This window comes from Argentina anserina, chromosome 7, assembly GCF_933775445.1.
Source record: "Argentina anserina chromosome 7, drPotAnse1.1, whole genome shotgun sequence".
NCBI classification, from domain to species: domain Eukaryota; kingdom Viridiplantae; phylum Streptophyta; class Magnoliopsida; order Rosales; family Rosaceae; genus Argentina; species Argentina anserina.
Genome location: NC_065878.1, coordinates 777,758 through 849,846, shown reverse-complemented (window position 1 = coordinate 849,846; position 72,089 = coordinate 777,758). Strand labels below are relative to the sequence as shown.

Here is a 72,089-nt window from a genome sequence, read left to right as displayed (position 1 = left end):
ACCAGGATCGATAGAGACCAGTGGTGGTGGCTAGTGTCACCGACCTTGTGGTTAAAGCCGAAGACGGAGCCGGACAAAGCTCAAACAATCGACAATGGAGATAGATTGATCTTGACTTTCTGGCAACCACGTTTGTAGCGGTAATCAGTACAATGGCGGGATGCACGAGAGAGAGGGGTGAGGGACGGAGCGGAGGGATTAGTGAGAGAGGGAGAGATGATTAAAAATAAGGGTAGTGTAGTCTTTTTCTTACAACATTGTTCATTTAGGCTATGAGTTTTGAAATTGTCATTTTTTTCTAGGGCTTTTGTGCATTTGATCATTCTCCCAACATAAAACAGTCTACGCCAAGTCAAAGCTAACTGGACATCTATTTCCACTCGTTGATATCTATTTTTAGGTTACTACTGGACAATGTCTCTATACGTGTAACGATACATTTTTTAGGTATTAATAATGAATTTTAATTAAAAAACAAAAAGGTGAATAATGATTTTAAATGTAAATAAATTTGTAAAATAAAAGATAAATTTTAATGGGTCCGCTTTATACTTTGTGGTGTAAGTTTTCTATATAATGAATGTTTCTGATAAAAAAAAAGATAAATAAACAATATGACATATTAAAATTAAATTCACATGAAAATAATCAGAAATATTTATTTAAATGATGAGAAACAAAAACTTGAATTCACAATAATTTTTTTAAGACATAATTTTTCAATAAATCAAATTATATTAGAGTAAATATTTCAATGAATTTTATAATTTTGAAGTAATATTAATTAAAAACCCTTAGATCCAACGTTTAAATGAAACCAACAGGCTAGGCTCGGCCCGGCCCAACCATGAGTGGTGGACCCGGGCCGAGCCTTAGTACATTTAGATAAAGTGTTGGGCCGGGTATTTTTAGAAATATGAATATCCAAGCTCGCCAATATAAAACGGGTCATGCGGGCTTTTACGGACCGTGCCTTGTGGGTTTGTATTAGAAAAAAAAAACGTAATACTCTTATTTAAGGGTTTGGAATTATAAAAGAATTCTTAGAAAACATTCTAAAAAAAAAGTCACAAATAAATTCTATTTTCGAAATGTTGTTTATCGAGACCAGTAGATGTGATCGATATATATTTTTAGGGACCATGTAAACATTTCGACCGTTTTGGACATGGTTTGATCATCCGTACCTACGGTCGACAAAAAGAGGTGTTTTGATATATTTAAACCCCATTAACGGGGGCTTTACCAAATGGGTTTCCTCGGTACGACCGCGCATAATCAGTGACAAAAATTAGGTGATTTCAAATATGTAAACAGCTTTCGGCATTCACATCTTAGTAATGGGTCATCCCTTAGAGCATATTAGTGGTGTTTTTTGGTTTAAAGGAAATTCTGACATTTAAACGAGGTCTGAATTGGATGAGATTTTTATAGGGTCATTAAATATATATACCATCCACATCGGCTGGTGTCGATCAATCCCGAGAAGTTTTTTTCATATAGTCGCTTCATAATGTGATAGTTTTATTATAAACATAATATAAAGATTATGATACATTAGTGGACACTTCAGCGATCGATGACTCCAGTTCGAAATATGGTCGATCGACACCAACAGATATGATCGGTATATATATTTAGGGATCCCGTAAAAATTTCGTCCGTTTTGGACATAGTTTGACCGTTCATACCTATGGTCAACCCAAAAAAATGCGTTTTGACATATTAAAACCCACATTGATCGGGGTTTTGCCGAATGGGTTTCCTCGGTGCCGCTGCGCACGATGAATGACAAAAATTAGTTAATTTCAGATATGCAAACGGTTTTCGGTGTTCGCATCTTGACAATGGGTCTTTCCTTAGGGCATATTAGTGGTGTTTTTGGTTTATCGGAAATTTCGACGGTCAAACAAAGTCCGAATTAGATGAAATTTTTATATGATCACTAAATATATATACTGATCATGCTGGGGTTGATTGATCCCGATGAGTTTCCTTTATATAGTCAATTCATAATTTGATAGTTTTATTTTAAACCTAATATAAAGGTTATGATACATTAGTGGACACTTTGGCGATCGACAACTCCAGTTCGAAATATGTCGATCGATACCTGTAGATGTGATCGGTATATATATTTAGGGATCTCGTAAAAATTTCATCTGTTTTGGATATGGCTTGACATATTAAAACCTAATTGACCAGGTCTTCACCAAATGGGTTTCCTCAGTACGACCATCCATGATTGGTGACAAATGTTAGTGATATAAGCACTTTGTGCAACGTTCTTAACATGTTTTTACCTCTATTTGTACTTTGCTTAGTCATTATTGTTGTACTATTGAGTCATAGTAAGAGTCTTGGGTGATACTGGATGCATTTTTATGCTTACATGAGTTAAAAACGCAAAATTGGTCTAGAGTCCTAGTTTGAGTAGGAATCCTTGTAGGACTAGAAAACCTAGTTGGATTAGGAGTCTTCATCTTTCTATGTTTTGGTCGCATTGGCGATATTTTGAGAGTCCTTCTTACATTAGGAATCCTTTTTAGACTAGAAAACATACTATTTGGGAAAATCTTACTTGAACTTAAACTTTTATTCCGTAACTTTCATAATCTTACTCTCATATTCTAGTAACTTACTTGATCTTTTTATATGAATTATCTTATTTTTTATTATTTTCAGATTATACAATGAATGACAAAATAGAGGAAAAGTCAAGCAAATGAAAAATAAATAAAGAATGAGACACCTACAAAGGAGAAAAAAAATGAATTTATCAAAAGAGATTGCACCCACCAATGACAAAAATAAGTGAAAAAAAAAAGAGAAAGAAAAATTAAGAGAATAAAAAGAGATAATGCAATAGAGAAAGAATGAGACACCTGAAAAGGAGAAAAATAAATAATTTATCAAAGAATATTGCACCCATCAATAACAAAATAAGTGAAAGAAATTGAGGAGAAAGAAAAAGGAAGAGAATAACTTAATGCAAGAGAGAAAGAAAGAGATATCTAAAAAGAAGAAAAAGAAAGAATTTATCAAAAGAGATTGCACCCACCAATGACAAAAATAAGTGAAAGAAATTGAGGAGAAAAAGTCCAAGCTATAATATTCACAGAGCCAAAACTCTTCTATAAATAGCACATCATTCACAAAGAAAAATATTATTTCTCCTTTGCATTCAAGAGCCAAAACTCTACCAAAATACTACCTCAAACATTCTCCACCAAAATAGCAAGTCGTTCTCCCTCATATACCAATTCCATCTCCACTGAAATCACCATTGAAGAGACATATCCAAGGTTCATATAATATGTGATTCTCGCAACTCATCTCCATCGGTTTGTTAGTTTTTTATTTTCTACAATACTTTGTCTATGAAGATTGTAGTATCATGTTTGTGTGGGATTATTGTTTTGTATTAAGAATCGAAATTTTCAGATTGTTTTATTGGATTTTTGGATCTTTGTCGAATTGATGGTTTCCTATAATGAATGAGTTTGTATTTCTATTGTTGTATTCTAACCATCTTTCTCATACTTTTAGATAATTTCCAGATATGTGCATATGAATTTAGTGCTTGAATGCAGTTCCTGAGATTGTGTTTGAGTGCTAGATTCATCAACCATATTGACACAAATCGAATCATGCCCTAAGTAGGTTTGGTTTGTGTTGATTAAAAGTGGTAAAAATTCTGGAAATTTGCATGTGAAACCATGGTGGGTGACGTCATACATGAAACATCTCTCTAACAAAGATTTGGTGTTTAAATGTAATATTGTTTGATTTCTATTCTAAGTGTTATTGAATTCGATTGCATGCAAATTTAGATTAGGCCATAAGTCGATCTAAATGTTAATTGAAATCTTGCATGATTAGATGATCCCCTAAGGCTCTAATTGTATTGGTGTCTAAAAAGGTTGTAATTGGTCGTATTAGAATGCATGATAGTATTGGTGTCTAAAAAGTATGTAATTGGTCGAATTAGAATGCATGATAGGTTCGAACTTGTAATTATATGGTGTAATGGTAAATTTGGTTTAAGTTTGTTAAAGAGAAGTCGATCATGTAAATAGTAATTTAGGTTTTATTTTAGTAGTTAATAATCAATCTCACACCCCCCATTATTTTGTTAACACTAAAAGTTTAGAGTTCCCTTTAATTTCTCGGACTGAACGATCTATGCTTATTCTATACTAACGATGACATTTTACAGGGTTAATTGTGTGACGCTCGCGCGTCCATCAATTTTATCGCCGTTGCCGGGGACTTAGGGAGAAAGAAAAATGAAGAGAATAAAAAGAGATAATGCAAAAGAGAAAGAAGGAGACACCTAAAAAGGAGAAAAAAAATGAATTTATCAAATGAGATTGCACCTACCAAAGGTTAGGTGATTTTAGATATGCAAACGGCTTTCAATGTTCGCATCTTAGTAATGGGTCATCCCTTAGGGAATATTAGTGGTGTTTTCGGTTTATCGGAAATTCCGACTATCAAACGAGTTCTGAATTGGATGAAATTTTTACAGTGTCACTAAATATATATAACGATCATATCGGCTGGTGTCGATCGATCCTGAGAAGTTTCCTTCATATAGTCACTTCATAATGCGATAGTTTTATTATAAACCTAATAAAAATATGTATGTATAATATTTTATTATTTAGCGGGCTTTTGGCTGGCCGGACTGGGTTTTACACCTCTAAATTAAGCCCGGCCCTCTACCCACAAAAGCGGAATTTCTCGCGGGCCGGGTAAAAGCCCATCAGGCTTGCGGGCCTCCATGGACTTATCGGATCTACGGGCTAAATGATGAGGCATAACCAACAAACTAGTTGAAATGACTATTGGTTTTAAAAGTTAGAACTGGAGCATAGGGATGGTGGCACGTGTTGATGAAGAATTGTGGAAGAGTGTTGTTGCACGCAGCGACATAAATGTGAAATACAAGCAGGTTTTGTTGGCTTATGATAGTTCATTCCCCAACACGCAACATTTAACGTGGCCGCTCTCACTCTTACCACTTCTCTATCTTGTCGTGGGTCGTACTGAATTTTGGGTTCATGCTAACTTGGTAAGAGAAGACATTGGTTATCAAATGTTAAACTCTGGGTCATACCCATAACCCAAGAGGAAAACACAAGTTATCAAATGTTAATACTACCCTCATTGGTTGAAGGTATCCTTTTTTAGGCCGGGATATCAGATGATGTGGATATCAAGCCAGGTTATCATAATATTTTTATAACCGGCTTCTATTTGTAAACTCTTGCTCTATTTACTTCTCGAATAATAAATTGAGTAATAAAATGTAATATCCCGATTTTGTAAGAAGATCAAATTCTATTGTTCTTTTAAAAAGTAGAAAGTAGATGTCGTCATGAGTTCGCCTTATTTTTCTGATTCCTAAGTTATTTTTAACGATATTTTGAAGTTTAAGAGAGAAGAATTGTGATTGATGACGTGATAATTGGTGATTGGTTGCTAGTCATGGGACACATGGCAAGCTTTGGTGAAGGTGGTGTGAGTTTTGCATTTGTTTGACAAGTGTCACTAATCCACCATTGGTGGAGTGACACGTGTCATTCTTATTCCTATAAATAGGGACAGCCCCAAAAATTCTTACATATTCATAGTTTTGATACTAGATCATGTTGTCATCAATTTTGACTATTAGATTATTACTTTTAATAACAGTTAACGATTTTTATATTGCCAACACATCAAAATACCGATATTTTGAGCATGTAAGACGTTGTCGGGGCAGCCATCCATTTCAGTTTCAACCGTATCCTCTCTCTCTCTCTCCAAACACTTTCTCTCTCATTCATTTTATTATTATTTTATTAGTTTTGCGATGAAATTTCTGCGGATCATTACTTTCGATCCGTAACTTCGATTCGCAATCCGCGAGTGGCTACAGATTTGTATCATCGTACTCTTTCTATCTTAAAAAATTGAGGTAGATCCGACGGTAATTTCTAGAAGACTCAATTAGGTGTCTTGATTTATGATCCGGCAGTTCATCGAGCATTGAAGCTAACTCGAATTTGAGGTAAGGTCTGTCGAGGAGCCTCTCTTTAATTTAATTATTGAATTATATTTGAATTGGGTTATTTGTGTGATGTTGTTTGATTAACTCTTGATTGTTATCGCTTTCGATAAAAAAATGCGTGATCGTTGATGCATATTTGATCGGTGTTACCGCTTTCTATAAAAGCATGTGTCGTACATTTTAATGCGAACATTGATAATCACTTGGCATGCATAGTGCATTATGAGATACGGTGACTATGCATTTGAGAGAGGAGAATGTGGAAAGCCGAGAAATGAGAATGAGAGAAAAAAATGTCTTTTGCGTAATTGAGTTTTCTCATGGGGCATGCCAAGATCTATGGTCAGCCCAACGTGCACAAATGTAGGAAAAGTATGCTCATTCAACGTAGAGTCGATAAAATGAATTTATCGGGTTTCAGGTTTGGAAGACCATGAGATTAACAAGATGACTAGTAAATAGGGCACACGCATCGAGATATTATTGATTTATATACGTTAGATCATATCACGGAACATCTGCACGGTATGGGACATGTAGACTCAATGTTTTGTTATATGATCAGATTGTCCAGTAATTGAGTGGAAGAAGTTCATTTGAAACCATGCATTACATCGTTGTTGTTTATTTATTATTAGTTGATAACTTGATTGCATAACGTAGTTAAGAATAACCTAAAGAGGTTTGGCCATACTCAGCGTAAGCTCACCCTTAAAGATTCTTTGTTTAGGTGCATATGAGTAAACACGTTTTTCGAGAAGAGTAGATTCGGGAATGGATTGGACGAGCCTAGAGTCAAGAGTTTAGAAAAAAGTTGTTTTTATTTTTACTACATTCAACACTGTAATATCAAGTCGCTCCTCGAGACCGCCGACTGTCGGGACTGGGGCGTGACTAAAATATCATTGTTCTTGATCGTGGATTGTTACAAAACAACAGTGGTTAATATTTGGCTAATTATTCATTAATAAGCATATACATGTAATAATTGAATGTAAGTTTAGTTGAGCTATACAAATTTAAAAGATACATATAACTTAAGAGAGGGAGGGTTGAACCCTGAAACTGTTTTGACTAAACTCACTATAATATAGTGCTTGAGTTACTTTATCTTGCTAGATGAGTAAGAAAATGTATATTTTTTTGTAGTATTATTATCTTGCGGTTAGTTACAAACTCTTCTTTTAAAAAAAAATCTCAATTCTTTGGTGTAATTTAACAATTATACGTGAAAAAATATCTTATTAAAAATAAATTTACCACACTCAACTATATTGATAGGAGTAAAAAACATAATTAACTTTTGCACATCTTTTTTTTTTTGGAGGAAATGATATTTCATTTCAATAAAAGGGACATAGCCCAATCCAGATCTAAAACATAGGCACTAGAAGAAACATTACAAATAAGAAGACAATTCTCTTAACTCAATCAAAAATAAAATAAAAAGCAGTAAAGAGAATATAACTAGACTGAGTTATAAATGGAACATGCTCCATATATACCTAAAGTAAAAAAAAAATTAATAACATAGGCCCAAAGAGAAGCCCAACCCACACCAAAAACCATACATCGTGAGATCCTGCCGTGAGCAACGCCCGAGCCACTGGAAACATACCACGAAGATAGTAGTTCCTCTGTGAAGCACCGATGCACAGTCAATCCCAAAACGTAGGACAAGAAAAAATCACCATTCAACATAATAAAATCCCTCACAACCACATCAATTCATCCACCAATGAGACCAACAAGTAATCATGGCAACCAATAAGGATTCGAGAATCTGAACACACAACAAGAATAACAATAGTAACCATTGAGAATGGGGGGTAAAAAACTCATGTGTTTATCTCGATTAGGGAGTCATTGTCATAAGAAACCCCTTCAGGATTGAAGATAGGGGAAGAGATATGTTATGTGGATAGGTAATTTTTGACCTAGAAAACATATGAGATTGCTTGGCAAAGATAAATTCATGAGTGAAGTCCTCTTGCGCTAGACATAAGTCAAAGATTAACCACAAAACGGGTAACAAGCACCACAAGGGTGAAAAGATGTTGGCCAAACTAGAAGAAGAAAAGTTGCAAGAAAGCAGTGAAACAGGTTATCAAAGAGGAGTCTCTCCCAACTCTTCCTCCGTCGATCTAGATTTGGGAGGATCAAGATCTGAGTGAGAGAGGAGGAAAATGAGGATGACTCTCACATCTAGTTTCTTTCTATAGGTGAAATGCGTATAGCTAAAAATGTAGGTTCTGCACATAACTTTTGCACATCTTGGCCTTTGGTGTTATGTTGAAATTGAATTATTTTGTTGATATGATGTTGTAGACAGTATCCTTAATTTACCAATATCATACAACAGTGACAGTGACATGAATATAATTTAATCATGTAATTTTAAAATGTAATTGTTGATACCAAAAAAATCGCAAATATGCTTTATGCATACTCTAAACACAAATAAGAATATATACATGCAAAACTATATTCCGAAAGACAAAATATTGCATATTTTCTCCATTCGGCATGCCACACACATGGAGCCAAGCCACCCTCACACTCTTGAGGCCTACAAGTTTGGGTGTGGACCGTGTGGTATGGAAGGTAACGGGAGTACATAAATCTCAGTTTAGATTTTATATTATTATCGATTTTGGACTTGGGACCAAAATCGAGGTTCAATAGTCTTAATCTTTACATGAGTATGCAAAAGATGAGATCACCGAAACCTACAAATTTAAACACAATGCATGTTTTTTACCCAGCAACAATACTCTTCTTCTATGCTAAATACAAATCTCAACCAACTCCTTTTTATTCTTATCTCTAGCTAGCTACAAGCTATTTCAAATCCAATAAGATATATTTATCAATTCCAACACCACTACTATAGCTATACAATAGCTCTTACCAAATCTCCCACACAATCCCATATTTCATGCAGCACGAGTAATATAAGACATCACATCTATTACTTGTGGTTATTATCTTGTTCTGTATAATTAGCTTTACCATTGTAATCCTCTTTATTGTCCAATAGACATATCTCATAACATGTATCGTAGACTCACCTCCTCCAGCCTACAAGGCCTCTAGTTGCAGAAAAAAAACACAATTTCCCAGTAGCAAAACATAGAACTCCCCCAAGCAATACATTCAAATCCAACATACAAACTTCAAGTAACAAACAAAGCATTCCAACTCAAGATCATATTCAAGTTCTAGACAACCTTAAGCTTAACCCTACACCTCAAAGTCCATCTATCTTCCCTACACCATATTAACCTCAGCAACCATTCATAGTAGCAAGCATCTCATCTTTTGCAATTCATGTATTTCTAACTCTCATGCCACATGTCTGGCAAGCCCATTCATGTATTATGTTCCTCATCATATCCATATTACTAAAATTTGTCAAGACTTTAACTTATTTTAACAGCCATGTTCACACAGTCACTTACTAACCAAGAGATTCATACTCAACCACCTTTAGATAGAGGTGGCAAGTGGGTTAAAAACCTTGATCTATTCATGGGCTCAACATTAAAAAGCGGCCAGGTACGAGAAGATATATTGGCCTATGGGCCTAGTTTAGCCTAATCTCGTTTTGAGCCCGGCACAGTCTCAACACGATAAAATTGTGAGTCGGCCCGTTAAACAATTTTTATTATTATTATTTAAATTGAAATAAAGATGTAAACAATTATAATAATGATAATTGAATGTTACACCTTTTAATCCCTTTTGAATCAAAACCTCTTGAATATTTCATTATTTTAATTACATTATTTCACTAATATTATTAAAGTAATGTAAAATAGTCATTGTTTTGACATATATAACGTCTTATAAATAAGATTATGAAATATGTTGTATAATTTTATTATTCTAAAACAAATTTTCTAATTATACAATTTTTTTTTTCTAAATGTGTCTTATAATGCAAATAGACTGGGCTAACTTGCTTATAGGCCCAGCCCGAGCCCAAGCCAACATGGGTTTGAGTCACGGGCTGGTCTAGGCTAGACTTAATCAAGTAAATGGGTTGGCCAGAAAATAGCATGAACACGGTTTTCACCCGCTTGAAACGGGTTGGGTCGGGTCGAGCCATGCCATTTGCCACCTTACCTTTGGATGTAAATTCAATGGTGGGGTGAGAGCTCTTTTTATTTAAAATAGTTTAAGTTTCAACTCTTGGACGTAAATCTAAGAATAGTCGAGCATGAATCTTATAGTCAGTCAGTGACCATGTAAAAACTACTAATCTCCAGCCAAAATATTATTACATAAATTTTGCGTCAAAATTTTATTTTATTTTTTATGAAGGAGTGTCAACCCTTTTATAGATCTGGTGTGACTATAGCAGTAGCTCAACCTTTCTTACAAGACCACTCTGATTTATGCATAGAAGCGGAAAATTGTAAGGCAAGGTTCTTTCTTGATATTAACTAAGGTTGGTCTTGTATAGACATTGAGAGTGACTATATCCTTCTTGTGACGACATTACGTGGCGTGGAAGCAAATTGATCAAATGTGGGGAGGGTATTAGAGGATTGTCGAGTTAATATGCAAGGTTTTTAATCCATCAATATCTATCACATATTCAGATATGCAAATGGTGTTGCTCACATATTAGCAACCTAACGAGTGTTGTTATTCTTGATAAGAGCATACCTGGGTCTTAATCCACATCACCCTAAGACCCAAGTAGAAAAATCAAGTTTCCACCCACAAAGAAAAGGACTGGGGTTCTGCGGGATTCCCTTAGGTCAGACTCATGACCTAGACCACCTTTTTTTGTGACCCAGGTCTTCTCCGCCATGTCAGCCCGAGCCCACAATTAAAGATGACATCAGCCATGTGCAGCTTGAGCCCATAAATACTTTTAATTTGGACCATTCAATTCAATTAATATTTTGAATCCAAATGTCATGAATTAATAATCAGTTAAATTATAATAGTAACAAAAAAAATAAAAAAAAATAAAATTGTTCTAAAGAAATGTGCTCATAGTGGCTTTTTTTGGAGAAATGTCAATTGATATTTTATTGAATATAATATGTGCTTCTTTAAATATGAGAATACATGAAGTCCTAACCTCATCTTTTCAGATATGTGATCCTATTTTTACAGTAGAAACAACTCATAATTTCTTTCTAAATTTTACCAAGGGCCAAAATAAGATTAGAGGCAACTTTAGATTATTCTCTCTATATATAAGAAATTCAATACATACTATTTATTAGGGTTTTTTTTACCATTAAGGCATTAACTATATTTTAACATTGGCAGGGCGTTAAGTGCATTTGCACGTGCGTTAACAAAGGGATGCACACTGTTTCATTCATCTCTCTCTCTCTCTCTCTCTCTCTCTCTCTCTCTCTCTATGTGTGTGTGTGTGATCTTCATCCTTTGAAACAACCACCCACCACCACAATCTCAACCCTCTTATACCTCTCAAGACCAAGACTCTCCTCTCCTCTACTTGTCCTACACCACCAAACGTCTTCGCCACCACCACACAAGTCAGCAGTGAAGGTGATAGAGGTCTTTTTAAGCATCATGTGGTCTGGGCAACGAAAATTGAGGAAGATGAGAGCTGTAGAAAAAGAAAATTGAAAATTAGGAATCTAGGATTTTCTTCACCACGAGGTCACAGATTGGGGAAGTGAACGAATATTTAAGCTTTTGGATGCTGAGACTTGATTTTGTCTGGTACCAATAAGCCTTCTCGGGGGGGGGGGGTTAACTTTTTATGTTACTGAGAGTTAGTTGTTTTAAATCGAATATATTCTATAATGTACATTATTGAACTTCCAATTATGTATTCTTTTTACTCATTATAGAAATATGAATATTGCTGAGCGTTCTCTTTCAAATTTCAAACACTCGTAAATCAATAGCATAATACTACTGACCCTAAAAAAGTGTAATATTACTAACCCTCAATTATACACAATGCTACTAACCCTCAATACTACTGAGTAATGCGTAATGTTACTGACACTCAATTATACATAATGCTACTAATCCTAAAAAAATGTGAAAGGCTATTGATTCTTAATAACGTATAAAAAAGTATAATTTTGTAATTTTGTTGTTAACAGATTCAGCTAGTTTAAATGGATGGAAGTTTGGTAGTGGTAATTTTGAAAATAAGTTTTGTTATTAGTAATTATGAGCTCAAAATTATAGCTCTTGGTAGTTTTGTATATTTATTATAATTTATAACTCCTTATTAATAACAAGAAAAAAAAGTAATACAAAAATTTATAATTCTTAAATGTCACGTGATAATCTAGGTCATTAACCGAACGGGTGAAAACTGTTGCCTAAAGGTAATGATCCAGATCTTCACTCACGATGACCCAACATGTGAATTTATTCTGATATATGATTTAACCGTTCTCTAAAGTTTTAGTCTTCACTTAATATTTTTTTTCGAGATGAAAGATGCTAAATTGAGCTATTTAACCCTTAATTTAATTGATTGGGTCGGAGATTACCTCAAAATATATGTTAATCGGCATGTCAAGTTACTCGAATTTGGTGGTGCCGTGCAGCCCGTGCTGGTAGTACTTGGCCATCTTTTACTCTGCTGTCAGATCATATGGGTTTTTACCTAAATGGGTAACCTGTCTAGGACTCCCGTTCCATGCCTTTCAGGTTTTATCATTTTAGAGCAAGTATGTACCCAACAATACTTAATTTAACTAAAAAAATCCAGCAAAACTCAACAACTGTCACAAAAACTGCGCACGTAACTCGCTTTATAATCCCCTACGTCCGCTTCCACACTAAATCAAGGAAACCCCGTCCCTGGTTGGTTGAGCATCTATCCTTTTCTGACTTTTCGCCCCCTTAAACCAACTAGAAATAGAAACGTGTCGTAGTTGATGAGGTTGGGTACACTCAATCATTGATGCAGTCTCACCCTCCTCCGTATAAATTCGGAGCCGCACCTTGTCCTATCTCTCTCCGACTGACACCTTTTCTCATTTCCTGTTCGCTTCGCTTTAGGGTTCCTTTCTCTCTCTCTCTCTCTCTCTCTCTCTCTCTCTCTCTCTCTTGAATTTTCTGAAAATTGTATATTAATTTGTTGTACTGTGTTTATTCTGTTGAAGGGGAGCGAATTTCAAGCTCTGAAGAGGCTGGTCTTCTCTGCGAACAGGTCAGTCACAGAACTGGGTTATCAATGCTTTCAACTCTGATGAGTTGGATTAGATTGCCTTCCACTTTAATTTTGTTTCATTAGATTAGATTAGATTAGCAAAACAGTGTCAGTTGGGTGTTCTGTTATTTATATTCTGTCTAGTCTTTGCATTCAGAACTACCTTCCTGTTGAGTAATTCTATTGTTTTGTGTCTTGACATCTGATGTTGAATTTTCGTTTATTACGAGTCTTATGAATTTTATCTTTGTAGATTTTGGGCTAAATTTTGAGGGTACAGATGTATAGGAAATCGGTTTTAATTATATCTTATGGAATATCTTTTTATGTTGTATGGGTAGAGTGCAAATGTTATACCTTTGCTCTGCTATGGGGTTTTGCACTTATCCCTAATGTGATGATTACGAAACATTGGTTGGATATCGGGTGTTGTGGACATGATCTCCTCGTAACTCATTTTCATTCAGATGTTTTGCTGTTTGTATTATTTGGTTATTGGTTTGTTCAATCACGTATCAAGCAACTGTGGATGTTTTCAATTTCTTGTCGAGTGACTCCCTAAAATTTTTATTATTTGTATACAAGTGGATAGGTGTTTTGTGTTTTTGGTGTCTATGGTTTTATTTTATCTGAAACCAAAGAGGCCAGACCTGAATATTTTAGGCTGGCATTTGGTAACATTATGCTCTTAGTTTTCATATTTCGACAAGGAGAGAATATAATTGTGAGAAATGAGACATGAAATACAAACTCAGAGCTTTTTGCTTTTCCTAATTGTATTTCATTTGTCCGTCCTCCCTTTCACCTTCCTCAATTATCGCCCTCCATCTTATCTGCCAACCTTATTCCTCTCTCTCACAGAATACTAAATTTCCACATCCTTTTGCCAAAAGGAAAACGGAAAACTAATAACATAAATCCTATCAGAGTGACAGAGGTTTGTAGATCCAAGTTATTCCTGTGAAGAGATAAGTTGAGTTGAGCTGGATTGCCTTAATAGTTATGATCATGTCAGCAGGGCAGACGATTGAAGTATAGGTTCAAGTCATCTTCTATAACTTTTTACTTTGAGCTGATAATCGTATTATATTACACTTACATTTTCTTCTGATGTTGTATTCTCCTTCATTAGGTAGGTATTATAAATTATATGCCAGAAGAAGAATTGTCTGTTAAATTGGTGTATTCTGAAACCGAGTTATCTTCTCCAATGTTGAGCTAAAGTATGTGCTTGAAGCTTGATCATTGTTTTACTGATCGTATCTATACTATAGAAGAATATACTGACCATCAACTTTAGCTGGAGCTTTACTGTTATGCGATACTTCTTGCATGCGGATACCCGTGAACATGCTTATTGTCACGGACCTAGCCATTTGGCTACCACACTTGGTCCATGCGGCGCTCCATCCCCATGGAGTCAGCCTTATCCAACAGGGCAATGCACTGGTTTCGCCCTGCTTTGGGCTCATCATGAGATTGGCTCCAGACCCCAACCTGTGTGTAGGGCGGCCAACTCCCTTTGACATTGAGTCACCAACTAGCGACAAGCTCCCCAAACTTAACCGGGTCGGCCTGCCTGAACCCCTCAGAATGAGCAGCCATATATCACCCACAGTTGTTATCTTGGAGCAATCTCACGTATGTCTGATGTTCATTTAACCAGCGACGCCCACGATTGACACTCCCGAAAACGGGACGTGACATCCTCCCCCACCAAACTTGGTGTACGTCCTCGTACACAGCATCCTCACTTGCGGCCCGCGTAACCCTTGTACGTCCGCGATGCCTGAGCAACGAAAAGGAGTTCCCAAAGATCGCCCAACTATGCTTCGTGTTGGATCTCTCGTCCTGGACTTTGTCACGGATCCTCTCGTCTGGTCCTCCCCCCTGGAGGCGACCCCGACTACTCGACTCCCCGCGGAGCCCCCAGTATCTTGGGGACACGGCGACACGTGTGAGCGTTTGGCGACACAACGACAACAATGTTGAGGCGGCTCTGATACCACTTGTCACAGACCTAGCCATTCGGCTGTCACCTTGGTCCATGCGGCGCTCCATCCACATGGAGCTAGTTTTATCCAACGGGGCAATGCAGTGGTTTCACCCTGCCTTGAGCTCATTAGGGGATCGGCTCCAGACCCCAACATGTGTGTAGGGTGACCAACTCCTTTCTTCGATGTTAAGTCCCTGACTAGCGATAAGCTCCTTAAACTTAACCGGGTCGGCCTGTTTGAACTCTTCGGAATGAGCAGCCATATATTACCCACATATGCCTGATGTTCATTTAACCAGCGACGCTCACGATTGACACTTCCGAAAACGGGACGTGACAGTATGCTGCTTTATAGATCTTAAGGTCCACAGCCTAGGCTAGCAGTAGAGCTAGTCTCTATAATTATATTTTATGGAATTACAGAATTACTGTCCACAAGTGGCAAGATTGCTTGTGGTTCCTTACCATTCTAGGGAAGCATCCCTATTTATCTTGCTTCATGAGGATGTTTATTTACTTTATGCTAAACCTCCACCATTACAAATTGTATCATTTTTAGTATGAAGGATATTGGCTAAAAGGTTGTACCTTTCATTTCTAATCTACCTGACTGGAGAACATAATTCTTCTGTGTAATGAGATATTGGATTGTCGGATATGATACTTATTATATCATTTATATGCATGTATAAGAGTGAGTATTTTAGTCCATGTCAATGTGCTTCTCTTATCCATCAAAATGCATTATGTATCTTGGTTTTTGTTTTTCAAGTGAATTGATGTACATGTCAAGTTACAGACATTTGAATTTCTTGTAGATAGTCGCTGGAGATAGGAAACCCCATAGCTGACCTCCTTTCATTAAAAGTTTTTTCTATAAGTCATGGGATTGACTGATTGCAGTAATGGTTTTAGTGTTGTTTGGGACAGCTAAACTTGGAAAAGTGTTGTATCCGTGAATTAGGGTTGTCAATGGGTCGTGTCGGGTTGGGTTCGTGTCGGGTCAAGGTGTCGCGTGTTATAAAATGTAAACCCAAACCCATTTAATAATCGTGTTAAAAATTTAAACTCAAATCCAACCTATTTATTAAACGGGTTACTCGTTTCCAACCCGTTTAACCCATTTAATAAATATATTTGTCGTTTTAGATAAGATAACTAACTAAAACAATAATCAAATAAAAAGAATTCATTGTATTACCCCAAATACTAGTTCAAAATGAGAAAAACTTACTAAGCCTTTATATACATATAATATTATTATTTTAAATAGCTTGTGTACGCGTATTTTATATAGAATTTAGTTAGACTCTTTTATTAAACGTGTCATGCGGGTTCATTTCGTGTTAGCGGGTTAATCCGTCGTTGACCCGTTTTTTAAATAGGTCATGGCGGGTTAACCCGCCGCTGACCCGCTTTTTAATCGTGCGGGTTCAACCCGCTTTATTTTGTGCGGGTTTCGAGTCGTGTTATCGGGTCGTGTCGAAATTGACAGCCCTACCGTGAATGCATGTTGAACATTATTGTGTTGTGGCTGTCTTTCGTATTAGTTCATTTGCTGTCATATTTTCATTATCACATACTTTTGTGTGTGCTATGAGAATGTATGCTAAAACTACCGAGTACCTTTGTTGTTGATTCCGGACTTTATATAACCTATGAAGAAAGCAAAGGGTGAACTAGAAATGTTTAATCTATCTTGGGAACATAGCATTAATATAATACAGAAAAGCCAAGTTTCTCTTCATTAACTTGTCATTTATGCTGTTCACTATCTGCAAAGTTCTTTATATGGAAAGAAGAGCGTATCTAGGTCTATTGTCATTGTGGTCTGTGATTATTCTAATTAACCAAGGAAACAAATTCAGCTCCTTCAGAAATGTATCATCAGTTTGTTTTGGGTTATTCAGAGGGGAGCGTATCAAAAAAGAAGAAGAAGTTTAACAAAAAACCAAAAAAAAAAAACAGATTTCTCCTGTGTTGGTTTCGCTTCTTTCCATTCTCCTTTCACCGTAAATTGTCCTAGCTTTCTGCCTATTTAGACAGACACTTCTCATACATCTCTTTGCTAGATGTTCTATATTTGCTTGATGAAAGAAAGAAAGATGGGTGTCAAAATACACAACATTGTCGGGAGTGAGTTGAGGGAAGTGTTGTATTGATAACTGTTGAGATGATGTCCACATGACAGTGTCACAGTTGTAGCATACAGGTTAAAAAGTTATTATCTTTTGAGATGTGGCTACTATTGCTATTTTCTGAAAGATTTAATTGATACTACTGTGTTACACTGCTTGGTTATATTGATTTTTTATTTGTTTCTACCTTTAGTTGCCTTACTGGAGAATTAAGAGGATTACTGTGCAGCAATATTTCAAGAGGATGGAGCACAACGAGACAGGATGCCAAGCACCTCCAGAAGCTCCCAAACTTTGTGCGAATAGCTGTGGATTCTTTGGAAGTGCAGCAACCATGAACTTGTGTTCAAAATGCCACAAGGACTTGGTATTGAAGCAAGAACAGGCCAAAGTCGCTGCAGTGTCCATTGAAAGTGCTGTGAATGCCACTCCCAGTAACTGGGGAAAGAAGCCTGCTGTGACTTTAGATGTACAAGCTGGTTCAGTAGATCTGCCTTTTATCTCAACAGAAGCATCCAGTACTCCGCCTCCAAACTGTGAGAAGAAGGTGAAAGAGGCTCCCACCCGATGCAACAGTTGCAGGAAACGGGTTGGTCTGACTGGATTCAACTGCCGCTGTGGCCATCTATTCTGTGCAGTTCATCGATATACTGATAAACATGACTGTCAGTATGACTATAGAGCTGCTGCGCAGGATGCTATAGCAAAAGCCAACCCTGTTGTCAAGTCTGAAAAGCTCGAGAAGATATGAAGAAGCAGCTTTGGAAGCAGGAGCGTGCCTCTGATGAATTACTGCACACATGCTCTGATTTCCATCCATAAGGCCTCTGCTTATGCTGTTTATAGATGATTGGAAGCTGGTTTGGCATGTTTCTTAATGACAGGAACAATGTGTGCTATGGATAATTTGCTTGCTTGTTAAGTTTAATAGTTATATATGTTATGGTTTAAGCTTGCTTCTGGTATGATTTGGTGGAACTGCTTCCAAGGTCGATCTACGTCTGTTGTGAGTTTCGTCAAGTTCTCTTGCATTACAAAACTGGTGCTGATATGTAGAGCATTCTGGTCAATTGCTTCCAGGACAGTCATCATCGGCTTCTTTGCCATTGCAAAAATGACTAGTGTCTCATACTCCTGACTCGCATGTAGTTCGATTATGGTAGCAAGTTGGAGTTGCATCAATCACGTGTGTTTAAAGCCTTAAACATAGGATTAAGATATAATGGAAGATGAGGGCGGACGCGCGCAGCCTAATGTGAAGGCTCAGTGGGTCAAGTAATGAGCGGGCATGGGTCATCCATGACCAACGCTTCTGCCCCTACTTGCAGGAACACCGTGGAACTTCCAAACTCGGCCGTCCATCTCACCGTGTTTGACTTTCCCTCGCAACAGATCGTTGTCCGTCCGACACCGTTAACCACTCTTTTTGCCACTACTTACAGAATAACAGAAACAGCGGCAACAGATTACTGCTTAATCACAACGGTCGTTAAATTACTATGAACATTCATCATCCGATAACCTTGCTTCTGTCTCTCTCAATCTGATTGAGTCGATTGTGTCCCATGATTTTCTTAAGAACTTAAAATGCTACATAAACCAAGTCGGAAAAATTCTTCCAAGTAGGAAAGTAATGCACTGTGCCACTGTCTATCTTACAGGACCACATTGTTGAATATTTTATCAAATCAATTAGAAGCGGAAAAAAAAATAAGAGTTATGTTAGTAGAATATGAATCGTCTTTGCATACGAAATTATGAATCGTCTTTGCTTAATATAAGATATTAAGCTATCATGTCTGACTTTGCATACGAAATTATGAAGAAAACAGAACTCAAACATTGATAGTATTGTTGATAATTTATTGATGATCTGAATGGAGCTATATATATATATATATATCACATCAACATAAAATTGAAAAAGAAAAAAAACAATATAACTAGTTAATGTAAGAATGTGTAGGTTTCAAATGTGAGTCAACGCATGCGTAAAACGTAAGCCTGGGAAAATTAGCCAGGAACTGGTGAAAATGAAATTACGTACGAGTGAAGTCGGACAGTCGGAAATGGCGCGTAGAGAAACCGAGAAGGAGCAGACGCGTGTGGCTCACACGTGTACGCCGGACGAGAATAGAAAGTGACATCCACGAAAGCGAAAGCGGTCAGATAGGGCGGCTGGCTATCGTCTGCCTTGCCATTTTCCCATTTTGCCCTTCCACTTGCCTCCTCTAGGATCGCGTTCGTTTCTTTTTCTCCTCTCCGTCATACCCATGCAATGCCAACATGGCCAACCGAAAAATAATATCAGCTTCTTGGTGCATGACAACCATGATACAAAAATATCTTTCTAATTCTAATTTCTCCCTTTTTTTATAGAAAAAATCCTAGTATTTTATAAATTTTGTTTAAGGCCTAAATATAGGCCTGGCAATTGGGCGGGGCACGTGCGTGTTTTTGGCGGGCCGTGCTTTTAACGGGCCGGCACGCTAAAAACTCGTTTATATTAAGGGGTTAAGCGGGTTTCGTACGACGGGTTTCCGTGCAACTCGTTGGAACCCGTCAACCCGCAAATTTTTTTTTCAAAAATTCGACATGATTTGATTTATTTATTTATTTTTTTCTACAATTTTACCCAACCCTTTGAGAATAAAAAATATTTTTATTTATGATTTTTTTTATTTTGGAGTCCTCAATTTTGTAAAGGTTCATCCCTAATGGTCTCATAGAAACAATCAAAATAACATTATAATTGTGCTACTTGTTTGAATTCAAGTACCTGTTTTTACATGCAACATCAAACTAATTGAAAATATGTAAGATACATTGTAATTAACATTGTTCGAATTCAAGTGCAACAACAAACTAATTGAGAATTGCAATTAACCTTTTTCGAATTCAAGTGCCTATTTATAAGTACAACAACAAACTAATTGAGAACATATAAAATAAACTGCAAACTAATATGTCTTATCCCCGTATTTCACATCAATGCCATATTTTCTCTCAAGTGAAGCTCTCTTCTTCCTCTATTCGATCATGCATTCTCAAACCCAATATGTCTTCGGAAAAATCGTCCACCTCAACCATCTTCTTTTCTGAAATATTATAAATAAAAAAATATAAATATAACATAAAGGTCAAACTAGTGAAATCAAACTAAATTATTTTCTATTTACCTTTCTTCTTCCCGAAAATCCAATCTCGAGTACATAACAAAGCTTGTACTGTCTCAGGCAACAAAGAACCCCGATACTCATCTATAACTCGACCACCAATGCTAAAAGCCGACTCAGATGCAACCGTGGAGATAGGAATAGTCAACACATCACGAGCCATCTGAGATAGGATTGGCTATCGGTGTCGCTCCATCTTCCACCAAGAAAGTACATCCAAGTCTACCAAATTATCGAGTCTTACTTCATCCAAATACTTGTTCAGTTCAGTCTTTAAACTTGAATTATGACCGCTCTTGTAACGGGCATCAAATTCCTGCAATAGAGCAATTTGACGTTTAATACTTTAAGAAAATCATACTAACCAAGAATAGTCTCAAAATAATTAAATTAATTAGTTACCTGAAGTATACAAGGCTTCCCTTATATTTGAGACGAGCTCTCATGAATATGGTAACTAGAACTTTAGTGAGTGGAGGTTTCTTTGTAGGCACCAAACAAAGAAGATAGAGTGTCAGTAAAAACCTTCAATTGTGAAGGTTCTCGACCATAGAGCTTTTCATAAGCCCATTCAACAAACTCCATCTTAAACCGAGGATCCATCACCACTGCAATCCCCAAAATCAGGCTATAATTTGACCAATATTTCTTAAACTTCAAATCCAACTCTTTTCCCATCCGGCTTAGAAAAGAATCTTCACTGGCAATGGCTTCATGTATACTGTGCTGAACAACTAACACCTTCGGGAAAAATAAGTTTGATGTAGGGTACTTTGTTCCAAAAAAACAACACTGTTACTTCATAAAATTCCCCTAGAAACTTATTTATCTTCTCAATCTTGTCCCACTCCTCATCTGAAGGACACCACTTGAAAGAACTGTCACTTACTGCCAAGTTCATCAATGCACTATGATAGTAGACAGCACCATCAAGCATCAAATAGGTTGAATTCCACCTTGTTGGCATATCTTGTCTCAATCCCCTTCTGCTTCCTCCCAAACCAACTTGTGAAACACATTGTAGAAACCTTTGTTTTCTAACTTCTGAACCCTTTATATACTTGATGTCTTCTGTATCTTTGTGACAGATGTGTGAATCTCTTTCAGTCCATCTTGAATTATCAAATTCAAGATGTGTGCACAACATCTGACATGAAAATATTTGCCATCTACTAAAAGCAAGCCTATGAAATTCAACCTCATCTTTAGCTTCTCAACAAAAGAGTCATTGGATGTTGCATTATCTAAGGTAATTGAAAACAACTTCTCTTCAATTCCCCACTCTCCAATCAAGGTAAATACCTTATCAACTAATGCAACACCATTGTGAGGAGGAGGCATATGACAAAAATTAATAATTCTTTTTTCTAATCTCCATTCTGAATTCACAAAGTGTGCAGTAATAGTTAAATACCCATCAATAACTACAGAGGTCCACAAATCAGCAGTCAAACTAATTCTTCCTTTAGCTGAACTCAACAAATTCTTAAGCTTCACTTTTTCACTATCATACGTCTTCAAGACATGAGCCTTAACAGTGTTTCTACTAGGGAGTGTAAGTTGAGGAGATCTATATTGAAACACATCTCTAATGCCCTCATACTCAACAAAATTGAATGGCAAATCATGTCTAACAATTGCCTCAATCACCAACTCTCTGAATCTATCAATACTAAATGAATCAGAACATGTGGAAGACTGTGGTGAGACAACATCACTAATACTACATTTATTATGGTGACGCAACATGCTACCCGTACCTGTTCCTGAGTCACATTTGAGTATAGTTCCGCACTTTTTGCATTTGGCACGTCTCCCTCGATCGGGACCCTCAGCAAAATCCTCAAACGTTATCCAAACCACAGATGTCCTTGCCCTCTTCTTCCTAGCTGCCATACCTCGTACTTCATTACTGCTTGGTAAACTAACTCCTACTTCTTCATTCATGGACAGATTCTGAGACTCATCATTCACACTCATCTACAAATCCAAAGTACAGACAGTTGTAAGAGTAAAATATAAAACATGGGACTGAAGCATAGCAAATAAATTTGATTCAACTATCATTATATTCAAAAGCATTGCTAACATATCAGTTTGAAACAAATATCATTATATTCAAAAGCATAGCAAATTGGAACATAATGCAAATTGTAACTCTAATTATGTAATTATGTAAGTCTATGAACTCTGTAACTCTAACTCTGTAACTTTATGCAAATTGGAACGCTAACTGTCTAACTCTCTAACTGACAGTTCATCTAAATTGGATCTCAAAGACATAAGATCCTGAATATGATATTTAAGCAGTGAGGGTAAAATAGCATCGATTATGAAACATGGGGTACACGTACAATCAATGATCATCACAGCCCTCCTATACATGTGTACTGCATATATAAAAAATATTGCTCTAACTATGGTACACGTACAATCAAAGGAACATCTTTACCTTAGAAATTTCACGGTCATCAAACAAGCTATTGAACTGGATGCGATAATTCTCTATACGCAAGGCAACTAATCCAACAGTGTCATCAAAAGAAATGTTACTACATATGCCTTCATGGCTTCATGTACTTCTGGAGAAGAAAAAGGGAGCTTAAAAAGAACAAATAAGTACTTAGAAGTAGTAAGCACCAAATCTACTACGTCGTATATGCCACAAATTAACATTCAACCAGGATATATGGCAAAGGTTCATCTTAGGCATCAGTGCAAAATAATTCAGGAATGCCTTGCGGCCAATAGTTTATAAAAATTCATCAAGCATATTAACCCTAGTACACTACCAATGTTTAATGCTATGTATTGGTATTCACTATTAATACTGCTCAAGCTTGCACTCTAAGTTCAAAATTTTAGAGATGAGAACTTGCACAAAATTTCTGCATTTGGTGCAGAATCTCTAAAGTTTCTTTCACTTCTCTCTGACTTGAAAAAACAAATCAAAAAGGAAGTAGAACAAGTAAAAGATACAAGCAGCAAATTTCGCAAACTAATCCATGAACGTGCAAGAACACAGAACTAGAAAAGCATAATTTTTTTTTGCAACAAAACAGACAAGAACAAGAACTTAACCCAGTAAAAGAAAGATGAGGAGAGACCTATAGTTACAAAATGATGACGATTACATACATGTCAACTAAGCCCTACATTACAAAACAAGACATTTCCCTCCAATTCCCTAATCCTTGCCTTGCCCAAACAAAACTTTATAACTCACAGACATGCATACATTCTGTTTCTGAGACACAAAAGAAGAGAGATATTATATAACATAATATCATTGCATGATAATATTCATAGAAATCACTTCACCTTAAACAATAAACCAATATGACGATTACTTGTAAACTAAGGTAGAAGCCACTGCTAGTAGTACTTTTCATTATAATTGCTGCTAACTGCATTTTAAAGCAGTGATCATTCTAATTTTTCTAAATCCTAATACTTTTCAATAAGCATTATATTCACCTGAATAGATTGGTTGATCTACAAACCCAAACAAGTACTCTATCAATATTTTAACTTCACCTTCCATGATGCCATTATATCTAAATTGAGTGCAGCTTCCGATTTATTTGAAAAACTAAATACCATTTTCTTTTCTGGACAAAGCTCGATAGAGAAAAGAAAACCCTCAATGGGAAGCAATGAGGGAAATGAGAAACTAAATATCATTTATTTGAAAAACTAAATACCTTTTTTTCTTTCTGATCAATCCCCATCTGTAAGTTGTACTCAGTCAACCAACACAAAACAAAGCCAGCAATCACCTTCATAGTTATATAAATTCTTCTCATATCAGAATGACAACTACTGCCACATTCCTGAGATCTCTCCCAAAATACGAACTATTTGTACTACACTACAAGCATTACCAACTATCACATGCACCATTATATATACCTCTTATTTCCAACTACAAATCCTAAGACATACAAATGCTTAACTTTGAAGGGTGCCAGAGCCTACAAGTGTTTTCACTCTTTCACTAAAACTGGGTTCTACCAAATTTAGCTTTTCCTTCTCTATTTTTAGTTATATTCCTATGTGTGTAAATTTCACAATAGCCCACAAACTATTACCCCTAAATAACCAGCATCACTAAGTGAAAATAACAGAGCTTAATGAGCTACTACTTAATTGGTTATTGAGTTGTTATATTTACCATAAATGAGCTCGAGGAGTTTGAGCTTACAGAGAGAGAGAGAGTATTTGGCTACGGTTCGCAGAAAATTAGAAAGAAAGCACACATTCAAATATACCCACAAATATACACACAGACACACACACGATTACTCACAATTCGTGTGAAATCACCATCGAAGACAAAACCCACATTCAGATCTACCCATAATGAAGAAAACAAAGCAGAAGAGGAACATGAAGAAGATGAGATGATTACCTCAAAATTTACTATAGTACTCAAACGCTCCAAGACACCATTATTCCAACACGGCAACACAATGGTGAGAGAGAGATCAGTAGGAGGTGTGTGTTGCAGAAGCCCAAAAACACAGTGGGGGAGAGAGAGATCGATGAAGACTGAAGAGGTGTGTTGCACGATTGCGGCTTGGAAATTCCTTTTAACTTTTAAGTGGGTTAATGAGTTCTAAACGGGTTCCACGAAAAAACACGGCACGCACGAAATTTAACGGGTTTTAGTTGGTCCGGGCTTGCGCATCACGATTTTGTTATTGGACGGGTTTCGTGCGTGTTTAGTCGTGCGGGTATCATGCGGGTTCACGGGTTTCAGGCTTGATTTCCAGGCCTACCTGAATAGACATTACATATTCCGAAACACATTTTACAATAGTACACAAAATAAGCCCAACCGAGCAAGTCATCTTGGGCTCAAAAGCTAGATCAACTCAACCCCCTTCTTTCATCATGCTCCGATCAGCAAAACTCCATCTTAGGCAAGCCCTCCCCGACCAACAAGTAGTACCACTGCCAATAGCACCCGCCACGCAGCCACAAGCATGCACCCATACGGAGCAACTAAAACCCAAAGAAGTGACCCTCGCAACAACACCAACAAGACACCTCAAAAAAGTCGTTGCACAAGGAGAAATCCAAAGGAGAGTTGATTGCCAACCACCAAGCACGCCACCCTTGCCTAATCCCACCTCAGATCTCAGATCTAGCCCTCAAGCCCTCGACGAACCCATCCCAGAGAGACTCCCAATAGAAGATAAAATGACAGGAATTAAAGGAATCTTGTCCAGCAGCAAACCACAAGACGGCAGCAGGACCAGCAGTCCGACCACGCGTCCATGCGCCATCGGACGAGACAAGTTAAAGGAGATCGGCGCCTAGGTTTTGCTGGAGTGGCCAAGAGAGAAACCCTAGTCCTTCGGTGGTGTCAGTATTTATTCAATAATGATCCTAAAGAACAAGACTAGTTACTTCATGGCCCTAGTTGATTTGATGTTATTGATGTCACTATTTCCAAAAGTTGAAGACAAAAATGAGAAATTTATTTCTCTTATTTTGTTTTTGTTTTTCTGCCATTTTATTTCTCTAATCAGATTAAGAATCTTATAACACAAACTTTGACACCGTCGTACGAATAGGCAAGGCATCCAGGAGGCAGCTTTTATTTAGATGGCTAGTCTAAAGTAAAAAAGAAGTGACAATTTGCTTTTAAAGCATTCTTTTTTCTATGACAACTTTAGGGTAAATCATAAGTCATTACTATAATTGATAGCAGCTTTACGGCACTCGTAACTAGGACTCTTATCTTGCTTCTTACTTCAGATTTATCTAAAATAAAATTTGTCTTTTACATCAAAATATATATGATGAAAATAGAGATTCTCATATGCATCTTTGTTTTTTAGGTAACGTGAAATGGTTTCATTGATAGAAAAAATCACATATTCATGAAGCTTAGACGAGCGAGTCTGAAAACATATCCTATATATTGCACACTAAACAACTAATACAAACTAACAGTTGTGACCCATGTCACCGTCATCGGGCATGTTTATTTGTTGCCATGTGTGTCTGAAGATGGACCAGATCTCTAGTTCTCGTTCCTAGAGAGGAGATCGGGGTGGGTGTTCATGAAGGGGGGTGTGGGGAGATTGATGTGGCGGCCAAGATCTGGTTTGGCCACCATGGTCGCTCGTGAGATAGTTTGGTGCATGATCGGGAAGAGGTGAGGGGAGCAGAGATCGTGATGGTGCTGTTCAATTCCGACCATGTAGATCTGAGTCGAATTGGGAATCTTATTTCGAATCTAGGGAATGTGGCGGCGAGATCTCGTGAAATGTGGTCATAACGATCTGGGGGCGGGATGTGATATTGTTGGGCTTGCTAATGGCGCAACAACGATGGTCCGGCGGTGGTAGTTGTGGTGAGTGGCTGCCGGTTCTAGGTTGCTGCAGTCAATCTCTCCGTTAAGGATTGGGTTGGGATGTTCCGTTTGGGCCCGGCCTAGGTTTGTGTTTTAATAATTGTTTTTACTTTTTTCTATTTGCTAAAAATAAATCCCTTGTTGGTTAGTACAAGGAGTTTTTAGTTTTTGTTCATTTTAGATCGTGAGGGTTGGGGTGGCAGCCACAATACATGGGTCATCCTGATACAGATACTGGTTTGTGGCAGTTGGAATCTGTGTTTAAATAATTTGAGTTTGGATTTTTCCAAAGTTTCATAGTTTGGATTGGTAGACAATTTTATTTTACTGTTTTATTTGTTTTCAATTTCTTAAGAAATAGAATTAAGCGTAGTCTCAAATTTAGCAATTTGACTGTTGTGTTTGCTCTAGGACGACGCCAAGTACCGATCATTGCAAATCGGTTGCTGCCACCCACTTGCAGGATGAAATCTAATGTCATCGGATGGTCGATTCAGTGGAAACATAGTAGGAAATTTTTCGTAGTAGAAACTTATAGCTCTTAGTGAGCATTATCTTGGTGGTATGTTGCCAAAATTGTAAAGTAAATGGAATTGTCAATGTTACACCTTCTGCCAATCGGTGTTTGTTAGAATGCATAAGTTGTTGGGTTGAGAATTATTCTGTAATCTTATGATTTTCTCTTTTGAGTGGCTGTATTATGAGGTTTAGACTCTATGTCATCTCTTGTTGATTTTATTAATAGTTATTACCTAGGGCTGCCGTTTTGGCCATACTTCAGGCAAAAAAAGGAGAGATCTCTAGAAGCCAAGATGTGATGCAAGTTCCACTACCAACACACCACATCTTCACAACCCCATGATAGTGTTCTATTTGTATATGGAAGACCATAAGGATGTCGTTGCACAAAACTGAAACCCTAACGTTGTGAGAAACCGTTACTTGAATATTAAAAATTCGGAAATTTTTCGTAATACCCATCTCTAGTTCTCTACTCTGTGGATATGAATAGAGACAATATAAAAAGTTCTCGCTATCCAAAGAAAGGCACATTAGACCAACATATCATGTTTAATTTACATATAACCCTGATTAAATGGATAAATTATTCTATATAGCCGGTATATAGTCCACGTGACGTACTTCATTAATGTTATTTATCTATTTTTCATTGTGTTTATTTCTGTTTAATTATTCATATTTAAATATATTTTTTATTTTTCACTAAGTGCATGTTTAGCAAATTATAAAGTACTATAATTAGTTTGATATATTAGAGCATCCGCACCGACAAGCGTGGAGGAGCTGGTGCTCGAGCAGCGACGAGGACTGATAAGTTTGCTCGAGCAAACCGATTTTCGATCTCGCACCGGACGAGAGGTGCTCGCCCAGTCAATCGGAATGGTTTGCTCGCCCCTCCGCTCGAGCAAAGTTTGCTCCGGCGATTGCTCGACCGCCTAGCGGAGCCCACGACACATGAGTGACGTCAGGTGCAGGATTAATTTTTTTTTTCTGTTTGGCGCGTGCATTGCACGCGCCAGTAACAAATAAAAAAAATTTTAACGAGCCAATGAATGGCTGACACGTGTCTTACCGAATGGGCCAACGGTATAATAGATCTGGGCATTCCATTTTGAATCAGAAATTTCTATCTAACGGTCAGAATTAATAGGCAACGGTTACTATTTGATCAGAACATATATAAACTCAAAAAATAGTTAAAAAAATCCCAAAATTTTCAAAACTCTCCCAAAAAATTTCCTATAAATACTACTTCAATATTTGATCAACTCACACCAATTTGTGTACAACAAATTTCACATCTTCCTCCATCTCTTCTCTCATTTCGTTTAGCATTTTTTTCCAAAACAATGGGCACTCATTGGCTTCCTTTCGAAGATTTACAAATGTGCATTTCTTTTGTCCGTCATAGCATTGATGAATATGACCGTAACAAACAAAAGAGGGACAAATTGTGGGAGACAATTCATGGCGATTATATGCAAAATTGTGGGTAGCACCGGGTGAGAAACCTCTGAAGGAGCCGAGGACCCGAATCGCGCTCGCTTCTCACTACAACAAGTTCAAGCTACTCTTGCAAAAATGGGGAGAATGTTTGGTAGCGTCACGAAAACGTATAGCTAGCGGCACTTCGCTAATGGACGAAGTAAGTACATTATTTTATCATATATTATAATTTTTATTTGATTATATGAATTAAATTATGTAATTTATATCTATTTTGTTTAAATATGTAGCATTGTTTACATTAATTATTTTAATATATCTATTTTTTTACATTATTTGTTTTATCTAATTTGTTTAAATATGTAGCATTGTTTACATTATTTGTTTTAATATATCTAATTTGTTAATTATTTGTTTTATCCAATTTATTTAAATTATGTAATTAAATATGTACCTAATATAAGTTTTTTACATCAGGAACGACAAGCTCAATCATGTTACTATAATGCCAAGAAGAAAAAGTTTACACACTTTAAATATTGGAAAGTGGTTAAAGATCATTCATCTTTCGTTGCGGTGCTACCTACTACTCCATCTCTATATGCAAGTAGTTACAACGGTACTGCTTCCGCAACTGAATCATCTCCAACCATCAATTTGGATGATGACCAATTGAATGAGACACCTCAAAGCAACACGGCAACTCCATCGAGTCAACCTAGACCAATGGGAACCAAGGCGGCAAAGGAAGCTAGGCGCCAAACGAAACAGGGTAAGACTCCTATTGAGCAACGAGTGGAGGTTTTGCATACCATTGCAAGTGACTAAGCATCATGGCATACCAAAAGACTAGCTCATAATGAAAGTGAGCTTAATTATTATGCGGAGTACATAGACATTCAAAAGCTGAAAGAAGCAAGGGCGGAAGAAGAGTTTCGATTGAAGAAACAAGAGAATGACACAAGGATCATGACAATGGATTTGGAGACTATGACCCCAATCTCGAAAATGTATTTTACCAAGAGGAAACTAGCAATCCTTAATGAAGGAGAAGCTAGTCATGATCAACCAACCGATGAAACATATTCAGATTGTTATCACTCAAGTTGCGTGCTTTTTCCATAGTAGTTATAGTATTGTACTAAGAATAAATCTGGGCTTGGCTCGTCATTTTATGTAATTTAAATTTTTCGAGAAATAAAATGCAATTTATTTATTAAGTTGAAATTGAAATACATATTAAATTAAAACACATACTAAAATTAAACACAAGCTTAATAATTAAACACAAACATCATGAAAACACATGATATAACATATTTAAAGTATTTCACCGGTTTCCACCCTCCAAATGTGTTTCACCAAGTCTCTCTGAAGCTCTTGATGGTTGTAAGCAGATTCAAGATCGGCAACACGGTCGTGCAACCGTTGTATATTAGCTCCATCTCTACTGATTGGCTCAAAAAGAACTCGATTCCCTTGTGCATTCACCGGCCCATCATAAACCCGGAAAGCCTTCGATGGGTTTTGCAAGTCTTCTTCTTCTTCCTCATCATCATCCTCATCATCCACATACTCTTCCTCAACAATCATGTTATGCAATATAATGCAAGCTAACATGATGGTAGTCATTACTGATTTGTGGTGCAATGTACAACTATGACGTATAATTGCCCATCAAGATTGCAAGATGTCAAATGCCCTCTCCACATCTTTCCGGTATGCCTCTTGTTTCTTTGCGAAGAGCTTATCTAGCGGCGTCTGGGGATTGGAAATTGTTTTGACAAATGTAGAATGCCTTGGATATATTCCGTCAGCCAGATAATAAGTTGTGGTGTACCTCTGTCCATGGACTTCGTAGACGACAGTTGGGCCTCTTTCGACAAGGATCTCTGAGAACACATTCGATAGGTGGAGCATATTAATGTCATTTTTAGCTCCAGGACACCCAAAAAGCTGTGCCATATCCACGTATCATACGAGGCCACTGCCTCTAGGATAACCGTTGGGCGACCCTTTCGCCCCGAGTATGCCCCTTGATAGGCGGTTGGGTAGTTCTTCCACTCCCAGTGCATGCAGTCGATGCTTCCAATCATGTCTGGAAAACCTCGGCGTTCGCCTTTAGCTAGTAGTCGCATGAGGTCTGCCGGTGTTGGAGTGCAGAGGTATCTTGGACCATAGAGATGAACCACTTGGCTGCAAAACTCCTTCATACATTCCAAGGTAGTCGATTCCCCCATCCTTGTAATTTCAGTACACTGATATGCAGCTGACCCGTACGCTAGCATTCGTAGATCCCCGGTCATTTTTTGTTGGGGAAGTAGCCCTAGCAAACCAGTGGCGTCTTCTCTTTGATGCCAAGACATGTCGTGGTTGCAGAGGTCCGTCATGATAATGTTGAATCGGTCTCTGCTCATCCTGTACCTCCGGCGAAAGTTTTGAGCGTCGAAGATTTGACGTTCGATGAAGTAATCTTCAATGAGATTGAGTCCCCTAGATAGCCTCTGACGTGGCTTATTCGGTTTTTTACCGCGACGTGAACCGCTTGGTCGTGTTGATTCATCGTCGTATTGTGCTTCTGCCATGACCACCTGATTCACGAATGATTGCTCCATATCGTCATCATATTCTTGTTGACGTTATCTCCGCCTGAAAAAATTGTGGAAGCTGAAAAGATTCATCAGAGTGATGAACAAGGAAATGTTGCTAAGTGTTTAGATTGAAGGATGAGTTATATGCTTAGATTATTCACAATGATGTGAGTATAGATAGAGTGATATTAGACGTTTTATAACAAATTGGTCAAAAATCTTACCAGAAATCTGGTCCAATTATTTTGCTTACACTCTGTTAATTCTCTACTAGTCAAAAATTTTATCGAAAATCTGCTCTAATTATTTTACCGACAATGACACGTGGCAGTGACACCTGTCAATTCTCTTAGTCGAAAATCTTATCGGAAATTTTGGATAATATCGAGTCGATAATGACACGTGACACATTATTATTGGTTGTAAATATATCTGGTAAAAAAATTAATCATTTCACAACAAAACAAAATTGAATTACTCAAGCAAATTGTAAATGAGTGTGTGAAAAAATCGATTTGGTCGAAGCAAAATTTGTTTTTGGGACCACCTTTTACTTGAGCAAAACCATTTTATAGATGCAGATGCTCTCTTAGGTTGCAATGCCTCGTGGGCCGTGGCGTTGAAAGTATACGGAATAATTATTTTAAAAAATGTGGGTCCATTCATTCTGCCCCATCGTACCCGTCTGCTGACAAACCAGCGGCACCACTTGTTGGCTCGTTTATACGCCATAGCAGCCAATCGCATCAATCCGACGGCTTTCTGCATGTGGTGAAAAAAGAAGCCGGGCCCCGCCGACCTTAAAAAATAAAATTTGGAACCTTTTTTTTTCTGTCAATAATGACGGATTACAAGACAATCTAGAACAAGCGAGTCCGCAGGGAAGGGTCATATAGGTAAAATCATTGCGGAACAAAAATACGCGTTTCTATGAGACCCATAATTTTTCATAAACTCGCCATTACCGACCTTTCATCAGAGACCCGACTCCATCCCCTTCATATCCCCCATTTCTGTTGTCTCTCTCCTTCGCCCCAAACCTTCTCTCTCTCTCTCTCTCTCTCTCTCTCTTCCAACTCTTTCTCTCTCTAAATTATTTAAACCACAAAACTCAACCTCCTCTCTCTCCATCTCTCTTTCTCCATCGGAGATAGATACTAGCTTTCACGACATAATATTATTATAGATCGAGAGAAAGTTCGAGCTAGCTCATCGGATCGAGCTTAAGCTAAAGAAAATGGCTCAGAGGACGGAGAAGGAGGAGACGGAGTTCAAGGTCCCCGAAACCTTAACACACTGCGTCAACAACTGCGGCGTCACCGGCAATCCCGCCACCAACAACATGTGCCAGAAGTGCTTCAACGCCACCACCTCCACAGCCACAACAACCGCCGCAGCCGCAACAACGTCGTCAACAACCACCGCGGTTTTCAAGTTTTCCCGCGAGAAGGTCCCGAGATCCAGCTCGTTTCGGTTTGAGAGTCCCTCCGAGACCATCCGTAGAGCAGCGACGTCGGTGGAGAGCACGAGATCGGAGGATTCGTCGATGAGGCGCGTAGTCAACCGGTGCTCCGGATGCCGGAGAAAGGTCGGATTGACCGGATTCCGATGCCGGTGCGGGGAGCTGTTCTGCTCAGCGCACAGATACTCGGATCGACACGTGTGTAGCTACGACTATAAGGCCGCCGGACGCGAGACCATCGCCAGAGAAAACCCCGTGGTCAAGGCCGCCAAGATCGTCAGGGTTTGATGCTTTCATATTTAAAACCTTTTGTAGAAATGAAAAAAAAACATGCTTCATATTTCAGAAATATTCCTCTATAAAAACGAGAGGAATTGCTGCTCGGTTGTTCGCGGTGTCTCTCCCTCGGAGATCACCAGAACGATCGTATAGAGCTGCAGAGAGAGATGGCTTTGGCTTCTCGAATTCTCTCTTAAATTATTATTACTTTTTTTTCTTAAATTTTAATTTCAATTTTTTGTGTGTTGTTCTTTGTTTGGAAATGATCAGTTATGGTGATTAACGATGATGATATTCGACGTTTTGGTTGTTCTTGTTTTTATATTCGTATGAAACTTCCTTTTAATCGAAATGTGAATGGCAGTTGAATGTAAATTCAGCAAGGGACAGGGTGGTTTACGTCATTTACCTCCCCCGCAACTGGTAAATCGGTTGGGAGTTGCGGCGCCCCCAGAATGGGACCGTGCCAGGTTTTTCAATAATTTAGTTTCTCGCGATATGATGAGACGATAAGAAAATTGATATCTCCGTAAAGCCGGAGTTTTGGTGGGCGAATAAGAGGACGACACGTGTTGGATGCATGACGGAAAAAGCTGTAAAGGTGGGGGGAGGCGAGAGGTGAGGGGCACATTTGCGTGTCTGATAATTAGTTGCCCTTTTTCATGATATAAAAGAAAAGGCGATGGGAGATCGGACGGTGGGAATTGAGTGCTGGTGGGTGTGGGAATTGATGACGTGGATGAGTGCCGGAAAGATGTGGGGACCACAATTTTGGTAATGGTGGTGGGGCCTCTCTCTTCCGGGTTGGTGACCTTTGGGAGATATGAAAAGATGTAAGAACTCAGAACAGAAAGCAAGAGAACAGTTTAGTAATTAATGAAACAGAAAAATTATGTTGCACAGTGTTTCTTGATCAATGAATTAGCTTTAGTAACTTTCAGTATTTCATTAGAAGTTGTAATTTTGCAAGACTTCATATATTTAGCAGGTGTGCATCAAGCACTACACATTTTCAAGCATTTTGGTACGAGTTGCAGATTATAATAGACCACGTGCGTACGGACGAGAGACAACGCATTTCAACCCGATCGACGATGCATAGTGTAAAAAGCCAAAATACTCGGCCCTATCCTTGGTTGATATTTGATTGGTCTACGTATCTGGTACGTAAGATAGGGAATATCAAGGTTGGTGCTGCGAATAACCAATCGTAGATAAATTTATAAGAAAATGTGGATGACGACGATGATGGAACTGTTTGTAGTTGTCGTGATAATATATTGAGTTGATGAGTTAAAGTTGCCGACTTCTAACTTGTTTTGTAATTTCCCACTTTGGCTTTTCAATAACATACATCAGCTACAATGCAAAGCCTCATCATTTCCCTTATCAAACAATGAGACATCCTTTATCGGCACTTATTTGTTAGGCAGTTCTCTAATTTTGTTTTGATGATGATGAAGGGTCTAAATTTCAAGTACTAGTCTAAAATCGTGCATTTTGGACTTTGATGAGCTACTTAGGGCATGATTCGATTTGTATCAATATATGGTTGATGAATCTAGCACTCAAACACAATCTTAGGAACTACATTCAAACACTAAATTCATATGCACATATCTGAAAATTATCTAAAAGTATGAGAAAAATGATTAGAACACAACAATAGAAATACAAACTCATTAATTATAGGAAACCATCAAGTTGGCAAAGAACCAAAAATCAAATAAAACAATCTGAAAATTTCGATTCTTAATACAAAACAATAATCCCACACAAACATCACACTACAATCTTCATAGACAAAGTATTATAAAAAATCAAAAACGAACAAACCCGTGGAGAAGAGTTGCGAGAATCACACGTTGTAGGAACCTTGGAGGTGTGTCTTCAATAGTGATTTTGGTGGAGATGAAATTTGTATATGGGGGAGAATGGCTTGCTGTTTTGGTGAATGATGTTTGAGATAGTATTTTGGTAGAGTTTTGGCTCTTGAATGCAAAGGAGAAGTGATTTTATTTGAGAGATGAAGCCATGTATAGGGTAGTTGCACATTTCCTCATATTATAATGCAATGCTTTAATCCGTTAAATCATGTCATGTTTTGTTCCCTAAAACATGTCATACTTTAATCCCTAAAACATGTCATGTTTTATGCCTTTAATGATCACCTTCTATTTAATTGTTGCATGGCTTGGTTCCATCTCTTTTTCTTTAATTATCTCTTCAATCAAATCTGAAAATAAGAAAATAAAATCATAAGTAAGAGATAATTAGTTTCAAAACTAGGATTCCTAGTCAAACTAGGACTCTAGACCAATTATGCGTTTTTAACTCATGTAAGCACAAAAATACATCCAATACCGCCCAAGACTCTTGCTACGACTCAATGACTCAATAGTACAACAATAAGGGCTAAACAAAGTACAAATTGAGGTAAAAATATGTTAAGAACGTCGCATAAAGTGCTCCAATCATGGTCCAATTCTTCATCAATCAAATCATAAACGAATTTCAACTCTTATTAACATTTTATCATAGATCAATGTAACAAGTCATTGAGTTTTCGGAAGTGGAAAACAAAACCTAATGGTTTTGCGATAAGGTGGCGGCGATCTTCGATCCCATTTGCCGGAAAAGCGTTCCGGCACGGCATCGTAAAGGGTGCATGGTGGGCTTCTCACTCCTGTGAGGCATCTGTGGTGGATCGGAAAACAAGGCCTCGAAGGAACGAGATTGCGGTAGTGGTTCCAAGTAGTAATGTGGTTGGCGTTCTTCGATGCCGAATCATGTTTCCTGCGTCTCCATTCCGGTTGGATTTTGAGGCAGCCACTTGGGTTCATGTCTGGGCTTTGGGGCCTAGATCTAGCCCTAGTCCTAGGGTTGTTTTTGCTTGGGCCTTAGTGTCTGGGTAATTTAGTCAATTTTATTTCTGCTTTGAATAAATCACGATAGATCTTGATAGCGTCATCTTTTTTTTCTCTTTGGTTACTTGTGGACTATTATTCCTAAAGTTGTATTACTTTAGGTGAAACTAGATTTTTTGCTTAGGTTTTCCTTTCATGATTCATTATTGATGTAGTCAGGGATCTCCCAGTGGGTCATACTGGTAATGTAATCTTCTTCATACATTAATAGATGTGACGTCTTTGATGATTATATATATATATATATATATATATATATATATATTCACACACATATATATCAAGTCATCATATATATAAGGGATCCCTCTTAAATGAAAACTCATGAGTATTCATATACTTAGATAAGAGTCATGTATCTTTTTTTTCTTTTTTTTTTGAAGATGATGAATACTTTCATTCAGATTGCAAACAAAAGCCAAGGAAAGACCTCTACATGTCCACCCGCTACCACATTTCCAGGGTAGACAAGGATTCATGGCAAAGCCAAAGGGACACATATCTTGTCCACCTATCTAAGCAACAAGCACCATGCTAGAACAACCTATGATCAACATGCGAAGAAAAGAACCAACAAAGCAAAGGAGCTAAACAAAAACAAGAGTTCAAAGCAAACTAAAAAAACAAAAGAAACCAACAAAATAAAAGAAACAAGAGGTTGAGCCTCATATCTGCTCCTTTCCCTTGGAGCTAGGGGAAGGAGGTCACCAACATACATGTAAACAAGGACTTGATCTCTAGAGACTGGCTTGTGCTTAGGAGACATTTTGTTCTTCTGACCCAGCGGACGACCTGGACCACGTTTCTTTGACACCACCAAAGTGCTTAGAGCTTGAGCAAAAACACTGTCAGACCTCTCAATCAGTCCCAACGACTTTGGAGTAAATTTGGAAGGAAATTCAGACATCTTTAGTCGTTTTAGAGGAGCATCACTCTGAGTATTGGTGAGGATATTCTCGATTGATTGTACCAACTTCTTTGGAGAAGTAGTCTCTCTTGAGCGTTTAGGGTCTTCCTCATTTGAGCTATAACCTTGCATGTCAGTATACTAAAAATTGACAGGAACAAGAGCTAAACTGTCATCCGATTTCTCAGCCAAATTCTTCTTATTTATGATCACATATTTTCTAAACTTGCTTGGACCAGCATCATTAGAGCAACTAGTATTCAGATCAAACAAAGGTCGCATGCTAGGGGTTTGATCAGAGATATGCGAACCAGAGAAACGAAAAGTTCCTTTGTGCCTAATTGGACCTAGAATGGATGGCAAGGTTGTAAGATTGGGCATGCTCCGCTTGTGTGCAGATTGGACTAATTGTTGCGGATCAATGAAAGGTGAAGAAAAGCATTGACCCTCTTCATGCCATAAAAGATTACACTTCTTGCATCTTCCAACAAGGTTATCATAATAAAAGGAGACTTCCTTCTCCACTTGATCATAAAATTTGATCAGCTTTTTCATAACAAAAGGTCGAGAAAGACGATGTGAAACCCTAATCTTGATTTTCCTCGAGGTCCGCCATTCCTTTTCATCCCACTAGATGAAATCACCGGAAATCATGGCCGCCGAATGAATACGATTCGCTTTCTCAAATTTGGGGGGAAGTTCTTGAGATATACCCAGAAGAAAAGTTGTCCACAGGCACCGAATGGATCTCGGCAATGCCATCATATTCTTGAAAAATCACCGGAGCTCTGCCATAATACCATGGGCCGCCAGTAATCACATGATTTGCATCTTTAGCGAGATTGAAAGCAAAGATGTGTCGCTCCGGCATCCGAGCTTGAACTTGAAAGGATCCTTCAAATGACGAGAGTCGTTTGAAGTGAGATCGGAGGTCTCACGCGGAGATTTTTTTATGTGCCAAGGGTTTGGCAAGAAAGAAGGATTGACCATAACCAGTATGATCATCTTCATCGTCGTCAATGTGTGAGATGTCAAAGAGATCTTGGCTTGCGATAGCAAGAGAATGGGCAAAGTTTTGGGTAACAGCTTCTAGGTTAGCCATGAAAAGGGACAGAGCTAGGAATTGAAAGTGTTCAGTGCTAAAATTGCCTTAGACTTCACCCTAAGAAAGATTATAGGTTTTCTTTCATATTAATTTTCAATACTTAATCATCATGTGATGTGTATTTTACACTTCTAAACGTCAAAATAAAAGTAATAAACAAAAACACAACACATTGTCCGGAAATGTGATGATCATACGGTCCAAATTTGAATTTGCATACTAATATATGCTAATTATGTTTCCAATGACAAAAATACCATAATTTTGAGATAACTAACACGTAATTAAAATATTAAAAAAACACATAATTAAAGTAAGCATTCATCTTTTGGTAGGAATTGTGGGACTGAGTTATGAATAATTACTTCATAACCTTTTTTTCTGGCTGGGCTTATTAACAAGAAATTAGTGTTTAGCATAATTTTCTACATGTAAAAGTATAAGTGGCTAAAAATCCTCTGGGCTACAGCCCAGGGAAAGTTACACTAAGCTCCGTCACTGGCCATGAAGGAGAATGAAGGGAGGGAGAAATCAAGGACAACAGCATGAATATACCTAGACTAAGTTAGGATGCTGAGCGGCCAAAAGAGGGAGCAGCGCTGCAAGGGCTTCAATTAATAAGATCATGACTCACCGACCAAGAGCAAATAATCAAATACATATGCTCGTACACAACTCGTAAGTCGTAACACATTTTGTCATTTTCTTCCAACCTCAAGATCACATAATATACGTGCAAAGGAGAAGAATTGGGGGAAGATAAGAGTCATGTATCGCGTGCCCTTTCACTTAATAAACTAAAAAAAAAACAGAAAATCATAAAATATGGGTTAGAATTGTAACATTTTAAATTTGTTTTACTACAAAGCACAAACTACAAAGATAATATTTCGCACAAGAGTACAAGCAGATATTATCTGATATTTAAGGTCTCAGTTTGGCCCCGATGTGCAATTGGAAAAATCTGCGTTTGCAGGTTTAATCATCAGCAATTTTTAAAAGATTCATTTTACAACTTTCATAATTTGTCTAAAATTGTATTTTTTTTTATGGGAGGGCTAGTGCGGCCACCCTCAAGCCTTCATTAATGAAACTGTCGAATACAAGGGGCGATGTGAAGCCTAAACCCCTGATTACAAAAACCTAACATAATATCAAAGATCTCTACAAACAAGTACCCAACAAAGCACCAATTAGCAAACAGTACTACTCTAATGGCGACTCTATTTGCTTTGAAACAACGGTGACATAATGGAGAAGACGATAGATATGAGACCCTAATAACAATGAAGCAGCAGTTACATATCCTAATATCCAATACAGTAGCTCTCCAACTATGTTGCGCCGGACGATCAATCCGACGACCTTTAGTCTCACCCTGCCACTAGGGGGAAACGACTATTAGACAAAGCAAAGAACTCGCCGCCTACCTAGAGCAGACAAGGCATAAAGAGTGCACACACGGACACGAATCCCGACTTCTCCTACGCAACTATTGTAGGAACTTATTAACTGAAAATAAATATTAAACAAAGCTAAACACAACTAAAATAAATATTAATTAGGGTTAGGCCCATGAGGGGAGCCCAAACCCAAACCTTGTTCCTGGAGGAGCAAATCGTCGGCCAAACATGATACCAACTCACATCAATAACCACCGGAGAAGCACCCCATGCCTCCACCTCATCAGCTTGACCACTGCCATCCAAGTTGCACCATTCCTGCCGCTCCAAAGACAAACATCGTCCATAGCCGCTTCACTTCTCACCAGATCGAACCCAAGAGACACCACCCAGATCAGATCAGATTCAACCCAAGCCGCGCCTCCACATGCTCGCCACCACCCATCCGTTCACGCACTAACGATGCCAGCACCCTCCGTTGTTAGCCCTGTTGAGAAAAGACCAAAAAATAGCCGACCACTCCTCCTCCATCTAACAACCACCACACATGATCCCACACTCATCTGAAGCTATGGAACCGGCGCACACTAGACCAACAAGAAACCAACAAAACCCGTCTGACGACGGTAAGAGCGCGCCGCTAGACAGGACGCAACACCACCACAAGGGTTTTCTCTCTTGCGGCTCTCTTGGGGCTAGGGTTTATTTTTATTAGAGTTCGTGAATTTAGGAAATAAGTTAATTCACCCAGCACCTTAGTCAAATTATTTGAGAATTTAAAATCATAATATGGGCCAACCTAAGTGAGTCATGAATACTGTTGTGCTGAATCGACAAATGTGGACATCTTTGTATATTTCACTACAGTGTATTTGATTAGGAGACAACACGTCGAAATAGCAATCAACAAAAGTGCGCACCATACACCAAATTTTCATTTGTGCTTTTGGCTGTCAAAACACACTAAGCTATTTCGGAACATTTAGAATTCTCATCGATGGTACCTTCACGCCAAAATCAAGAACCATTTAGCTACTAGCTTTTTTGCTGGACAAATACTTTGCGACCTGAGACCCCAATTACAATGCAACCTAACCCCAATTAAGTGAATGAACAATGTTCAAGTGCGCATTTGAGTGGAGAGGAGCAAAATGAACCATAATTTTTGGACCATAATTTTTGGAGCACAATGTTCAAGCAATCTTTTTGGACCATAATTTTGCAATGCTAGCGCGCTGAATGCATAGTTTTAAGGTGGCCTTCTGCCAAATTGGGTAAGAAATAGGGTTAAGAAAAATGGACAAAAATTTCAAGGTTTTTTGGGAGGCAAAAGAACCAGAACTCTTATGTAAAAAAAAGAGCAGCAAAATAGACAATTAGGCTAAGGTTGTATCAAACTCTAGTGAATTTTACAAAGTACGCAACTGTGGATAGGGTCAGCTACTCCAAACCCCAGAAAGACGAATTTCAATATCAGAACTCGCCTCATATCATAAAAATGAGCATGACAAATTTAAAGCCTTGGATATCACATACACCACTATCATGGTTTCTTAAAAACAGTGCAAAGCAAGCTACTCCATCTTAGACACCATCAGGCTGGCTAAAGGGGTTGGCAATCTCTTCTGTACCATCTGTTGGCGACACAAGCATCACAGCAGTTCCCCTACAAACCTGCACAAATAAATGCAAATTCAAACTTTTGGAATAAATTATTTAAAAAAAACAAAACAAGACATGCCATTCAAAGACCAATACTTGATACAGCAGTAGTTACAAATCTGCATGATAGCCTAGATTTACTAAAAATTCAGATGAAGATTTCCTTACACTTTTCCAGTTATAATTAAACTTGCATAATGAAAAAATGAACAATCACCAACGAATTTCAGGGAGGGTAACTAGTTTAAGAACCCTTTAGTTGAACTAAATTCCTTAACACTACCCTTCTCTGACCAAATTTATATTAAAGCCTGGCACATGTCTGGCGTAAAAGTTTCCAAATCCACTAGTAAAGAATTTTACACATTCCCGGAACTCAAGGATAATGTAATATCCATCAAAATCTAAAAGAGTTATTATCCTCCCATGGAGAAAGAACGTTGAGGATTAAACACTCAAAGCTGCAGACTTTAACCATCCAATTACAAGATGGGTTCATTCCATTCCAAAAACAGAAAGAGGATGGTTTTTAGAGTACACATATGTTTCGAGTCAGTCTACTTTGGTATCAGAGATGAAAAGGTGCATTATGGTTCATCTAGCAGCTTCTTGATAATTTATCCATAAAGAAAGGAATGGTACTTGGGGGCAAACTGCAAAGAGGCATTTTTTGGAATGAACAATAATGCAGTACCTAGTGTTCCAAACTTCCAATTGGGAAAAAAAATTGGGCAAGTAATAAGACTTATCAAACATGTATTCAACATGCCTCTAGAGTATTATACTGAGGTGAGAGAGTGAGAAGGTTTGTTCTTTATAGTGGGAAGGTTTGTTCTGAATTTCTGATTCTCTTGATAAGGTGCAGCTCTGAATGCCAAATGAATCACTTTCAGGTGTTTGATTAAACTCTCCATTGGTTGAGCATGAGTGCATGAATTTATGAACATCACAATGCCTATAAATGCATGTCACAATTTATCGAAAAGGACACACATGAACGAAGATGAGGAAGAATATACTTTGCATCCTTCCAGAGAAGTCACAGGACGCCCACTGATTGCAAGGTTAGTGGAGTTTCACCCATAAGTTCAAAATTATGAAAAAAGAGATGAGGCATGAGGATTCATTGCTTTAAGTGGACAATTAACTACCCTGCAGACCTTTAAAAACTTCTGAGATACTCTAAACACCAGGTAAGTGATGAATTTCCAAGAATTTAGCCCACATCTAGGGGGCATCCGGCTTACCAAAAGTCTAGCCTCTAAGTTCACCTACCATGAATAATAAGTATTAGATTACTTGACAACTAGTAAGTCGCCTATAGTTGCCCACAATAAAGGTTAATATATATACAAGCTGAGACTAGATGCCTCAAACACCACGCATTTAACAAAAGGACCGATGCAATTAGAAGCCCAGAGAAGAAAGGAACCAACTTAATTAAACAGTTTGACGAGATTTCCAACTAGAAGTGGATTTTTTAAAAGAAGTTGAACTCTGCAGTCAGGTTCAGTTTTAGTTGTATTCAGGGACAAGATTTGGGTTGATTGATACCATTAATCGGTTTGTAGGATTTATTTCAATAAATCTTAAATAGTGCGACTAAAGATGAGCCAAGAGTACATACAATTAGGCCAAGGCGCCTGGTTTGGTCAGTTGTCTTTAGTGGATCATCAGAATCTGCAACAACAAAAGAAAGAGAAAATTCAAGGATGAATTTATCTCCTAAGTTGCAAACCTTATGAAAATAAACCTTGTTTTATGAACCCTGCCTTCAGGTGCTATAAATCGATAATTCTTGTACAAGGATGTTTTAGTTGAGAATGGTATGAAACATACCTCTTAAGAACTCAACTGCTTCATCAAGAACAAGGTTCAACAACTGATCATATCCTTTAAGAGTACCTGTCACTGTAACCAAATCCACCATATTGATGGCACAAAATTAGATTCTACACACATCTACAGCCATTATAAAGTGAAGGCAAGAATCTTCAGTCACTAAATACCTAAAGAGTAAAACAATAGTGATAGATTGATAATATGTATCTAAGCATAAGAAAGCAGGATACACGATTCTTGGTGTATTTTTTCAGTGTTGCTACAAACCCTAAGATACAGTGTTTACTCCATAACCTCCAAAACTGTTTCTGCATCTAGACATTGCATGATTTAAGTCTTACGAACCACTCTTTCTCGTGAACCAAACTCATAATCCATATTACACAACGAATATATAGTCGAAATTTAATCAGAGACAATTACGACTAGGCAGCTACAAGGCTAAATAAAATAGATATAGAAACTTGATAGAGATAATGAAGTTGAGAAGAAACCTTGTCTACCACCAGTGAGCTTGACTTGGACACCTTTGTCCACAAATTTGGCCAAGTCCAACACTGTTTCTTTCCTCCCTGACTGAAACACACCACCACCAACAACAACAAAACATGGAATCACGAAACCCGAAAATATAACCAAGGCTCTCAGTAGTCTTCTTCTGGGTATCAAACTCACCATCTTAGTCGGGTCTTCTTTTCAGTTCCTCAGATGCACAAGCTGTTTCAAACCCTAAAACCCGAAATTCATGGGGAAAACAATGAGTTACACGATTGGATAAAGGCATATAACAGCATATCACGAGAATTTGAATTCAGTGAAGTATGAGCTTAAGGAAGTACAAACACAATTTAGGGCTTTGAAGTTATAGCGAAAATGAAGAAGAAGAAGCAGATGATGATGGCGAAGAGACCTACCTGGATCGGTATCTCACACTGGGTCGTCGTCTAGGAGCGGGAGCTTGAAACGTTTGAGACTACTGCAAAACCTCGCATAAATATCAGACGAAAACACGATTTAGATCCGGGTTCTGTGGACCCCAAGTTTAAGCAGAGTCGGGTAATGCCCGGTATTAAGCGTATCATATTTAACCTAGGCATCATCATTTACTGAGTGGATCCGCAAGTCCAATGAGCTTTAAACCGACATGTGAGAAAACCGGTCAAAATCCGCTTCCATTGGTAGCGGGCCGGGGCTTAATTTAGAGGTGTAAAATCTGATCCGGCCCTCTAAAAACTCACAAGCCCCACTAGTAAAAACCTACCAATAAATAATATATTATACATGCATATAATATTTTATACATATATCAATTATATGTCTTTTTTAGTATACATAAAATATTATATGTTAATAATACTGGATTTAAAATTTTATATTTCTTTATATTATAACTTTATACTAGATTTAAAATAAAATTGTAGTATTATGAAGCAACTATATGAAGTAAACTTATCGGGGTTAATCGACACCAATTGATGTTATCAGTACTAATATTTAGGGACCCAGTTAAAACTTCATTTAATTCGGACCTCGTTTGACCGTCAGAATTTCAGGTAAACCGAAAACACCATATGCTCTAAGTGATGACTCATTACCAGGATGCGAACGTCGAAAGCCGTTTGCATATATGAAATCATCTAATTTTTGTCATCGATGGTGCGTGGTCGCACGAAGAAAACTTATTTGGCAAAATCTCGGTTAATGGGGTTTTAATATGTCAAAATGATTATTTTTTGTTGACCGTAGGTACGGTCGGTCAATCTATGTTCAAAACGGACGAAATTTTTATGGGGTCCATAAATATATATACAAATCACATCTGCTGGTGTCGATCGACTGTATTTAGAGTCGAAGTTGTTGATTGCCGAAGTGTCCACTAATGTATCATAACTTTTATATTAGATTTAAAATAAACCTATCGCATTATGAAGTAACTATATGAAGAAAACTTCTCGAGATTAATCGACACCAGCCGATATGATCGGTACTTATATTTAGAAACCATGTAAAAATTTCATCCAATTCGGATCTCGTTTGACCGTCGAAATTTCCGGTAAACCGAAAACACCAATAATATGCCCTAAGAGATGACCCATTACAAATATGTGAACACCAAAAGTCATTTGCATATCTGAAATCACCTAATTTTTATTACCTATCGTGCGCAATTGCACTGAGGAAACCTATTTGGCAAACCCCCGTCAATCGGGGTTTTAATATGTCAAAACGCTTTTTTTTGTTAACCGTAGGTACGAACGGTCAAACCATATCCAAAACAGACGAAATTTTTACGGGGTCCCTGAATATATATAACGATCTCATCTGCTGGTGTCGATCGACCATATTTCAAACTGAAGTTGTCGATCGTCGAAGTGTCCACTAATATATCATAACTTTTATATTAGGTTTATAATAAAACTATTGCATTATGAAGCGATTATATGAAGAAAACTTCTCGAAATCGATTGACACTATCCGATGTGATCAATATATATATTTAGTGACCATTTTAAAATTTTATCAAATTCAGACCTCGTTTAACCGTCGGAATTTCCGGTAAACTAAAAACACCACTAATATGCCCTATGGGAGGACTCATTACCAAGATGCGAATGTCGAAAGCTATTTACATATTTGAAATCACCTTTTTTTTCATCATTCGTACGTGGTCGCAACGAGAAAACTCATTTGGCAAAGTCCCAGTCAATGGGGTTTTATTATGTCAAACGCCTCTTTTTTTGTTAACCGTAGGTACGGAAGGTCAAACCATATTCAAAATTGACGAAATTTTTACAGGGTCCCTAAATATATATATCGATCAGATCTACCGGTGTCGATCGACAATATTTTGAAACTAGAATTTATTTGTGATTTTTTTATAATGTTTCTAATAATTCTTTTATTGTTTCATACCTTTAAATAAAAGTATTATGTTTTTTTTTCTAATACAAGTCTGCAATGCCCGGCTCGTAAAAGCCCGTAAAGGCCCGCTTTAGGTGGGCGAGCTTGGATATTTATATTTATGAAAATATCCGGCCCGGCCCAACTCGTCACTTAATTAAATGTACAAAGGCTCGACTCGGACCGCGCCCGGTCCATTGACAAGCCCTAATTTAACCAACTCACCTAATCTAAAAACAAAAAAACAAATAACATACCATGTAAAACTTTTAAACAAATAAGAACATCATCGGTCTCAAAATTGATTAAATAAATAAGGTTAATGTAATACCCTGAATTCGTAATTCGAGTTCAGAAAACACTTCTTAATTTTTCGTTTTTAAATTCTAAGTTCCGACTCGTCACACGTTAGTCTTAACGTTGACTTGTACGTCGGTACGACTTCACGAGTGTTCGCAGATTTATTTTCCAACACTCAATATATTTTACTTTAATTTCTAAATAGCTTGTGTTTTAGGGAATTGTTTTCCTAAAACTAAAAGCCTTCCATTTTTCCTAGCCATTAGATTTTGGCCATCTCTCATCCTAACCATCAAATTCTAATAATCTCTCAAATTAATCTAGGCCTTTAGATCATAGTGATATTTAATCCTAGCCTTCCATTTTTAATCTCTCTCACACACTCCACGTGCCTTAGCGCACCGAAACATCTCCTCCCTTTCTTTTATTTTCCTTCTTTCTTTTCTTCTTATTCTCCCCGATTACACAGAGAGACCAGCTCTCTTCCGTCTCACTGCTTCGTCTTCTCCTCACGCAGCACCGTCATTCGGCCTCCTCATGGCGGCGCACCAACCTAGAAACGTCTCTCTCTTCGCCCTCGTTCCAATCTTGTCTCCAACTCACGCATGCAACCAAGGTGCAGCTAGATCGGAGAAGGAGCCTGATGGAACTTTTCCCTGTTTTCCGGCCGATTCTCCCATCTCCGGCATCGCCTCGACCTGAAAATGGTAATTTATTGACTCTCTCTTCGTTCTAAACATCCTAGAGTCCTTAAAATCTCAATTTGATTCGATTATGACAAATTCCCTTTTTCTGTAAATTCTACTGTTTCTGGACGTTGAGTTCTCCGACCAAGCTTCAACCTTTGGCTTCAATTCTCATATTTGGAAGTAAGTTACAACCCCTTTGACACCTTTAATTTTTCAGGTTCTATTAATTTCACGATTTGGAGCTAAATTTATGTTTTTCCTCTTTTCTGCACATTGCTCCGTCGTGTCCTCTGTTTCCTTTACGTCATTCTTCGTCTTCTCCGACGTTGTGGAAGCTGTTGAAGGACATTAGTGAGTATTGGAACCCTGTTGAGCAGCTGTGATTAAGATGTTATTCAGGGCCTTTGTTTTGGCGTCTTGGAAGTTTTTGAAACCAGGAGAATGTTACTGTTTTGGAGTTTTGGCTCCTAGGACGAGTTTAAGGTAAAGATTTGACTGTTTGGAGTTTGTTGGAGTGATGAATCGTCAGTTTGAATTCCAAACTGATATTTTTATCTTCTCTGCGTTTTCTAAGATTTGTGTGGGCTATTTGAGCTGCTAAGAAGCTTGGAGGAACCTATATGGTTGCAGCTGCGAGTTACTAACTAACCAAAGGAGCGTAAATCTTTGGTGTTTCCAAGGTTGGTTAAGCCTAATCTTTCAATTTGGGATCAACAGAAGCCTTGGAATAATGGATGCCAGCGAGTTATTCTAACTTGATTTAACGGATTGAATAATCTATGGAACTCAGAAGAAATAAAATTGCCTTTTTTTTTTGGTCAATGAGAAATAAAATTGCCTTGGTTAGCCTCTCATTGATCGATTCAACCTCATTGCCTTGAGACAAAATTGAAGCAAGTGAAGATCTCCAACTTGTATTTAGAAACTCCAGCGACATTATCAAATTCCGTTGTTTTTTTTTGTCATAAAATAATGTCGTTTTACGTTTATCTTACCGAATATTTGATTTGATTAATGTGATTTTAGGTTTATATTATATATAATTATATGTTTCTCTTTTGTAGTGTTATATATGTATATATAATAATCTATGTTTATATGTATGCCCATATATGTATGTTTCAAATAAGTTTGCTAAAACAAACATATATATATAAAAGCGGATGTGTAATTACTAAATCCGCCTCAATATGAAGCAACTATATGAAGGAAACTTCTCGGAATCGATCGACACCAGTCGATATGATTGATATATATATATATAGTGATCTTGTAAAAATTTCATCCAATTAGGACCTCGTTTAACCGTCGGAATTTCCGGTAAACCGAAAACAATACTAATATGTCATAAGGGAAGACACATTACCAAAATACGAACACCAAAAGTCGTTTGCATATCTGAAATCACCTAATTTTTGTCACCAATTGTGTGCGGTCGCACCAAAGAAACCCATTTGGCAAAGCTCCGGTCAATGAGGATTTTAATATGTCAAAACGCCTCTTTTTTAGTTGACCGTTGGTACGAACGGTCAAATCATGTCCAAAACGGACGAAATTTTTACGGGGTCCCTAAATATATATACAGATCACATCTACTAGTGTCGATTGATCATATTTTGAACTAGAGTTGGCGATCGCCTAAGTGTCAACTAATGTATCTTAACCTTTATATTAGGTTTAAAATAAAACTATCGCATTATGAAGCGGCTATATGAAGGAAACTTCTCGGGATTGATCGACACCATCTGATATGATCGGTATATATATTTAGTGACCCTATAAAAATTTCATCAAATTCGGATCTGGTTTGACCGTCAGAATTTTCGGTAAATCGAAAATACCACTAATATGCCCTAAGGATGGACCTATTACAAATATGCGAACGCCGAAAGTCATTTGCACATCTGAAATCACTTAATTTTTGTTACCTATCGTGCATGGTAGCAACGAGGAAACTCATTTGGCAAAACCCCGGTCAATAAGGTTTTATTATGTGAAAACGCCTGTTTTTTTGTTGACCGTTGGTACAGACGGTCAAACTATGTTCAAAACGGACGAAATTTTTACGGGTTCCCTAAATATATATACCGATCACATCTACTGGTGTCGATCGACCATATTTCAAACTAGAGTTGTCGATCGCCAAAGTGTCCACTAATGTATCATAACCTTTATATTAGGGTTATAATAAAACAATCACATTATGAAACGACTATATGAAGGAAACTTCTCGGAATTGATCGACACCATCCGATGTGATCTATATATATATTTAGTGATCATTTTAAAATTTCATCCAATTCGGACCTCGTTTGACCGTCGGAATTTCCGGTAAACCAAAAACAACACTAATATACCCTAAGGGATGACCCATTACTAAGATGTGAATGAGAAAAGTTGTTTACATATTTGAAATCACATAATTTTTGCCATCGATCGTGCGTGGTCCAAACAAGGAAACTCATTTGGCAAAGCCCCGGTCAATGAGGTTTTATTATGTGAAAACGACTTTTTTTTTGTTAATCGTTGGTACGGACGGTCAAACTATGTTCACAATGGATGAAATTTTTACATGGTCCCTAAATATATATGTCGATCACATCTATTGGTGTTGATCAACAATATTTTGAAACTAGAATTAAAAAAAATTTAAAAAAAAAACCGAAAAAAACCAAACCGAACCGTTCGGTTCGGTTTTCAGTTTGACATATTAGAGAACCGTGAACCGAATCGAACGGAACTGAAGTTCAATTCAGTTCGGTTTCCGGTTTGAGCCTAAAACCGAACCATTTAAACCGAATGTCACCCCTAGTTTCCATAATAGGAAACCTTTGTGGGTATCCTTAGTAGATTTTGGGTTGACTAAAACTATTCAATTTACGACGTAACGTATCTTAAATCCTAAACTCGTTAGTTTAACGATTATTGATAGATACTACAATATGTAGTATTGATTAAATTGTATTTATCATTTGGTAAATTCTTTGAGTTATCAAATGATATTTAGTTATTTGATGTGATATGCGTAAACCCGAACAATTATGTTGTTCGAGTTTATTAAATCATTTTGTGTTATGAATCGATAATCTGAAAAAAAATTATGAATGAAAGATCAAGATTTGTCAAAAGTCAAGCCAAAGTTGACGTTCAACCTTTGCTATTCGAGTTAGGGAAATGTTACGTTTTATTCTTTCAACTTTCTGGAACTTAGAATTATATTTCCACAATGTTACTCGGACATCGAGATCTTTCGAAGGATTGCTCAGCTTTTGAAGAATACGTTTGGATATGGGGATTCTGCTCGACAATCCAAGTAGGGGAGCTAACCCTCCATATAGTATTTGGCCACAAATTATAAATTCATAGTTTATGTCTTGTTGAATGTTTTATTATGCATTAAAGTTGCGAAAACGCGAGGCTAGATAAGTTTTGTAGGATTAGTTGGTTAGATCCTCATATGTGATAGACCTAAGAGTGAACATGACCCTAGAGATCTAGGTATCCTATGGTGGCGATGACTGTGAACCTCAGGAGGGGAAATGCCCTATTTATTATTGGATGCATTCTTTATTATTCTATTGAGGACATTCCATTGAAATGGACACTCTCACTCTTTTGTTGTTTCAACAAAAGAACAATAAAGGTAATTGGCCTCGACTTAAGAGGTGACTTGTTCGCTTCATAGTCGTTAGGATCGGTCGTGCATTCTTGTAGTTGTATCTACCACTATCCTACCAAAAAGGGGACCTCTAATGATTTAGCATTGATTTTTAGTTTTTCAAAATTGCATAAATGTGTTTAAGGTTTTCTCAGGCCTTAAAACCGACCCTCAACATTTTATGAAAACCATTTTGTATTCCTACCTGTTTTCAAACCTATATGGGCGGTTGGCCCCTACCGGGCAAGCGAGGATGACGCTCACTCCTACAACAATCTTTTCCATGTTTTAATTCGTGTTCCTGGAGCTAGGAGTCATGTAGAGAAGTGAACTATGCGTTCCTTGTTCTAGTTCTTTTATTACTACATTACTGTTTAGTTTAATATTTCCCGAGGTTTATTTATGAGAATTGTCACCTTGTGAGTTGTTCTCTTTTGGGTCGTTTATTTAAATATTTTTGGGCAGGTGACTCTTATCTCCACCTTCCGTACTTATTTTGTAAACTCTTTGTGAAAATATTCAAGTTGCTTATTTTATTTGTGAAAATAAAGTTGTGTTGTAAAAATCTTTGTCACATATTCTAACTTGGTGAGAGTTCAAACGACACCTTGTCATTTGTTTGCTTGCCATTTTACATTTATTCTTGTTTGTTAAGCCTAAATCACTCGAATATATTGTTCATGTTCCATTCCGGGATGTGACAGTTAAAATACTCAAAATACCACTGATTTCATGGTAATTACCATTCTACCACACCAATGACCAACAAGTTTCTCTCTCCTATTTTCTAATTTATTTCCGGAAAATTCAAATTTTCCAGCCAAACTATAGACAATTTGGAGAAGTTTAAATGACCACACTAATGACCGACAAATTTCTCTCTCATATTTTTTTATTTCATTTGAAGCATATTTTGAGGAACTTTGAAAATTTTAAATTTTGACCACTACAAACCGCAGTTGCAGTACCTAAATATCCGTAATAGCAGCTTCTTAATTGAGTAGTAGTAGTAGCTTCCAGTTGACAGTAGCATGTTCAAGGTTTGCAGCAACAACAATACTGTATGTCCCTGAAAAATTTCTTTATCTTTCCGGCATAGTTGTCAAGCTAATCAACATTTTTACTAGATGCCAAATTTTTAGTCTATCATTTTTGTATTGAACTACACGTCGTCACGAGCACGACAGTATTCGCGGAATATGTTTCCGACGCTCTATTTGTTTTCTACGAACTTTAGAGTTTTTTTTTGTGTTTTGGATATATTAGTTTAAAGTAATTTTCATAAATTCTTATTTGCATTTTAAAATCTCATCCATCAATTCCCTTCATCTTATGTTATCTTAATTATTGGATCAATCTATAAAGACTCAAAAGCCCTACACCTACCACACACACAATCTTCTCTCTTTTACTTTTCCTTTTTCTCTTTCTCTCTCTCCATTTCCCTCCCTCACCCCGTGTCTTCTGTTCTCTCTCTCTCATATGTTACTGATAGATCGTTGATTAAAACGTCTATAATAAACCCTGTAAAACATCAATTTTAGTATAGAATAAGCAGGGATCGTTCTTTCCGGAGAATTGAAGGGAACTCTTTTTAGTGTTAACAAATAATGGGGGTTTGAGATTGATTATTAACTACTAAAATAAAACCTAAATTATTATTTACATGATCGACTTCTCTTTAACAAACTTAAACCAAATTTACCATTACACCACATAATTACAAGTTTGAACCTATCATGCATTCTAATTCGACCAATTACATACTTTTTAGACACCAATACAATTAGAGCCTTAGGGGATCATCTAATCGTGTAAGATTTCAATTAAGATTTAGATTGACTTAGGGCCTAATCTAAATTTGCATGCAATCGAATTCAATAACACTTAGAGTAGAAATCAAACAAGATTACATTTAAGCACCAAATCTTTGTTGGAGACATGTTTCATGTATGGCGTCACCCACCATAGTTTCACATGCAAATTTCCAGAATTTTTACCACTTTTAATCAACACAAATCGAACCTACTTAGGGCATGATTCGATTTGTGTCAATATGGTTGATGAATCTAGCACTCAAACACAATCTTAGGGAATTCATCCAAGCACTAAATTCATATGCACATATCTGAAAATTATCTAAAAGTATGAGAAAGATGATTAGAACACAATAATAGAAATACAAACTCATTAATTATAGAAAACCATCAATTCGGCAAAGATCCAAAAATCCAATAAAACAATCTGAAAATTTCGATTCTTAATACAAAACAATAATCCCACACAAACATCATCTACAATCTTTATATACAAAGTATTGTAAAAAAATCAAAAACAAACAAACCCACGGAGAAGAGTTGCGAGAATCACACGTTGTATGAACCTTGGAAGTGTGTCTTCAATAGTGATTTCGGTGGAGATGGAATTGCTATATGGGGGAGGATGGATTGTTGTTTTGATGAAAGATGTTTGAGGTAGTATTTTGGTAGAGTTTTGGCTCTTGAATGCAAATGAGAAGTGATCTTATTTGAGAGATGAAGCCATGTATATATAGAGGAAAGATTGAGGGTTTGAAATTGCTTATTTCTTCCTATAATAATGTCATGCTTTAATCCCTTAAATCATGGAAAGTTTTATTCCCTAAAACATGCCATGCTTTAATCCCTAAAACATGTCATGTTTTATGCCTTTAATGATCATCTTCTATTTAATTGTTGCATGACTTGGCTCCATCTTTTTTTCTTTAATTATTTCTTTAATCCAATCTGAAAATAAGAAAATAAAATCATAAGTAAGAGATAATTAGTTTTAAAACCTAACAAGGATTCCTAGTCAAACTAGGACTCTAACCAATTATGCGTTTTAACTCATGTAAGCACAAAAATGTATCCAATACCGCTCAAGACTCTTACTACGACTCAATAACTCAATAGTACAACAATAAAGGCTAAGCAAAGTACAAATTGAGGTAAAAACATGTTAAGAACGTCGCACAAAGTGCTCCTATCAGTTACAAAACAGAGGTAACAGCTGCAACCTTCTCCCGGTAGTACCGCTGCCGTCTGGGGATGCCTAGCCTCGAGATCGCCGCCGCCGCGATCCTCTCCCTCTCCTCTGCCGGCAGAACCGACATGCAACCCATTTTCGGTAAATTCGAGTTTTGAAGTGGATGAGCTCCGACATTGAGTTCTTCGGCTCCAGCGACCTCATCACTCATTTGTCTAGTAAACCCGAGCCTCCATCCTCTTTCCTACTCCTTATTTCCTTCGATATATTAGATCCTAGCCCTAATTCCTATCTTTTCTTGGTTTTGCCTTTTCGGTTTGTGGAATCGACTCTGGCGATTTTTAACCTTCAATACCATAACTCTGTTTGGATCTCAGAGGAGGTTGTGGAACTCATACCCGTAGCAGAAATGTTTGGGAGGTGAGGAGGAAGTCCCAATAGCTCGTAATAGGAGTGCTAGAGCACATAGCAAACATGATCTCTTTCTGGTGCTTTATTCAGGTATCAATCAAACTCTGATTCCTTTGATTTTGGTGTTGTTGTGTTCGTGACGTCGTTTCGATTTGTTTGGTATATTTGCATGTTGGTTTTGAGTTCATCAGAGTTGAAGTTTTGACCGGAATGGGTGATCGGAGGAGGAAGGGTAAAACCTTGATTTTTACCGTATAGAACTTACCCTTTTACTATATTACCCTGGAGTGAAATGGCATTTCTACTCTTGTTGATAATTACGGTCTTACCCTAGCAGTAAATAAGTTGAAAAAGTATTGTTTTACCCAAATATTAATTAGTTTACTTTTTACTTATATCTTATTTCAACCTCTTTATCTTTTGGTTTCTCGATTTAAATCGAATTAAAGAAAATTAGTAACCTTTCGCTAAAACGTAATTTTACCTTTACGGTTAAACCTTTAACTTGATTTCCGCCAAGATCAGAAATTGAGGAACTCTTAAGCGTGAGTGATTTAAATGCCGGAAGAATAAATGTAAGATTTCCAATTATCGATTATTCGCGTCTTAACTTTAATATACAAATATCTATAGAATAAATTTACACTCATCTTTAGAAAATGTTAACCGATCATTCCGAGACCTCTACTTGGGTAGTCAAAATAGTCAAACCGACGTTCAATTACTAAATTGACTAAAAACGTCATGGACCTTACTTTCCCCATTTTTTCATTATTGTTTAGCTCAAGACGAGCTTGAGGGGCGTGATTCTACTCTGAGCTGAACCTGGGGCGCAGACTTCGACACTGCTATATCAAGTATGGTGAGTCGCCCGCTAGGGTGAGCCGGTACCTTCCGGGTTAGTGGTTTTCTATATATCAAATGTATGTGCTATATGTCTTTATCACATGCTTACATTCATTTGCACTTTACTTTGGTCGTGATGTCTCGAGACTGACCTTTTATTTTATGTCATATTTATTCTACGGTGATGCCTGTGTCAGTCACCATAGTTCATGTTTATTATTACGATGATGCCCGTCTCTGGCACCGTAGGTTATATTTATTTATTACGGTGATGCCCGTGTCTGGCACCGTAGTACATTTTTAGCTCTCGGTTCGCCTGAAGGCGATACCTTGGAGCCGGTTGGGTTGTGTATACCCCATCGGCATATTTCACATATGCATGATTTTTATTGACTTACCATATTTGTCAGGAGACATGTTACTGTCTCGGTTTGACTTTCGTTACGTGTTTTTACGCAAATAGTCTACATATATACTGTTATATTTTATATATGTATATATAAATTATTTTCAAACATAACTACGGTTGGGTCGTCTCACTCGCATCGGGTTAACGAGGACAAGTGCTCACCCATATTTTTCAAGTACCTGGCAGCCGGTTCGTGAGGACTTTGACCAAGTGCTAGTGGCGTTGCATCTCTTGTGGTTCACTTTCGATACTGAGGAGCCAGCTTCCGGTGTGACTTCTTATTTACCCAATCTTTGTTCCTACTTCAACAATCGCACGACGCGTACTCTGTTACATTGCATTCTAGTCGTGCGGTTATTCCCTTTGGCCCATATTTATTGTGATGATGTGTTTTTCTCTTGTCATACTTGAACTTTCATTTTATTTGCTACATTCCGCTTATTCGTATTTATTCAGTAAATTGAGCTTCATTTACTTTTATCCTGAATTTACTATTATTTACTTATACCCATAGCCTTTTAGTCGTAAGTTGGCGCTATCAATGTGTAGGATCTCATATCGATCGGTACTAACTAAGGACTACGGTGATTACTGCTGCATTTCGGGACCGAAAATGGTTCCAGGGTGTGACAAATGCTTAAATTCAATAGAGCACAATAACATGATTGGAAAAGTACAAATGTAGTAGCAACTAAATATCCAACGAGTATAATAGCAGCTAATTCCAACAATGTAGTAGCAATTGAATTCGACCGAGTACAGTAACAGCTAAATTCCAACATTGTAGTATAGTAGCATCTAAATTCCAGTCAGTATAGTAGCATCTAAATTCCAGCTATGCAGTAGTAGCTAAATTCCATCTATGCAGTAGCATCTAAATTTCAGCGAGTATAATAGCAGCTAAATTCTAGTAATGTAGTAGGACAGTAGCAACTAAATTCCAGCGAGTATAGTAAAAGCTAAATTCCAGTGAGTATAATAAAAGCTAAATTCCAGCTATGCAGTAGCAGCTGAATTCCAACGAGTAAAGTAGCAGCTAAATTACAGTAATGTAGTAGGATAGTAACAACAAAATTCCAACGAGTACAATACCAGCTATACAGTAGTAGCTAAATTCCAGTAATGTATTAGCAGCTAAATTTCATCTAGTTTAATAGAAGCGTTTAGGGTTGTTAATTGAAAACTAAAAACCGAAAAATAACCGAAAAAAACCGAAGAAAAAAAAACTGCACCAAACCGCAAAAAAACCGCACCAAACCGAAAGATTTGGTGTGGTTTTGGTTTGGGATGTTTGGAAACCGAAACCGAACCGAAAAACCGAATATATATATATATATATATATATATTATAAAGAAATTATATTATTTATAGATATATTTAATATACATAATTAAATATGTTATCGATCGAAACCCAAACTTAATCAAAATTCGGTGAATTTTTTACCATATCTGTATTTATATATGCTGATCACATCTGACGGTCGAAATTTAATAATTTGAATTTTAGATATTGGAACCACAACATGTCTACTAATGTGGTATAACTTGTTTAGTGGTCTTTTTGCAAATGTATGCATTTGTGAAGCAACTATATCTTATAAAAAGAATTTTGCAAATCTGTCCGCATCATGCGTTACGTATAGTGAAATATGGTTATGGTAAAAAAATCACATATTTTCAATAACGTTTGTGTCCCGATCGAGGCGGTCAACTATTTTTACGCTTATTATCCCTGGAAGGTAAAATTTTTGAAAATTTTACACGAGCTGCTACATCACATATATGTGAGAGTGTGTGCATGAAAAAATCCACCAAAACTAGTCAAGAAGGAGGGGGTAAGAACAAATTCACTTAATTAGATGAAATTAAGTTAATGTTGACCACATCGATCGAGACCCAAATATTATCAAGATTAGATTAATTTTTTACCATATCCGTATTTAAATATGCTGATCACATATGACGGTCAAAATTTAATATTTTGAATTTTAGACATTGGAACCACAACATGCCTACTAATGTGGTATAACTTTTTAGTGGCTTTTTGCAAATTTATGCATTTGTGAAGCAACTATATATTATAAATAGAATTTTACAAATTTGTCCGCATGATGTGTTACGTATAGTGAAATATGGTTATGGTAAAAAAATCACATATTTTCGATAACGTTTGTGTCCCGATCAAGGCGGTCAACCCTTTTTACGCTTATTATCCCCTATGGGCCTATGGGTAGCCCTATCCCTGGAAGGTAAAATTTTTAAAAATTTTACACGAGCTGCTACATCACATATATGTGAGAGTGTGTGCGTGAAAGAATTCACCAAAACTAGTTAAGAATGATGGGGTAAGAACGAATTCACACTTAATTAAATGAAATTAAGTTAATGTTGACCACATCGATCGAGACCCAAATTTTATCAAAATTAGATGAATTTTTACCATATCCGTATTTAAATATACTGATCACATCTGACGGTCAAAAACTCAAAATTTAATATTTTGAATTTTAGACATTGGAACCACAACATGCCTACTAATGTGGTATAACTTGTTTAGTGACTTTTTGCTATTGTATGCATTTGTGAAGCAACTATATCTTGTAAATAGAATTTTACAAATATGTCCGCATGTTCTTTTTATTTCGTTAAGAATCAAGTAGATAGACAAGGAAAAAAACTCCGATTTTCTTTACAAAATAATCGAAATAAAAAACCGATATAAAGCAGAGAAAAACCAAACCAAACCGAACCGAACACAATTGGTTTTTGAAAAAAAAAAGTGAAAAACCAAACCAAATCAAACCGAATAAATAGAACGGTTTGGTGTTCGGTATCACCTATAAACCACACCATTCACACCAATTAACACCCCTAGAAGCGTTGAGGAATAATTTGATTAAAAAACGATAATAAATATTAGCCATTTGTGAAGGTCCATAACAAACTACTCAAAGTATCAGAGAACAATTTAGTTTACAAATAACTCACTACTTAATTTGATAAAGCAAATTAGGACCAAAATTTACAAACAATGATCAAATGATGGCAAGTTGCCACATGTCATAAAATATTTTACTTTTTTACCACTCTTTAACCCATAGTGTTTTCTATTATCAATGGAGAGGTTATCTTCTACGGTCGATTATAAAAATTAACTACTATTGTCGACTATAAAAACTAACTGCTACTATCGAGTTAATAACTAGCTGCTACTGTCAACTTGGAAGACACCTGCTACTGTTGACTTAGAAAGTACATGCTACTTTCGACTATGCATCTAACTGGTACTGTCGACTTGGAATGTACATACTACTATCGATTATAAATCTAGCTGAGAAACTAACTGCTACTGTGGATTTTGGTGAGCAAAATTCAAAATTTTAAAATTTCTCAAAACATATGCAATATGGTACTTAAATGAAAGCCCATGACATAAGAAACAACTTTATATATTGGCTCACCTCTAAATTGCCAGTGGTTTGGCCTGAAAACTTAATTTGTCAGAAAAAAAAAACTAAAAAATGAGGAGAGAAATTTGTTAGATCTAAGAGTGTCATTTGACAATTATTTGACACTACAACTAATCAAGTAGCGGAAAATAATTATGTCCGTAACGAGAGAATTTAACTCATCGTAGTTAATACTAGGATAATGAGACAATCTTTACGCCATAAGTCTTGCGCATAACGCATGACTTCATCTTTCTCATTACAGCTACGAACACAAATTAAGATAACATGTATAGTTAAGCTTGTATTGATTCTTCTCACTTCGGCCAAACTGCTCGTCGTTGATTCTTTACAACAAAATAAGAACATAAACAAATACATAATGAATTATGGGAGATCAATCCATTAACACACTCGCACACTTATACGATCAATTGAGAGATTTCTTTTGTTACCTGACATAAACAAAAGCAGGATGTAGTGCATAAACTTAGTTAATAGACATGTTCAGAGAATATCTCTTGATAATGGGTGGAATATTTATATCTTCGCACTTCGGTTCTTTCTAATATTTTATTCCAGAGAATTTAATGGTCTCCCCCTCTTCCGGGTATGACTCAAGACCGAAGCTATGAACCTTACTAGTCCATCCTTGCTTTTGCCACCCTTATTTTGTGGTGCAATACCACGGGCGCCAACAACACCAAAGCGTACCATGATGCCGTCGCCGGCTTCCGTCCCACTGTCAAGGTTGATCTTATCACTTTCGCAATATCGATAAATTCAATGAGCATCACATCATTTATGTGTGATCTCGTCACTTTCAAAATATCGATAAAGTCATTGAGCATAGAATCTTTGACTTTCTGGAGGTTGATAATGCGTTACACTTCTTACTAACTTTGAATAGTATGGGATTCTAATGAGACATATTGTCACACCACGTCAATTCCTAGCATTAAAACTAGAATATGAGCATTCCATATCTCTTCCTAACGATGGGAAGTATGTCTCATCAAAATGACCGCTCGCGAATGTCGCATGATAGAAACTCACGGTTGTAGATTGGTGTCACGACCCCAAAATTTCGAGTATGAAACTCAAACTTCGAAATCATGAAAAACTCTAAAACAATCTCAATAAATCGAAATCATTTTAATATCACAACGCATCATTACTGAGTTCATAGTACAACTCAGTCAAATTGATTATTACAAATCAAATTTATAATTCAAGCATTATATCAAATGGAGATGTAAAAATCCTCTCAATCCTCACCACAAGATAAAATGAAAACAACTTCAAAGTCTTCGGAGTTGTTCGTTGATTCCGCTAATCCAAACCTGCGGAATTATCCCATACACCATCGAATAGGTGCACCGGGATTGTAAACACAAACCCGGTAAGCTTTGCAGCTCGTATGAGTAAAACAACAATATCACTCGCATATAAATGCAAAAGAAAATACATAAAGCATCAATCATAAATGCACTCATGAGTCATTAGACGACCCATCTGGTTGTCCAATAATATGAAAATATATGTGCTCATGAGAAATTAGGCAACCCCTCTGTTTACCCCAAATACATTTATAATACGGGTACTCATGAGCGCTGGTACACCTCTGTTACCCCTCATGTTAGTACGCCGCCGACATTGGGCAACCACTCGCTACCCAATATCCAAAATATGGGTACTCATAAGCCGATAACTCATCTATTACCTCTCAAGCAGTACACCGGCAGACAGACTAGAGCTCTAACTAAATAGTAACTATCGCCCGGCCAAGGCTAGATTCCGACATGCCAACACGTCTGAAGACAGGTCCACAAACCACAAAAATGTTTTTAACATAACTCAAGTTCAAACCGCGTACAAACAATCATCACATGATATTGTACAAATCAAATTGACATGCTCAAATAAATAAATATCAACACTATAATGAACTCATTCGCAAACGGAAATTATGATAGTATATAATATAGCAAACCATATATATATATGTACTTATTTTACTAATTATACACATACACAATCCACTATATCATATACATATCATAGTTCATTCATTTTTAATTAAGCGTAATCATGAATCTCCGCAAGGGTAGATTCGTCATTGTCAGATTTTACTCACCTTAAAATCCTAAGCGTAATTTCCACGATTCCGAAAGTGAATCTTTTACTCGATGTATCGATCACCTAGAATAGATAAGAAGTGAATTTAGAATCGTTACGTAAAACCTTAAATGCCGAAACAGTAATAATGTTTTACTGTTCATCAATTTCGGGTTTTTATGAAATTACATTCATAAAATTACTATTCACGTATTAATGTATAAATATATATTAATTACGTATTCTTGTATCAGTACATATTATTTACATATTTTTGTACGAGTAATACTATTTACGTATTCCTGTACATCCATGTACTATTCAATTGTAAATACTGTCTCAGTAAATAATAATTACCGATTTATCCTTCAGAAATTATTTTTACAATTACTGTACGTAATTTACATTTACATTTACCGTACGTAAAATAAATTCACATTTGCTGTTCGTAAATTAATTTTTACATTCACCTTACGTAAAAATAATTTTTACAAAAAACACTGTTTGAAATCACTGTTCACGCGACGCACACAGTGGCAGCGCGTGGGGCCCACTCGCCTTTCCTAAATTCGGCGCGTAGCTTGCCACCACCTCCCAAAACTCCTCCATTTTCTTCCCTCACCCCCCTCACGCGCAGCCACAGACGGCAACTCGCGCCGCTCCTCCACCCCCGACCAAAATCAATCAAAACAACATACCACAAACATGAAAATCAAAGAATGGGAGGAGGCGATCACACCCTTACCTTCAGCTTGGCCAGAACCGGCCGGAGACTGCCGCACTTGCCGCTGCAAAGTCTCATATTCGAGGGGAGGAGATCGATGGCGTCGCCGCTCGAATGAAGCCTCACCGTAGGTTGAATCGCATCGAGGAGGAGGAGGGAGGGCTCATCGTCCTGGCTCCGAGCTCCTGCGATGCTGGCGACGTCGAGATCGACGGAGCCGAGTTGGTGCTTCATCGACGCCGCAGATTCTCCGCCTAGGGTGCGCCGGAACACTTCCCCTTGTGTCGCATGCCTAGGTCGCACGGTGCACACATCGTTGCCTCGGTAAAAACCTTGTGAACCAAAATAAAAACCTCTTGGGTAAAAACAAAAGCTTGATCGAAGGGAAAAAGAGCACAACACACCGTCTACATTTTATAGCATCATGTGAGATAGACTCCCCATGAAGTCTACGAAACCACTCCCCCTGATTAGTGTCAAAATCATGGAGTACAAAGAACAACGTATACAACGTTCATTATATGCTTCTCAAACGTAGTCTTGGGCTAATGATTAATCATTAATCTAGCCACACATCCTTAGATCATATATGTTATACTTAGATCTTAGGAAATAAGATTGCATAACAACTCAAAACAATCGTTTGCAATGAAAATCAGATTCTCGGATAGAATGACATTCATTCACTTAAATGGGCATAACTTCTTCGTCAAAATATGTATCAGTTAACCATAAAATGTTCTGGAAAATAGACACACGTGACTTTCCAATGACAGAAAGTTCATGACCTAATTCGACCAGAGCAGTTCACAGTGCTCCGTCGAAGTTGACTGACTTACAAATTTCCGGACAGAACTATCATATTTTACTAAAATGGCCATAACTCATTTAATATGATAGCTATGAACAAATGGTTGGTGTCCTGTAAAGTAGACACATAGAGCTTTCTAACAGTACCAATCTCACCATATTTTACCGAGCGAGCTGTCTTGTAGGTCTCGTTGAAGTTGACCTACGAAACTGGACAGATTCTGATTTGTCACTTTCAATGTGTCTTTCACAAATAAATGGGGGAATGAACCAATGAAGGACTGATTTTGGTTCGAGCCGGAACCGTACGCATCCTTTATGCTACCAGTGTCGACCGCTACACCAAGGCCTACGTTGATGTTGCTGGAGCTGCTGCCGGCGGCTGTGTTGATAGGATTTGTGTTGGTTCACTAAGTGTATAACTAAACCCATGTCAAGGGAGCAATGCAAGTCCAATGAAAATGCATAGGCGCATAGTTAATCACGTCAAAATGAAAGCAATAGTGTCCCAACAACACTTACATATATGAATCTATAGCTCATTGAATCTCTTCATCATCTTTACTTAGACGTAATAGAGAATCAAGAATTAGCTTTCATATGAACACATATGGGTATGAGTTCTTGCAACTGATTGTACTACGTTCTCTCGAACGTCGCAATTTGATTACATAAGCTCTCTGTGGTCTGGAAGCATTTAAAGTCCCTGGGGCACTTCTCATATCTGCGTCAAGATCATTTTACAGATATGCAATGACTACTATCATATGTTGCAAATCAGTTTTCATGGACACTACTACTGATTAAGTAGTGGAAAGCAATTATGTACATAACGAGAGCATATAACTCATTGTAGTCAATACTAGGATAATGAGACAATCTTTGCACCATAAGTTCTGCAAATATTGCATGACTTCATCTTTCTCATTACACTTACGAACAACGACCAACATAACAAGTCTAGTTCAGTCTGTATTGATTCTTTCCACTTCGGTCAAGTTGCTCAGCGTTGATATTTTACAACGGAATAAGAGCATAAGCGAATACATCATCAATCATGGGAGATCAATCCATTAAACACGCACGCGCGCTGTAACGATCAATTGAGAGATTCTATTCTTCTCTAACATCAACAAAATGAGTCTGTAGCGTCCCACATAAACTTAGTTGATACACATGTTTAGAGAATATCTCTTGATGATGGACGAAATACTTGTACCTACGCACTTCGCTTCTTTCTGGTTTTGATTCCAGAGAATAATGGTCTCCCCCTCATCTAGGTAGGAGCCAAGACCGAAGCTATGACCCTTACTAGTCCATCTTTGCATTTGCCGCCCTTGTTTTGTGGTGAAATACCACGGGGGCCGACAACACCACAGCGTACGATGGTGCCATAGCCGGCTTCCTTCCCACTATCAGAGATGGTGCCAACGGTGCTAGGACCAGGTCATATGAAATTGTCCCATATTCTGAGAGTTCCAACCTTACCGGCACGTCACAGCATTTATGTGCGATCTCAGCACTTTCTCAATATCGATAAAGTAATTGAGCATCAAATCTTTGACTTTCTGGAGGTAGATAATGCGTTGCACATTTACTCACTTTGAGTAGTGCGGGATCTTAATGAGACATAGTGCCACACCACATCAATTCCTGGCGTTAAAACCGGAATGAGAGCATTTCATATCTCCCCCTAACGACGGGAAATATGTCTCATCAAAGTGACAGTCTGCTAATATCGCAGGATAGAGATCAACAGTTGTAGATTGGAAATAGCATACAAGTGTTTGTGATTCATAAATCATAACCAACCAGAATACTTAATCGTTTCAAGTAGACCCATTGAGATAACTACAATAGAGGCACATAAACAACTTTAACCAAATAGACGTTTAATGAAAAGAATGCTGGGATCGTATCCAGTAACCATCTGGTACGCACTAAACGCTTGGCAAGTTGTGGGTCTGAAACGAATAAGTGTTGCTGTATGCAACATCATTACATATCCCCATGCAAAAATCGGCAGGTTAGTACCCATAACCAAGTCCGAGCTCTGCTGGATCGTGCAGTGAATGAACATGAGGAATAACATGTTCAATGACGATCCCAGTAGACATGCAAAATAAAATCATCAAATTCGTGGAGGTGAACTCTCCAAGTGTATCCAATCGAATAGATTTGAGAGGGTGAGAATGGTGGTGTGCCCTTAGTATGATGATCATAGCTAAAAACTTAGCAAATACAACGTTCCTTGTGGAAAGCAAAGCGACGTGTGACCAATGCGTCGATGCTCTTAACCTATACCATAAAAATACCAAAAAATGTCCGCATTCAGTTGGATAGGGTCCACTAATGTCACCTTAAATACTTTGCAAGGATGAAATGTTCTCAGTTAGAGGCTTAACAAATAAGGACTTCCTTGAATTCTAGCAAGATAACAAGCTTTGCAAAATGAGCGATGGGCATCATAGATTCTTATGGAGGCATTAGAAAACACGGAAAGCATCACAAGCTCCTATGAAGGAGGGAATGCCGCCACCGACGACCTGAATGTCATGGAGCCGCCGAGCGGAATTTAGGTCGTGCCTATCAAGATGAAATCTGGTGAACTTCTCTGAATTTAGGTCGTGACTATCAAGATGAAATCTGGTCGATGCTCCACACGGTCGTGCCTATCAATGAAATCTGACAGATTTATTCCTCTCATTTCTTAACACAAATATCAAGATGAAAATTCATCATTAGCATGTAAAGCCTTTGAAAACTTAGCAAGGCACGAAGATATAAAACACAATATCCGCACGAGATCCGTAAAATAACTACATGCGCCGTAGGACAGTGTGGGTGGTTACGTAATTAGCAAGACACTCGATTTCACGGCGGGACATACTCAAAATAAAATTAAGAGAGTCAACGACGCGGTGAACTTCTCTAGACAATACGCCGTAGGATATTGTAAGAGGGGGGATTGAAACAAATGGCAATCTCATCGAATGTATCACATGATAATAGAACTACATTCTTCAACTTAGAAGTTGGAAAAACAAGGTATTGGAGCAGTTGAATACCAAACAATTTGGGTGGTAAAAACCATCCAATTGGTGCGGGTGGTCACCATTAATAATAAAATCGCCTGAGCTATGAAACGACTTGGAGAAAACCGGAAAATTAACTGGAAAACCATGTCAAAATAACTCAAAACTGGGTGAAATTTGAACTGGGAAAATGTGGTAGTAAAAACTGCTGGAAATATGCCGGAAAACTGACGAGAAACGACAAAAAAATCGTCGGAAAACTCACCGGAAACTGGCGGTGCTGATTGCCGGAAAACCGGCCGGTGGCAGTTGGTGCTGGCCGGGGCTGCTGTCCGACATGGGACGCCGGCAGGAACCGAATGGTGGCGCCGGAAACGCCGGCAAGTTGCCGGAAGGCGGGCAATACGCCGGAACAGTAACCGGGAAAAACGACGTCAATTTTGACTTTCCGATGTCAGTTTTCTAAACTTTAAGGTCCAAATTCACAATGCAGTGCTATTGGGGTCCCATGTAACCCAAAAACGGCCAATTTAAAAACCAGATGAGTTGCAAACGTTGACCATTCTTGCTAAGTCAAGACAAATAAAATTCTCACGAAATCATCTTGTAAACAAGAAATGCGAGAAATTTTATTGAATATGCCAATATTTAATACAACACAACCAAGCTTCTAATTCCAATAGACGACTTAAGCTAAAGTCGAGCAAGAAACATGGCAATGCCAACGTCATACTTGAAAAATAGTAAGCAGAAAACATAATCTTGCATATCGGATCGGGCGGAGCCTTAGCCTGAGGCTAAAAAATGTGCTTACTTGAGAATGGAAGAATGTTACGTTTCCATCTCCAAAATTCCCTCAATAAATAGATACAGGTGCCAAAAATGGCATGTGTTTCTCGGATGTGGAGCATGTATCAAGGTCAACTCTGATAATACAACGTCATAAACGTTTATTGAATCACTTTAAGTGTGTCCCATTAGAATTCGTTATTTTTGGGATCTTTTGTTAGCAAATATTGCTACTTCAGAGTAATGAATTTTAACTCAAATAAATGAGTACATAGACCATGAGATTATGGTTTATAGACATGAGTTTAAGAAAACTCAAACATTCAAATAACAGTCGCGAGGACGACGCATCCATAAGAAACAAGGGTTGTATAGGTTTCGAATAATCGAAACTATTCAAGTATGTAACCGGAATTAGAAGAGTTGAGATGTATATGGTCACAAAATAATCGATGCATACCGGCGATTCTCATGATCACACCCAAAACAGCGGTGCACTAAGGCGACCACACGAAATCGATTTCTTCTCTTTGAATAATAATGTGACTCCCCCAGAAGCGTCACACGAAAAACGTCGACTAAGAGGGAAATCATATCCCTCTTTGGTCTCATCGGCGTTATAAGAAGGCCGGAAAAGAGACATGAAGAAGGCTAATAGCGCCCGATAATTTATATATATATATATATATGTTCAAAAGCGGGAACGTTTATGAAAAATTTACCTTTGAAGGTTTGTAGAAGACTGGAGTAGTTTCTCTTGAGTGAAGACTTTGCTTATGAAGTTCGCATTTCTTGCGTGAATATGCGGGAGAAGCAATTTTGAATGCTTTGATGCGGGGACTTGCGGGGCAAAAAGATGTTTTTGCGGAGGAGACCCTGCGGGGCTACGAGCAGGGGAGGCTGCAGCGGCGGCGAGCAGGAGCGGCGCCGACAAGGAGCGCCGACAGGAAGATGTCGGAGGTCGGAGACGAAAGCGGCCGACGGTGGAGAGAAAAAAAATTTAGGGATCTAAAAGTTCAGTGTTTTAGAGCAAAGTGCGTGATAACGTGTTTTAGGATGAAAAAATTGTGTATTATTGAATAATATAGGGGCCTATATATATATGCATTACATCACCTGAATCTCGCAGGATTCGGAGTCCTAATCTATTACAGAGAGGCAAATCTATCTCTAACAGGAAACCTAATAAGGTTAAGACACACATAAGAGTAGAATAATAATTCTTCCGGAACAGAGATATGTTTAGTTTTTTTCTTAAAAAAATTGAAAGTAAAATGAAGGTGTATTAAGTAATTGAGGTATAAACAGTAATTTTGGAAGTGCAAATAGATTTTCCATTTGAATAACAAATTCTTCATTTTTATTTTCTACATAAATCTAGAATTTTCAATTTATAGTTACCAAACAAAGAAATTGTCTTTTGGAATTATAAAATCCTCACTTTCAATTAAATCTCCTCATTGTGTTCCACATACTTTTATTCATTTTGAAAAGTCGTGATTGAAAACCCCTAAACTCTCATGAATTTTTTAAAATCCTAATTAAATACACTTAAACTTGTATGAATAATTAAAACATTGTGTTGAATACATCAAGAGTTTTAAATTTCATAGATTTTAAAAAATTTCCACCAATTCTATATACAATACACCTCCTATGGCTGAGTGAACAATGTTTACGGTGAATTCTTTTTGAATCATGTGCTATTGATATAAAAAGTCGCCGCAAACTTTATAAAATTTACTCATTCTCTTAATTTTTTTAGAGAGACATGAAACTTATGTTTAATTTAAATCTGATACTTATAGCAATAGTCACTTGTAACGAAAAAAGAAAAGAAATTAAAAAAAAAAAACAAGTAAAAAGAGGGAATCGTGCCCGCGAAGTTTTTCGAAGTAAAATATATAACGTCCCGCCATATCAGAGAGCAGCTGCTGCACTGAAATCAAGAAACAAATTATATTCCCGATATGCCCCTCCTACCCTAGAACACTCCCTGACTGGCTCCCTCGATGCCCATTTTACCCACACCCTCTCCTAACTTTCCTTATTTATACTCAGGCCGTACTTCTCCTCTCTTCTCTTCTCTCTCAATTTCGCGATCTTCAATTTTGATTTTGGATGCCGGGAGACGGTGATCGGGATCGGACTATCGAACTTCCGGCGCTCACCGATTGACGTCTCCGCCGCGACCTGAATTCAAGTATGTACGAAACAAATCTGGATCTGAAATTCAATTGATTCTTGAGCTTTGATTGCAGTTGGTTTTGATAATTCAATTGTGCTGAATTTCATTTATGAATTAGTGACATTCTTATCTCATGATTTGTTTAGTTTGTTACAAGTTGGATATATGGAGGATACTCAGTCTCCTGATATCAAGCTTGCTACTCTACTGCTTGCTACCATTCAGGAAGCGAAGGACCGGATTCAGGAAACCAGGGACCGCGTTTTACAGATCGAATATGTCTTCCTTGCTCAGCTCTACCCGCTTTTTCAGTCCAAGTCCGAAGCTCTCCGCAAGTTTCGACATGAGTGGAAGTCCAAGGAAACTGATCTCCTGCTTCAGATTGACACGCTTCGAGCTGAGAACCACTCGCTCAAGCTTGACAGGGACAATGAAGAGGTCATAGAGCGACTGCGAGATGAAGTTGAGAGCGTGCAAGTGAGGAGTGACGCGCTTGGACGACTGCTTGAGCAGAAGACTAAGGAGGCCAATGAGGGAATGGAGCTGCAGAGTAAGTTAATGGAAGAGGTTAAGTCGAAAGAAAGTGTCATTGTGAGCAAGGAGAAACAACTGAAAGAGAGTGAAGAGAGTAGAAATGTGCTTTTTGCGAGAGTTAGTGATCTTGAAAGAAGAGCTGATGGCCTCCAAGAGGAGTTAAGAGAAAAGGTTGGACAAGTAGACAAGGGAAATGAGGTCAAACAAAATCTGTTCAAGAAGATCGAGTCGCAAGCTTCTGAAATCATGAACAATGAGAAGCTTCTGAAGGATCAGGAAGAAGAGAAAAAACTGATGTTGGCCAAATTTAAAATAGTGGAAGAAAATGTTAGCCAACTCCAAAAGGAGCTCCTAACTAAGAATAAAGAAGTGGAAGATTTTGCAAGAGAGAATAACTTTCTTCTGAGAAAAATGGCTGGTTTAGAGGAGAAAGTTAGCGAGCTACAAGGGAATCTCAGAGGCAGGGCTGGTGAAGTGGCCAAAAGAAGGGGTTCGACTGAAAATTTACACCAAGAGGTTGAATTAATAACTGCAGATCTGCTGAACGAGAGAAAAAAGTACGGGGAACTTACTGCAGCTTACAAAAGTTTAAAATCCCAGCACAGTTATCTGCGCGCCAAGTTTGGTCTTACCAAGGAGAATATGCTCCCTCAAAATAAGTTGGAAGGTGAAAGTGTACTTTTGAGAAATGATCAGAATCCATCAACCTTCCATGGTATGTTTCCTTTTTGTGTTCTAATGGTTTTCATAATGAACTACTATATGAGTATATGTTGTTTTCCAGATGATTATCAGTTGGTTTGCTGTTGTCTGTTACTTTTAGATTGAATTATGTGTCCCAGCTTGTTATTTATTAAGTACTTTTGGTGGTCTTTTAACTTTTATAATAACAGGCTGAGAGTAAGAATACATTCACTTGGCCTATGGTTAGGTTCTCTGTTGTGATCTTATTTGTCCATTCCTTTTTATGAATCCATTCTCTGTTTCCCAAACTGTAGATCTTGAAGATAATGAACGTGCTTCTCCAGATGCTTGTAACACAAAGAAAATGAAGAATGAAATCTGTTTTAACAATAAATTGAAGGATGACAAAGGACATAAACCAATTCAAGCAATAACTCCTTACTCTCTTGCATCCAAATGTCCTTCTACTGTAAAGTCTGCTGCTCCAGTAGCTGGTAGAAAGCGGTCTGCATCACCCTGGATAGACACTAGATCCCGCCAAGGCCAAAATGGGCCTGACCCGCATGATGATTTTCTTGATACCCCAATTGAGAACATAAGAGCAAACTTGAATAGATCCACAAAGGAAAAAGTTCCTGATCTTCAGGTTCCAGTTCAAGATGACTTAAATCTAGGTAGCTCAGATGATGAAACGCAGGATGTGACTGCTGATGGTCCTAATATGCAGAAGCAGCCTATGCCAGTTACAGTGGTCGGAAAAAATGGTTTCAAGTATGTGGAACCTGTAAGAAAGAAGGCTGAGCGGGAAAATTTGAAAGGAGTTGAATGCAAGCAGTGCAAAAAGTTCTATGATGCTGTTCTTCCAGATGATGGTGGCAAGGACAATGATAAGCATGGTTTCCGCTGTGAACATCATGAAGGTGTTTCTCGACACAGGTACATGTATCTTCCCCCTTCAACTCCGGAAGGATTTTGGAATATTGGATTTGAATCTGAAATCTGATATTGGAGTTTTGTTATTCATTCTTTGGTAGAGCTCTGACTTGTATAGATTTCATATTCCAAAAAGACTCGATCAGCTATTATCACCAAAAGCTGGAACATGAGCCATACCACCAAAGCACAATTCAAGTGATCCTCAATTAACTAGAGTTTAGTTTCCTATAGAAAAAATAGGTTCATAGTTTTATATCTCTTTACATTATTAGAAATTCAAGTTCTTAATTTGTGATATAAACTGAATTGTTGAATAATATAGATGGACAACACAAGATTGCAGACGAGTGTTTGATATGAAATGGTTGTCTTTTAAAGAATTTATTTAGTTGAGAAAGCATTTTTGCATGTGTTGCAACAGCTTCCTTTAATTGTTGAATTAGATGCTTGGTAGGATAAAAACATATCCTTGGAGTTGAAGTTAAGGAGGGTTCATTTTGTTGTGAAATTTTATTATACAGTGTTACTGCACCCATTCATGCTAGTAGGAGTAGTTCATGTAATGGAGTTTGAGAGGTTACCAACCTGAGCTTAAACTGTTAGCTGAAGAGCCCCTATAGACATAACTAGCTTAAACCAGTGCAGATCTGCTGCTCAGTACTCCTGATATCAGACCCTTTTTTTTTATGGGATGGTCATGCTTGTTAGTAAATAGTCCCTCATTTGGGTAATTGGGATTTGTTATGTGTGGTGTATTGCTATTAAGATGACTTATAGTTGGTTGTTCCAATTCTATTGATCTCTTGGGTTGGAGAGACCCAGCAAGTATGTGGAGCTTTATTTGATACTTAGCCTAACCTATGTGAGATGCTCTACAAATTTTAGGTGGCATATATATGGGTGCCGGGTGGGATGAAATTAGGGTAGAGATCATTGGTTTGGTTCCCCCCACAAGGAAAAGGAAAGTTAGATACAATATATTTGGTGTTCATGCTTTCTGTTATGCTTGTAAATAAATCCTTTCACCTCTTGTTTTCTTACTCTATCTTCATTATTAAATTTCTGTTACATAATTTTTTTTCCTTGGTCAATACTAGCAATCATGATTACATGGTTGTTCGAATAACGGCTCTTCAGTTTCATTTTGTCAAGATCCAATTTATCAGGTTATCATTTCCAACCTCTGAAGCAACTTTCTCAGAATGAAAATTAGTCGTGATTTAAACTGTGCTAATATTTTCTGACTGTTTTTAGTGCTGCTGTTAGTGTATGCCTGTAAATATAGTCATAACTCCTTCAAAATACTTAATCATGTGTATGCTCAAGTTAAAAATGAGTCTTTTTTGAATATAATCTTGGCAGACATTTTGTTTGATCTTATATAAAGTTTGGCTGTGCTTCCTTTAGATATAGAAGACATAGAACTCTGGGGAGATGCTTACTATGTCTAATGAAACTTCGATACTGATATTTTCTTAATGATATGAAAGTCTTAGACTTAGGCAGTTGGATAGAAAAAAATACACCCCTGTTCTTGACTAAGGCAT

At 37.5% G+C, this 72,089-nt stretch overlaps 5 protein-coding genes and 1 long non-coding RNA gene across 8 annotated transcripts; 4 read left to right on the top strand and 2 right to left on the bottom strand.

The window, feature by feature from the left end:
• The first annotated feature begins 12,965 nt into the window (after positions 1–12,965).
• Positions 12,966–18,328, top strand: LOC126802472 (zinc finger A20 and AN1 domain-containing stress-associated protein 8-like). 2 transcript variants are annotated; one of them, XM_050530112.1, is made up of 3 exons: positions 12,966–13,079; positions 13,183–13,229; positions 17,593–18,328. In XM_050530112.1, exon 3 carries the CDS (start codon positions 17,608–17,610, stop codon positions 18,112–18,114), a length of 507 nt encoding a protein of 168 aa, XP_050386069.1. In that variant the 5' UTR covers positions 12,966–13,079; positions 13,183–13,229; positions 17,593–17,607; the 3' UTR covers positions 18,115–18,328. The 2 variants fall into 2 exon arrangements, with proteins under 2 accessions (XP_050386069.1, XP_050386068.1); XM_050530111.1 differs by having other exon boundaries at positions 12,967–13,079; positions 17,557–18,328.
• Positions 18,329–20,717: 2,389 nt separating this feature from the next.
• On the bottom strand, positions 20,718–24,324 carry LOC126802614 (zinc finger BED domain-containing protein DAYSLEEPER-like). Its single transcript, XM_050530263.1, has 5 exons — positions 24,244–24,324; positions 21,738–22,519; positions 21,429–21,651; positions 21,065–21,310; positions 20,718–20,855 (listed from the first exon to the last, which is right to left on the bottom strand). The coding sequence occupies exons 1-5, from the start codon at positions 24,322–24,324 to the stop codon at positions 20,718–20,720; spliced, it is 1,470 nt and encodes a 489-aa protein (XP_050386220.1).
• An 8,149-nt stretch (positions 24,325–32,473) lies between these two features.
• Positions 32,474–33,515, top strand: LOC126802471 (zinc finger A20 and AN1 domain-containing stress-associated protein 5). Its single transcript, XM_050530110.1, has one exon. It carries the CDS (start codon positions 32,703–32,705, stop codon positions 33,213–33,215), a length of 513 nt encoding a protein of 170 aa, XP_050386067.1. The 5' UTR covers positions 32,474–32,702; the 3' UTR covers positions 33,216–33,515.
• A 7,398-nt stretch (positions 33,516–40,913) lies between these two features.
• Positions 40,914–44,109, bottom strand: LOC126802473 (sm-like protein LSM7). Its single transcript, XM_050530113.1, has 6 exons — positions 43,967–44,109; positions 43,728–43,781; positions 43,547–43,628; positions 43,050–43,121; positions 42,838–42,890; positions 40,914–41,222 (listed from the first exon to the last, which is right to left on the bottom strand). Exons 2-6 carry the CDS (start codon positions 43,728–43,730, stop codon positions 41,133–41,135), a joined length of 300 nt encoding a protein of 99 aa, XP_050386070.1. The 5' UTR covers positions 43,731–43,781; positions 43,967–44,109; the 3' UTR covers positions 40,914–41,132.
• Positions 44,110–46,748: 2,639 nt separating this feature from the next.
• On the top strand, positions 46,749–47,978 carry LOC126802477 (uncharacterized). Of its 2 annotated transcripts, XR_007672961.1 has the most exons (3): positions 46,749–47,122; positions 47,278–47,425; positions 47,517–47,978. It is a non-coding gene; the product is annotated as an uncharacterized LOC126802477 (long non-coding RNA). The 2 variants fall into 2 exon arrangements; XR_007672960.1 differs by lacking the exon at positions 46,749–47,122 and having other exon boundaries at positions 47,133–47,425.
• Positions 47,979–68,322: 20,344 nt separating this feature from the next.
• LOC126802448 (protein gamma response 1) lies at positions 68,323–70,880 on the top strand. The gene is made up of 3 exons (XM_050530079.1): positions 68,323–68,403; positions 68,535–69,637; positions 69,921–70,880. The coding sequence occupies exons 2-3, from the start codon at positions 68,554–68,556 to the stop codon at positions 70,607–70,609; spliced, it is 1,773 nt and encodes a 590-aa protein (XP_050386036.1). The 5' UTR covers positions 68,323–68,403; positions 68,535–68,553; the 3' UTR covers positions 70,610–70,880.
• The last annotated feature ends 1,209 nt before the right edge of the window (positions 70,881–72,089 follow it).

What these genes read in the sequence shown, in the direction of transcription:
- LOC126802448 (XM_050530079.1), top strand. Translation starts at nt 68,554, where the DNA reads ATGGAGGATACTCAGTCTCCTGATATCAAGCTTGCTACTCTACTGCTT. An exon ending in GAATCCATCAACCTTCCATG is followed by an intron (nt 69,638 to 69,920) that starts GTATGTTTCCTT and finishes CCCAAACTGTAG; the next exon opens with ATCTTGAAGATAATGAACGT.
- LOC126802471 (XM_050530110.1), top strand. Translation starts at nt 32,703, where the DNA reads ATGGCTCAGAGGACGGAGAAGGAGGAGACGGAGTTCAAGGTCCCCGAA.
- LOC126802614 (XM_050530263.1), bottom strand. Translation starts at nt 24,324, where the DNA reads ATGAAGGTGATTGCTGGCTTTGTTTTGTGTTGGTTGACTGAGTACAAC. An exon ending in GTGCATTGATGAACTTGGCA is followed by an intron (nt 21,311 to 21,428) that starts GTAAGTGACAGT and finishes TTTGGAACAAAG; the next exon opens with TACCCTACATCAAACTTATT. An exon ending in GAGAACCTTCACAATTGAAG is followed by an intron (nt 20,856 to 21,064) that starts GTTTTTACTGAC and finishes GCTCTATTGCAG; the next exon opens with GAATTTGATGCCCGTTACAA.
- LOC126802472 (XM_050530112.1), top strand. Translation starts at nt 17,608, where the DNA reads ATGGAGCACAACGAGACAGGATGCCAAGCACCTCCAGAAGCTCCCAAA.
- LOC126802473 (XM_050530113.1), bottom strand. An exon ending in AGCAGTTGAGTTCTTAAGAG is followed by an intron (nt 42,891 to 43,049) that starts GTATGTTTCATA and finishes TTGTTGTTGCAG; the next exon opens with ATTCTGATGATCCACTAAAG. An exon ending in CCAGGCGCCTTGGCCTAATT is followed by an intron (nt 41,223 to 42,837) that starts GTATGTACTCTT and finishes TTATTTGTGCAG; the next exon opens with GTTTGTAGGGGAACTGCTGT.